Source organism: Gopherus evgoodei, chromosome 2, assembly GCF_007399415.2.
Source record: "Gopherus evgoodei ecotype Sinaloan lineage chromosome 2, rGopEvg1_v1.p, whole genome shotgun sequence".
NCBI classification, from domain to species: domain Eukaryota; kingdom Metazoa; phylum Chordata; order Testudines; family Testudinidae; genus Gopherus; species Gopherus evgoodei.
The window spans coordinates 84,534,191-84,606,279 of NC_044323.1; the positions used below are offsets into that span (position 1 = coordinate 84,534,191).

At 44.3% G+C, this 72,089-nt stretch overlaps 2 protein-coding genes across 2 annotated transcripts in view; one reads left to right on the forward strand and one right to left on the reverse strand.

Annotated features, from left to right (window-relative positions):
• The window catches only part of LOC115644897 (caspase-14-like), a 22,276-nt gene extending 14,091 nt beyond the window's left edge, over positions 1–8,185 (forward strand). The window contains exons 5-7 of the mRNA XM_030549348.1: positions 1,603–1,731; positions 5,805–5,914; positions 7,975–8,185. Of these exons, the coding sequence (XP_030405208.1) occupies positions 1,603–1,731; positions 5,805–5,914; positions 7,975–8,082 (347 nt within the window). The 3' untranslated portion in view covers positions 8,083–8,185. The remainder of the gene's footprint in view (positions 1–1,602; positions 1,732–5,804; positions 5,915–7,974) is intronic.
• Positions 8,186–27,376: 19,191 nt separating this feature from the next.
• Positions 27,377–28,758, reverse strand: LOC115644898 (C-C chemokine receptor type 8-like). Its single transcript, XM_030549349.1, has one exon. It carries the CDS (start codon positions 28,756–28,758, stop codon positions 27,685–27,687), a length of 1,074 nt encoding a protein of 357 aa, XP_030405209.1. The 3' UTR covers positions 27,377–27,684.
• Positions 28,759–72,089: the final 43,331 nt, after the last annotated feature.

Below are 72,089 nucleotides of genomic sequence, written 5' to 3' on the forward strand. Positions count from 1 at the left end.
CATTGAAAATAACACAGAGAACATGTGTTCCACTCAGAGAGGGTGGCAGTGCCTTGTGTTACTGCACAGTGACACCTGGCCTGTTAAGGACACCCCATTACAAAATGCCAAAATGAATCTAACCTATCCTCCTAACCCAGCAGAATGGTGGAGGTGATAAGGGCCTCAAAATTAGCAAAACTTATGTAATGGTAAATGGGATAGTCCTCAGGGCTCTGACTGGGAAACTGAAGACAAACCGCTTCCTCACAAGAAAAGGTACATAAAGTCTGACTTCAACTAGTGCCTGCTCTTATTGGGCAACCTCTTGGCTTAACAGTTTGCCCCCACAGTATCCACAAGGGTTTGGAGTACAAATAGCCATCTTCTTAGAAAGGCCAGCTTTGCCAAGCAACGGACTTTTTTCAGTCCATTGAATAGTCCCAGAAGACCGATTTCACTGATGAAATGCTTGTGGGGATTTGCTATATATAAGATGCAATATTTCACAAGTACAGTTTTATGAAAATTGATACACAGAGTCAGACCATTTTTTACCAGGAGACTGTGTTTCCTAATGATTAAAAGAAACGGCTGGGAGCCAAAGAAGAATCAGGGTTCCAACAGGCAGACAGGCTTATGGGGTCCTAATAGATTCAGAGAGGCACCTAAAAGAATCTTATTCTAATCATCTGAACTTCATAGAGCTCCAAAATGGAGACAGAAAGCTCCCAAGAACAGGCTGTTTCATGATATTTTGTGGGGCTGGGAAAGATGTAACCAAAACCTGAATCTACTCCAGTTCAGAGCAGATTTTCAGTTTTAATGCAAGTCAGACATCAACCGAGATCAATGGTTGTTTGCAGACTTGAGCTGTTGCTACTTGCACAACTTTAGATATTAATGTCCCCCATAAGCCACTTCCCCCCACAGCTAGGCCACACCTTCCTCCCAGACATTGAGACCATCTAATAGAGTTGATTGATAAAATTATTTTATTTATTCATCATTACAATATTTGAAATTAAAGTGTTGTTTTAATTCTTCAGGTTACTGAGATACATAATTTTTGTTTTCAAAAATTTTAATGAAATTTTCATCAGTTTTTGGTTTCAAAATGTTTGTTTTCAATATTTTTGATTTTCTTTTCTCTTTTGCCCCCTTTTTCTTCTTCTTTTCCAATTTTTTTCCAGTTTGCAGTAGATGGAGGGAGGGGCAATGGAAAAAAAGGAAAAATGACAAACCAGAAAACTGAATTTAAAAAAAAAAGGAGAAAAAGCTTGTAATTCATTTTCTAATTTTGAGTTTAAAAAAAAGTAAGAATTTCTGATTTTGATAAAAACAATATATTTAAACAAAAGCTACTTTACGCAAAAAGTTTCCTCAACTCTGCTATCTAATAATCCAGCTAGCTAGCTAACCCCATTACCACCATATCTCAGTCCCTGCATTCCTTCCGTAGCAGTAGGTGGGAGTGCCAGGTTGGGAAAATATTGTGATACCTTGCAGCTTTTATATAAGAGAAACAAGTGTATAAACAGCAGCCCATACATGCAAGTCATGTATGGCGACAGGCAGTCATTTTACAGTATGTTTGAACATATTTCCTTGTTATAAAAACAGGAAAAGAAGACCATGGAGTTGAAGAAATAGAGCATGAATTCAAGGAAGCTGATTGTACTTGTAACTTGATAGCTATCAGGAGGCTGCCAACAGCTAGTGATTACTATGTCGTGTATTCCACTCAAAAGGGTAAGAGAGATGAGGCCAAGTTAGGCCCCAGTTAAATACATGAATTGTGGTTGATTCCAGTGGGGGTTTGTGTGCGTGAGTATAAAATTTGGCCCTTTATAAATGCAATTTCTGACTGATATTTTTTTTGGTCCAGTTCCAATTTAGTACAGTAGTTGTTATCCCCATTCTACAGAGAGATTAAATGACTTGCCCAAGGTCACACAGGAAAGCCCGTGGCAGAGCTGGAATCTCTTAACTCTAAGCCCTGTTGTTTAAATACAAAAGCATTTCTGACATAGGCTTTGGGATCTCTTAATAACTTTTATTTCATAGTAAGGGGAAAAGGGTAAGAGATTTATACTGAGGAAAATACAGTTTTTCTCTGTCGAGGCCAATATCCAAACAGGATACAGAAGGAGAACGTGATTTTATGCCAATAGTCGTTGTATGGGGAACAGAGACTTTTCAATTCCCCAAATGGTGAAACTGGGCCTAGTGGAAATGCTGGTGTAACCTCACCCTGATATGATAATGAACTCTAACAGCTGGGAGGTGGCCCGGAACAATAGCCTGACGAGCAGGCCCTAGAGGGATAGAGAGATCTCTGAGACACAGTAGGAAGAGGCGGTCTCAGGTTGTCCTGACAGAAAGGGGGTCAGTAAATGGACATTGATTTCAAAAGATATAAGATTTTCTTTTCTTTTCTCTAAATTTAAAGGCTCTTCTATATGGCAAAGTTATACTGGTCTAAGGCATGAATTTAAACCAATCTAGTACTGCTGTTGTAACACCCCATGTGGACGCTCTTATTCTCCTATGAGTGCCTTTTTCAGTTTAGTTTATGTCACTTGGAAAAACTAAAGCAAAAAAAGCTTTTCTTTACTAGAGTATGTGTATCCACACAGGGGGAAGGCTGTGTATGTAGTACTGGTAGAGCTATACTGGGAGTTAGGTGCCTAGGCGCATTTGAAAAATCTCACCAGGTTCCTATCTGCTTCTTTAGGCATCTAAATATCTTTTAAAATTTGGCCCATAGTTAGGAAATGAAGTACGTGGCTGTTTTTTCAGAGATGCTGAACAACTGCATGCTCCAACGAAATTAGCTGCTGCTGAAGTCAAGACTGATATGGCTATTAATAGCAGTGTTCACCACTCAGAAAACGGAAACCTATCACACCTCCAGTTTACTGAAACCAGGCAAAAGAATTGTCAAACACAGCTTCTAATGGAGAATTTTACTTTACATTAGTAACAAGATGGGGGGAAAATCCACTAAAATTTGGTGTCATGTGGGTGGACTAAGGCACTTTGCTATATCATGATGGAATGAAAAACAATGTGTCAAATTCTTCATTGGATTTTGAGCTAGCATTGTTCAGTTTAATCTGTGACTAGTATATTCTGATCTACTGAGCGGGTGGCGGACGGGGGTGGGGGGAGAAGGGATCAGTAGTGTGTGTTTGCATTTCTTTGTCCTGATTTCAGTAAAGACAATTGCATTAATTTTAATGAATTGCATATTTTTTTAAAGAAATATGACAGTGGGAACTGGAGGTGTGTGAGGGAAAACAGGCCTTGAACTGGGGCTTCCTTTCTCTGGAGCCTTTCTTGTCTTTCTCCTTTCTTTTCCAAATTAGCTCTCCCCACCCTTCCCTCCAGAAAGACTATATTATTCAACATGTATAAAAACAATAAAGATTTGAACAGGGCTTTCTTTTGTGGGAAGGGTTAGAGGTGGCCTATGTATGGAGTTCAGTAGAGAACATTTCTTGTTGCTACAGGTGCAAAAGTCCCTTACGTCGCAAAGAAGCATTTCCACTAATGCAGTCAAAATTACATATAAGTCTCAGATGTTATTTGACCATAGCAATTTTGTACTAAATCGAAACCACAAAAACTAAGGCTTCAGAAAAAATGCCACACAACTACATACATCCCTTCACACTCATCTACATCCACTTTCAAATATACATCATCCCTAACAACCGAGCAAATCAACCACAGTCATCAAGGCAGTGAAAGATTTAGAGTTAGTGGGGCCCTGTGCACAGCTTCATTTTCGGTGCCCCCCCATCCCCTCCTCAGGACCCACCCAAGAAAAAGAACATTCTCTCTTATCCCCCTCACCCCATTTTTCATTTTTTTTTAATTTCATCCTCCTCCTATATTATAAGTAATAGAAAGTAAATTTAAAAAAAGTGAGGTACCTTGATTGGGGCGGGGGTTGGGGGGCAAGAGGCATATGGGGGGCAGGCTCCAAGATGGAGTTTGGCTGCGGGCTCTGGGCTGGGGCAGGGAGTTGGGGTGCAGAAGGAGGTGCGGGAGTGAGGCTCTGAGATGGAGTTTGGGTGCTGGGTGCAGGCTCCAGGCTGGGGCAGGGGGGTGGTGCAGGGGGAGGGGTGCGGCCTCTGGGAGGAAGTTTGGGTGTGGGCTCTGGGCTGGAGCAGGGGGTTGGGTGCGGGAGAGGTCGGGGGGTGTCGTTTACCTTGGGCAGCATGGCTCCCAACGCAACCGGCACATCCCTCTGGCAGCGGCTCCTAGGTGGGAGGGCCAGGGAGTCTCTGCGCGCCCCTGCAGTTCCCGGCCAATGGGAGCTGTGGAGTCGGGGCAAGGGGCGACAACCCCCTTCCCCCTCCCAGGGGCCACAGGGACATGCCAGCCGCTTCCGCGAGTGGCACAGAGGGAGGGAGACAGTGCAGGCAGGGAGCCGCCTTAGCCCTGCTGCAGGCGCATCTCCGTGCGCTGCCTCCGCCAGCACACAGAGCTGCCTCCCCCCCACCAGGGGCACGCAAAGATGTGCCAGCAGTCGGCCACTTCTGGGAGCGGCATGGGGCCACTAGCCATGGAATGCAGGCAGCCTGCCTGCCTCAGCCCTGCTGCGCTGCCGGCCAGGACTTGGGGGCAGGTTGTCAGATGAGATTTGTCCTGCATTTTGGCGGCCGCCCCTGTCATTGGGGGCCCCGTGCCACCACACTGTTTGTTTCATGGTAAATCAGCCTCTGCATCAAGGGATGCCCGACAGCTTTCACTGTCCCCGTGGCATGACAGAATTCCTGGGGGTGAGAATTTCTTAGTTTGTATTTGTATTGCAGACTTCCCAACAGTCCTGGGTTTTGTGGGACTGTCCTGCTTTCACCCACAAAATCCCCTGTCCCTGAAGCAGCTTCTGTCCTGCGCAACTGGCCAGGTTTGTCTCCCCACTTGGGGCATTTCAACCTGGGAAGAGGGGTTGCAGTGCCACACAGGTTTGGCCTGGCTACCCTGACAGGGGGTGGCTGGGCCACATTTGACTGAGTGGCATTGCAATTCTGGTTGTGTTTGGGGGCCAGGTCAAATCTGAGAAGCACTGCGACCCTGTGCAGTGGGAGCCAAGTCACAATTGGTGGAGCAGAGAGTCAAGCCCAGCCAGCTCCTGCAGGACAGGAAGCACAGGAGCAGCTACTGCTGTGGGGTGAGCATGGGGTAGGCTAGCTCTTCCACTTTCTTCTCCCTCCCCCCAAGCTGCCCTCTCCTGGGTCTCCCATCCCCAAGGGCAGGACCTGTCCCACTTTAACTACTGGAAAAGTTGGCAGATATGGTATTGGCTTTAGGAGCTATAATACTTTGCTATTTGTGGGTAGCATTCGGTTGTTGGGTGGTTTGTAAAGTAAGTGTTACAGTTTGTTAGGTCAAGAAGAGCCCCATTAAACTGGTGGTGGTGTCTGGCTTGCCCCGAGGGTGTGCAGCCTACTTCCTCCTTCACCTCCACCCACCTCTGCTATGTTGATCAACACATTGGGAGGCTGGGTAGCACCATGGTTCTGCCAACTCCCTGCCCTTTTTCTGCTCACTTGCTCATGGTGATGAGCAGTGGCAATGCAGAGACTGCACTCCACAGGAAACTCCACAATCAATTCTAGCTGATCCTAACATCGCTGCACAGGAAGGAGGAGAACCATTATTTCTCCCTTTTCCTCTAGGTGCCAATGTTGGGGTTAATGATCACCTGGTGTTAATATGTCTTTAAAAGTTCATGAGTTGCATTTTGACAATCAACTTTTATTAGAAAAAATCTAAACTGACGAGCTGTTCCTGCTTTTTTCCATCTGTAGGTTATGTTTCTTTGCGTAACACGGAAAAAGGCTCTAGGATGATTGAAGCAATGGATGAGGTCTTTTCAGAGCAAGGCATGAAGTGGCATATAGGGGATTTGTTTACTAAAGTAAGTATGCAACAAAACTGCATAAAGAGTATGTTCAAGGTGACTTGCAAAGGAAAACTAATTGAGTATCTGCGCTTCTCTGTAGTGTGTGAAGATAGGCTATCAGGTAGGTATTTGGGGTGTTTTAAAGTTTTTCTCCTTTTTCACTTCAGAAATTTGGATTTTGTTTACACTGAAGGGCAAAATTCACTCTTGTTCTGAGGACCAGCATAAGGTCTGTGCAGTACTCACATCTTTAAAATAGTGCTCCAGTGATACATAGACCTTATGCTGTCATTCTGAACAGGTTTCACCCATATGCAGCTGGTAAAATAGTGGAATTGTAATATCTCAAGAAACGAGATTGACAACCAAGCAGCTGGAGAAGGGAAGGGATTTTTAATCTGATTGTTTTAAAACTCTTTGAGTAACAGCTTATTTACCATCAACACCTTAGACATACTTGGAAGAAAGGATGGTATGATTAGAGTCACCACAACCACACAGTTTGAGAAAGCTCCCAATATGTGCCTGATACCTCCAGCAAAATCAGGGAAGACTAAACTTAGCATTCCTGATATTTGCAAGGCAAAAGCCCCAAATGTTAAAAAATAAGACATGTTTGGATTTTCTTTATATAAATAAGCAACAATAACAACAACAAAATGGAACAACCTCAGTATTTTAAATTTCCTTTAGTGGTCACCTTTAATTACTGTCTATGTTGGGCCAGAGCCTCAGAGCTACACCAGTTTACAAGAGCTGAAGATTTGGTCCATTAAATACATTTAAAGTAATAAAGTTAACAGAAAGCATATACTCTACATGCACATGTGATATTATTGCTGAACTGACGCAAGTGGTTTTCAAACAAAATATAACATCAATTTCACTGTACACGCACACATCAATGAAAAAATATTTCCATTGATGATAATCAAAATTTAGAGGTAGGCAAAGTAAGAAAAATGCTCCTTGAGAAGTCAGAAATCCAGTGATTTAGACTTTTGAATTTGGCTTGTTACAAATGGACTAGTGAATGAATAGTAAAAACAGGTCTGATTTGTTGATCTAAATATATTTACCATATGATATTGACAATTTGTGTTTTTATATACTTTAAAGTTTAACTTTTTGAATTTCAACATCTGTTTTCATTAAATAATTGTCTGATTACTCCCCATAATTTCACTCCACTGTGAACATTTAAATTGATAAAATCTTTTAAAAATAAACATTTGATATTAGCCATCGAAATGATAAGAAAAATAAAAATTGAATTCTGGCAAGGCTAGCAATAAGGTACTAAGAAAAGGTCAGCAAAATAAAAATCAACAAAATAATGTACATGACTGAAAAGAAGCTGATTAAAATCATAGGATGCAGGATGGGAGTGGAATACATGGTGGTGGGGGATGGCCAGCTAAATGCTGGAGTGAGTTGATTTTCACGCACTCGCTAGAGAAGTAGTTGACATTAGGTCAGAACCCAGCACTTTTCAGTGTGGAGGCATGTGTTCAGTTAGGTGACAAGTGGGCAGAAGCCAGTTCATTCCTTCCTGTGGTTAAAAAACTACAGCTAGAAGGGCTCAGTGAACACTGCACAGTTCACCTCAGACAGTTTCCATTTAATGCTCCTTTAAGGAGGAAGGGATTAGCTGAGTCTCAGGCAGAGGAAACAGCTTCTAACCCCTCACCAATCCAAAGGGAAAGAAACCATTAAACCTTCAGAGGGGCCTCTCCATGGTGTTGTTGAGTCTTGCGAACTCGCTAGATAGGAAGGAGCCACACTGTCATTGGCTGCTCCTTCCATGCAGTTCCCCCTCCCCCAGACGGGACTGCAGTAACAGGTGCTTTGCCTCAAGTAGCACTTTTGCTTCTTGTTCACTAGTAGATGAAGATGTAGACAAGACACAAATGCTCCAGGACCCAAAGATGCATGGTCTGCCTTAGGGCTCAGCCTGCATTCCTCCTCCACCCCTCCTCAGCCCTGTAACAGATTCTGTGTGGAGTAGCATCATTCACCAGTGAAGGTTTGGATTATGTTTTTATTTATTTTTTGATTAAGGTTTTATTTTTCAGATAAATAACAACCTGGTGCACGAAACCTTTAGTATCCATGGATGCCCTGTGAAAGAGACAATAGTTGTGGAATCAACTCTGACCAAAGCCGTGTACCTTGCACCTTAACTGGTTGATCAGCGGAAGACTCACTGCCTTTTGAATTGCACAAAATACATAATATAAGATACCAATCTCCTAGAACTGGAAGGGACCTTGAAAGGTCATTGAATTCAGCCCCCTGCCTTCACTAGCAGACCCAAGTACTGATTTTTGCTCCAGATCCTGAAGTGGCCCCCTTAACAGTTGAACTCACAACCCTAGGTTTAGGGGACCAATGCTCAAACCACTGAGCTATCTGTCTCCCCCTATTCAGTGAATAAAAATAAAATAAATACACATAAAAAAGTTTAGTCACCTTCCAAATTATAGTGAAATTCATAGGATGTTCCTTTTAACTAACCAGCTTGATTACTGCACTTTAACAGCTATTTTCAACAATGGCATGTTTTTTTCAAAAAATAGTCCCATTTTTAGAGAGCACTTTTTTACAGGATCTTTGAGAAAACCCAGTTTAGGATCTTCTATTTGTTTTCATTTATAAATAAAGTCAACCAGTACGAAAAGTTTTATGTTGAGAAATCACTGGCTTCTTTTCTAGTTCTCTACAGGGCATTTTCTCTTTCCCTGTACTACTTCTTAAAACTCCACCATAAAATCTACCCTAACATCCAACAAATCTCTTACAACAACTTAGTCCTAAGTATTAGCCTGGAGAGTCTGTCCTACTAACAGCATTGTAAGAGAGTTATTTGAATGTTACCAATAATATGTCCAGTAATCTCAAGTGTGTGGTGATGCACCTCATGTATCTGAAGAGAATTATGGGCCCAACCACTCTATTTCCAAGGCAAAATAAGCCTGCTCTTCAAGTCTATGGGAGTCTTTCCATTGGTTTCAGTGAATTTTGGAGGAAGAGCTAAAAGGGGGGCGCGGTTCATAACATTGGAAGGCAGAGGAAAGATTCTTCCTGTGTTGCATAGGATTTACTGTATTGGCTCAGACCAGGTACCCACTTATTCCACAGATAATTTGTTAATATACATGGCTTTATCTTTACCCAGTTTAAATCTTTCCCGTGGCACCCAGGCCCACAATGTGTTTGGTTATCCTGAATTTTGCACAGTCAGTAAGTTTTATACCAAAATATATTAGTATTAAGAAGCTGAAATAATTATAAAGCCATTACATTATATAATGGCATATTCTCATCATAAGGAAATGTGTTCAAATTTGGTCACTTATCTTTTTTAAAAAGGGGAGGCACAGCAGTAGTATATTATCATACTGAACTTTACTTTTTAAACTTTATTATCTGTATTTATTTTATTTTTATTCTGTTTGCATTTGTTGCAATTCACATAAAAATTGTAAAGGAAATAGATAACTTGATGCTGAAGAAAATACCCAAATGTTAAAATGTTTTGAGTCTCTCTCCGAGACTGACTGTTCCAATGATCTTACATGTATATGGTTTCCTGTTTGCGACCCTTCTCTGTTTTTCTCTGTCACAGGGAAAGAAATGCAAGCATATTTTAAAATAAAAAATATGGCTTCTAATTTTGAATTATTAAACCAAATTAATCCTTATGTAACACTGGGGAGAGGGGGGTTATTTTGGAGACAAATTTGATCCATGTTTTGTTTTCTCTGCAAGGTATTGCTGATTTTCATAAACCAAACAGCCACCAATATATGTTCCACCAACCTGAGGAGCCTGGTGTATTGTGATCTATGGGGCTTGAGGAGCAAAAAATTAGGAAAAAAAAGAAAGGCATTAAAACACCCAGTCTATTTTTTTTTAATCAACTGGGAAACGAAAGAGAATAGAAAGACAGCAGAGGAGATGACAGAGATGAACCAAAACAGAAACATAAATAAAGTGGCCCTACCTTTTTTAAAGGTTTAGTATCACTGATATACAGTGTATATTGACTGTTCAGTATGCCACTAAAATGCTGATTCTACCAGCAATATGTACCATCTTTAAGGCTTTAGAGCCTTAGGATACGTCCAACAGCAATAGACACTTGCAGCTGGCCCATGCTATCCAACTCAGACTCGCAGAGCTGGGGCTGTAGGGCTGTTTTGTTGCTGTGTAGACTTCCAGGCTCTGGCTGGAGCCTGGGCTCTAAGGGATGAGGGGAGGGTCCCACAGCATGGGCTGCAGCCCAAGCCTAGAAATGTATACAGCCCCATAGCCTGAGCCTTGCAAGTCCTAGTCAGCTAGCATGAGCCAGCCATGGATGTTTTTTATTGCTGTGTAGACATACTCTTAGATATGCTCCTTCTTGTCAGCTTATTTAGAGCAAATTTCTTGAAACCCTTTACTTATACAAGTTGCCTCGATGTAAATTAAACTATTAATAAGTAAAAATGATTCTTAGGAGTAGGCATACTTGCATTACCCTAGTGTTTGTAGCAAGTATACAACATCAAATACATGTTTAAGAAGAGAGGCTATTTAAGTCAACTGGAAAAAAAGGAAACCTTTTTTTTTAAACCATCAGTGACTGCATATATTAGTGTTAAATATCTGTGGTTTGGGGAACATCTGAAACTTCTGACTAACCAGGAGTATGGATTAATGAAAGTGCTATTCTGAGGTGCAGTTTCACTGATATAGAAATACAGAGAACAGAGAGAGTAATGCTGATGTTAGCTTAATACTTGTACTTTATTTAAAAAAGTAAACAAAAAAAATCTTTATTGAGAACTGCTATACAAATACAAAGCTGTTAATTAGTGCTTACAAGTTCAAACAGGCAAACTGAGAAGTTAAGTGTGTGATGAACTAACATAAGACCACAGGATGGACACACTGTAGATTAGGGTAGTTAGGATTTTTGGATAAAGGGAATTTGTATAACTGGAATTTACTGCATTACCAAACCTAGATAATAAATTCAATTGATAGTTACATGTCCATAGGTCCCCGAGGACTTGAGTGAGCTGTAGGATTAAAAATAATAATGTTGATAACAGCCTTCCTTTTAAGAAAGTGTAATATATATATGAACCTCAAATTAATAAATTTAAGGACACTGAAATTATAACATTGTCTAAGCTTTTATACCAGAGTCACTACTATGATAACTGAGAACTTTAATTGAAAGCTAAGTCTTCCCAAATACAATGTGAAGTAATGTATTTACTGAGCTGCCTGGAGTATTTTCTTTCAAAGTCACTGATATTATATCATATCAGATGCATCCCTGAATGGTTGTATTTGGTCCACTCTATTTTACAGGACAGGGTCAATAACAGAAGAACACGAGGACTGGGTGCTCATGAAAGAGGTGCTTATAGTGACTCTGAAAGACATTGTGGTCTTTGCAAGTCAATAAGAATCATGCATGTTTTCTGAATATTTCATGAAGGTATTTCTTGAACTTTTCACCCACAAAAGCGTAGATCACTAGGTTCAGGCAGCAGTGGATAAAGGAGGTGGTTTCAGTCACCTGCAGGGACAGGTCTAGGTTTTTGCTCATCTCACAATGATCTATGATGTGCAGGCTTTGCAAAGAAGCCAGAAAAAGTGCAATGTTGAAGGGCGCCCGGAAGAGGAAAGACACAACTACAACAACGAAAACCAGCTTTATGCTTCTCTGCTAGCTGGTTATAAGCAGAGGGAAGAGATTTATTTTTTTAAACTGCAACCAAATAATTTTTTTTCCTTGCTTCAGTCTGGCTGTGCATAGATATGGCCTCAGGCAAGGGCCATTAAGTTTAACAGGGGTCTTTTGTTAGACAATAGAACTCCAGCTGTGAGTCAACTACACCAGCAGAACACACATGCAAATGAAGGTTTTCCTTTTGTTCTAGTTTTATTCGGGAAGGCTTGTTAGAAACACTCTGTTGCTTAGCAACAGAGCAGGCAGCAGAGGAACAGTAATTCAGACAGTAAACCAGCAGAGGGCACCCCAACCCAAGAAAGCAGGAGCCATGACTACCAAGGATGCCCTGAAACAGGAGCGAGCGAGACTGGCGGCAGAGGAACAAATCAAAGATGCAGAGCACAAGCGAGATATGGAAAAAAAATACAAGAACTAGAAATAAAACAAAAAGAGATGGAGCTAAGAGAAAGAGAAAGAGAGGCGGCCCACAAAAGAGAACAAGAAGACAGAGAGGCAGCCTACAAAAGAGAGCAAGCAGCCAAAGATGCAGACCACCAAAGACAGCTGGAACTCCAGAGGGAGACCTACCAGCAGGCCCTGGAATTAGAAAAGGCTAAGCAACAGAACCCAGCCAATCCTAACAACCCTTCGCCAATAATTGTTCCGCAGCATAAGAAATTTCCCACCTACAAGGCAGGTGATGACACTGAGGCCTTCTGAGAAAATTTTGAAAGAGCCTGCCTTGGGTACATCATCTCTGAAGGCCAGTACATGGTAGAATTGAGGCCACTGCTCAGTGGACTCTTAGCAGAGGTGACGGCTGAAATGCCTAAGGAGAAAATGAACGATTATAAACTTTTTCAAACCAAGGCCAGATACTGAATGGGGATAACACCTGAACATGCCCGTCGGCGGTTCAGAGCCCTAAAATAGAAACCATATGTGTCATTTCCCCGACATGCCTACCACATTGCAAAGAATTATGAAGCCTGGATATCAGGAACAAAGGTTAACAATCTGGATGAGCTGCACCTCCTGATACAAATGGAGCAGTTCTTAGATGGTGTCCCTGAGGAAATAGAAAGGTACATCCTAGATGGAAAGCCCAAAACGGTAATCGAGGCGGGGGAGATTGGAGCCAAATGGATGGAAGTGGCAGCTAAGAAAAAACCTACTGTCAAGGGGAGCGAATACCCCAGGGGGCACATTGACAATAAACCCTATAACCGAAGGCAGCACAAGACCCCACCAACAACCCAAGGAAAGCCACAGACGCCCTATTCTTCCACCTCATCAGTCTCCAGTAACCCACCTCGACTCAGTGACCAGTCAGCTGGAAGATGCTTTAAGTGTAATGAACTGGGACATATAAAGGCCAACTGCCCAAAGAGCCGCAACCGAATGCAGTTCATTACCCCACCATCACACCAAAGATCCCCAGGCCCAGATGCCTCTCAAATACCCTTGGAGCGAAGGGAAACTTTGAGAGTGGGCGGAAAGAAGGCTACTGCGTGGAGAGACACGGGGGCACAAGTGTCAGCTATCCACCAATCCTTCGTCGACCCCAAATTCATCAACCCAAAGGCCCAAGTGACAATTTACCCCTTCATGTCACAAGCTGTAGACTTGCCTACAGCTGAACTGCCTGTCCAGTACAAAGGCTGGTCAGGAATGTGGACTTTTGCAGTCTATGACAATTATTCCATCCCCATACTACTGGGGGAAGATTTGGCTAACCAGGTGAAGTGGGCCAAGAGAGTGGGAATGGTTACACGTAGCCAAACCAGGCAAGCTTCCAGACCCATTCCTGTTCCTGAACCGTCCACAGAGGCCCCGTCTGTGTTACAAGAGACCCAGACAGAGGTAGTGGACCCGGATCCCATGCCAACAACGGAAACAGCCACAGTGCTTCCAGTCCCAGACTAGGAACTGGAAAAGCAGCCAGCACCAGAACCAGTGCCAGCACTGACGACAGTGCTTGCAAATCCATCTTCAACCCCAACGCCAGAGGGCACCAGGGAGCCTAAACCGGCTGAAGCAGCAGACCACCACACCCAAGAGGCTCAGCCAGAGCCTGAAATACCCCCTGGTGCACCACCGGAGAGCGGTTCACCAGCAACGGAAACAACCCCATCACCTACATCACTTCCAGAGGGACCAAGCCCAGGTCCACAGTCTAAGGAAGAACTGGTGTCTCCAGCTTCAAGGGAACAGTTCCAGACTGAGCAGGAAGCAGATGACAGCCTTCAGAAAGCTTGGGCGGCGGCACGGAGCACCCCACTGCCTCTCAGCTCTTCTAATCGATCCCGGTTTGTTGTAGAACAAGGACTTTTATACAAGGAGACTCTTTCTGGTGGACACCAGGAAGACTGGCATCCACAAAAACAGTTGGTGGTTCCAACTAAGTACAGGGAAAAGCTCTTAAGCTTAGCCCATGATTATCCCAGTGGCCATGCTGGGGTGAACAGAACCAAAGACCGGTTGGGGAAGTCCTTCCACTGGGAGGGGATGGGCAAGGACGTTGCCAAGTATGTCCGGTCTTGTGGGGTGTGCCAAAGAGTGGGAAAACCCCAAGACCAGGTCAAGGCCCCTCTCCAGCCACTCCCCATAATTGAGGTCCCATTTCAGCGAGTAGCTGTGGATATTCTGGGTCCTTTCCCAAAAAAGACACCCAGAGGAAAGCAGTACATACTGACTTTCATGGACTTTGCTACCCGATGGCCGGAAGCAGTAGCTCTAGGCAACACCAGGGCTAACCCTGTGTGCCAGGCCCTAACAGACATTTTTGCCAGGGTAGGTTGGCCCTCCGACATCCTTACAGATTCAGGATCTAATTTCCTGGCAGGGACCATGAAAAAACTGTGGGAAACTCATGGGGTGAAACACTTGGTTGCCACCCTGTACCACCATCAAACCAATGGCCTGGTGGAAAGGTTTAATGGAACTTTGGGGGCCATGATACGTAAATTCGTCAATGAACACTCCAATGACTGGGACCTAGTGTTGCAGTTATTTTTTGCCTACACGGCTGTACCACATCCCAGTTTAGGATTTTCACCATTTGAACTTGTGTATGGCCACGAGGTTAAGGGCCATTACAGTTGGTGAAGCAGCAATGGGAGGAGTTTACGCCTTCTCCAGGGACTAACAATCTAGACTTTGTAAGCAACCTACAAAACACCCTCTGACACTCTTTAGCCTTTGCTAAAGAAAACCTAAAGGATGCTCAACAAGAGCAAAAGGCCTGGTATGACAGACATACCAGAGAGCGTTCCTTCAAGGTAGGAGACCAGGTTATGGTCTTGAAGATGCAACAGGCCCATAAGATGGAAGCATCATGGGAAGGGCCATTCACAGTCCAAGAGCGCCTGGGAGCTGTTAACTACCTCATAGCATTTCCCAATTCCTCCCTAAAGCCCAGAGTGTATCATGTTAATTCTCTCAAGCCCTTTTATTCCAGAGACTTACAGGTTTGTCAGTTTACAGTCCAGGGAGGAGATGACGCTGAGTGGCCTGACGGTGTCTACTACGAAGGGAAAAAAGACGGTGGCGTGGAAGAGGTGAACCTCTCAACCACCCTGGAACGTCTGCAGCGGCAACAAATCAAGGAGCTGTGCACTAGCTTCGCCCCATTGTTCTCAGCCACCCCAGGACGGACTGAACGGGCATACCACTCCATTGACACAGGTAATGCTCACCCCATTAGAACACCACCCTACCGAGTGTCTCCTCATGCCCAAGCTGCTATAGAACGGGAGATCCAGAACATGTTACAGATGGGTATAATCCGCTCATCTACCAGTGCATGGGCATCTCCAGTGGTTCTGGTACCCAAACCAGATGGGGAAATACCCTTTTGCGTGGACTACCGTTAAGCTAAATGCAGTAACTCGTCCAGACAACTATCCAGTGCCCTGCACTGATGAGCTATTGGAAAAGTTGGGACGTGCCCAGTTCCTCTCTACAATAGACTTAACCAAGGGGTACTGGCAAGTACCGCTAGATGAACCTGCCAAAGAGAGGTCAGCATTCATCACCCATGCAGGGGTGTATGAATTTAATGTGCTTCCTTTCAGGCTGCGAAATGCACCTGCCACCTTCCAGAGGCTGGTAGATGGTCTACTAGCAGGACTGGGCGAATATGCAGTTGCCTACCTCGATGATGTGGCCATTTTTTCTGACTCCTGGCCCGAACACCTAGGACACCTGGAAAAGGTCTTTGAGCGCATTAGGCAGGCAGGACTAACCGTTAAGGCCAAAACAGAGTGACTTACCTGGGACACGAGGTAGGTCGAAGAACCATAAACCCCCTACAGGCCAAGGTTGATGCTATCCAAAAGTGGCCCGTCCCAAAGTCAAAGAAACAGGTCCAATCCTTCTTAGGCTTGGCCGGGTACTACAGGCGATTTGTACCACACTACAGCCAAATCGCTGCCCCACTGACCAACCTAACCAAAAAGACCCAGCCGAATGCAGTCAAGTGTACTAATGAGTGTCAGAAGGCCTTTACCCAGCTTAAGGCGACACTCATGTCTGACCCTGTGCTCAGGGCCCCGGACTTTGACAAGCCATTCCCAGTAACCACAGATGCATCTGAGCGTGGTATAGGAGCAGTTCTCATGCAGGAAGGACCGGATCACGACTTCCATCCTGTCGTGTTTCTCAGCAAGAAACTGTCTGAGAGGGAAAGTCACTGGTCTGTCAGTGAAAAGAAATGCTACGCCATTGTGTACGCCCTGGAAAAGCTACGCCCATACGTTTGGGGACGGCGGTTCCAGCTACAAACTGACCATGCTGCGCCAAAGTGGCTTCATACTGCCAAGGGAAACAACAAAAAACTGCTTTGATGGAGTTTAGCTCTCCAAGATTTTGATTTTGAAATTCAACACATTTCAGGAGCTTCTAACAAAGTAGCTGATGCACTCTCTCGTGAAAGTTTCCCTGAATCCACTGGTTGAAATTTGTCCTTAAAATGTAGAAAGTCTTGTAGTTTACATACTTAGTAGTATATGTAAAGGTACATGTGTTGTATTAATCTGTTTATTCTAAAGTTATAGGAAGAAATCACCACCAGTGAGGTTCCCCACTGTCTGCGATTTGGGGGGCGTGTCATAAACAGATAGCTAAGGGTTAATGTCTCCTTCACCTATAAAGAGTTAACAAACAGTGACCTGCAAACACCTGACCAGAGGACCAATCAGGAGACGAGATACTTTCAAATCTCGTGGAGGGAAGCCTTTGTTTGTGGGTTTGGGGTTTGGCTTTGTTCTCTCTGGGTCCTGGATGGGACTAGAGGTGCAACCAGGTTTCTGCCAATCTCCCTGCTACAGTCTCTTATCTATTCAGAATTGTAAGTAAGAAAAGGCAGTCATAGTCTTTTAATTTGTTTTTTTCCATTTGCATATGTGTACTTGCTGGAAGTAGCTTAAATTGTGTTTCTGCTGGAGAAAGTTTCTTTCTACTGTTTAATAGTTGAAAGACCCTGTAACTTTTTACCATCTAAAGTGCAGAGATAAACCTTCTACTTTTTTCTTTCTTTTTTATTAAAAGTTTTGCTTTTAAGAATTGTTTGATTTTTTTTCCAAGTTGAGGCTCTAGGGAATTGAGTCTGTATATACCAGGGAATTGGTGGGGAGGAGGGAAAGGTAAATTTCCTCTTTGTGTTAGATTCACGCAGCTTGAATCTGTATTGCCTCTGGGTGAGGGGGAGAGAGAAACTTGATCTCTCTGTGTTGTGTTTCAAGGAATTGATTCACGGTATCTCCTAGTGTACCCAGGCAGGAAAGATCTGGGAGAAGGTAAAGAGGGGGGAGGGAATGGTTTATTTCCCTTTGTTGTGAGATTCAAGGAATCTGGGTCTTGGGGTCCCCTGGGAAGGTTTTGGGGGGACCAGAGGGTATCAGGCCCTAAAAATTCCTGATTGGTGGCAGTGCTACAGAATCTAAGCTGGTAATTAAACTTAGAGGACTTTATGCTAGTACTCATATCTTGGACGCTAAGGTCCAGATTTGGGAATTATACTATGACAGAGACAAGCTAGCATTGGGGAGGCAATGGATTTGTGACTTTCCTGGGTGGTGTATCAGGGAAGTGATGTGTTTCTACAAGAAGAGGAACAAGAAGTAGTATGTTAGCGAGCAGAAGAATTTTGAGAGTCTGATTAACTAGATAACTGTACTCAGGCCCAAATCCTGTCCCCAGTGCTCAGCCTGAATGAATGGTACTCACGGGGATTCCCATTCACTGTGCATCCTGTTCAGTGGGTCAGGAACCAGACTGACTTCATGGTGCATAATTAAAACACCAATAAAACTGAGATAGTGAACATGCTGAGCACCCTATTGTTTATAATTTCCTTGTTTCTAAACTATGTTTTCTTCAGAAAGGGCAGACAGTGTTGCTCACAGAGGACTGCACACATCCAGCCTGAGATTTCACAAAAAGTCAATTTAGAATTATGAGTGCAAAAGAAAAAAAAAAGCATCTTAATTTTTTTCTTAGTAGGTGACAACCACTTTTCCCCAGGACTGCAGCCTTGCTAGTGCCATGCTATAATATGCACCTTTCTAATTTACTAGAGACAAACAGTTAACTTTACAAATATATTTTGTAAATTACAAGCTCTGCTTATCATCACTGCACGCTGGGTGCAATTATCTTTTGCATCTATAATACGTGTGGCGTCCCTACAGAGTCAAGGTGTTAATTTGAACGCCCTTGCTCACTCTCTCACTCATTTAGGCAGAAACAAACACTAAATCTGCAGTTGCCAATTCTTGTCAAGAATTTTTTTAAAGCATGCCTGGCTAAAATTTTCATAGTTGGGTGCCCAACCCTTGTTTGTATTTAGGTAACTAAGTAAAAGTAGCCGTTTTTTCAAATGAGATGAGCATTGCTAACTAGTCTGGAAGTCAATAAGAATTGTGATTGCTCAGCAGCACTGCAAACCTGGCCATTTTTTATTTAAATATAGCTAAATAATGATGTAGATGCCTAATTAAAGGCAAGTTTGACCTGTTTAGCTTGTTTATTATAATGTAATCCCCTGGATTTGCCAGTCATCAAGGAGGTTCAATATAAGCACATCTGAGTCTGAATTTCCAAGATCTCCTGAAGTTACTTCATGTATCTAGCCCCAATCTGACTACAGAGCAGCAAATAAAAATAAAGGTAAAGGCCTCGATTCTACATCACGTCCCACCTATATTTGTAGCGGAGAGTGGCAGCCTCAGGGAAGGTGTTGCAGCTCCCTGATCCTTGGCCAACCAGCCTGCATGAATGTTAGAACAGCAAGGGGCCAACTCTAACTTCTGCCCCTGTTGTAAGTTACATCAACGACATCATGAGTCCTGCAGCCAAATCAACTGCCGCTTTCCTGCCCTTATATCAAGAATGGGAAGGGAAGGGGAAACACAGTTGATGAAGAAGGCAGCAGACCCTCCTCTGACAGTTTTCCATCCATTTGAAGAGTTCCTCTGTACAAGGGGGGATGTTGTTCCAGCTCTCTCTCTGGTCATTTTAAGGCCATTTTGTATCAGGCTACACAAAGTGGCCCTACTAGACCAGAGAATCCAGGTCAAAGTGTCAAGAGAGGTGCACTATATTGTATTTCTCAAACTTTTTGATTCCAGGGACCGTTTGCCATGTTCATAAACTGTTTGAAGGAAATTGCAGGGACTAGCGCTGGTCCACGGACCAACTGTTGAGAAACACTGCACTATATCAGTGTAGATCAAATGTTAAGGACCTCACCTACAGAGGGGTCACTTTTCCTTTTATGGGGGCATGCTCTAGAATTCCTTCCCTTATGCCTCATTAGGATTACAATTTCAGGGAGCTGAACTCAGGAAGACTATTAGAGCCTGACTGTCAGATTAGCTGAGCACCTGTCAGGCCCAGAGGTGAGGATCACTGTTGAGGATCAGGTTTGAGAGACCTTGAATTTGGGTGTGGGACAGAATACTGAGAACCAGCCCTGGTCACTGCAAGCCGATATACAGCAGCAGATGCTCCGAGGTGTGATGAATCCTGTGGCAGGGAACAGCAGCTGGGCAGAGGCGCTAGGCCTTTGTAAGATGAGCCTGCGGGTGACTCCAATGAGTGTTTGGTCACTTTTGAAAGAGTAGCTATGAGCGCAGATTGGGAAATGGGAACCTGGGCCCTAGAGCTACACCCTACTTGACAGGGAATGGTCAGGTGACTGACCTGGCTGTAAATGACGAGCAGGCACAGGATTATGATGTGATTAAGGTGACCATCGTAGATAGGGTGGGCTTATCCCCTGAAATGGATCAGCAAAAAATTTTGGGCCACTAGATGGACTGGCAGGTGGGCGGGACGGGGGATTTACAGCCCAGGGCATGTGCCCAGAAACTGATGGACTAGGCTACCTGCTGATTGAGGCCAGATGCTCCGACAGTGGGTGAGATTATGGATGCAATGATTTTAGAACAGCTCCTGCAGCCCATCTCTGAGAACACTCAGGGGTGGGTCAGGAGGCATCAGACAGTCACCCTAGATGCTGCAGTCAAGCTCCCAGAAGAATTCATTGAGGCGGACATCGCCAGCAAAGAGGGGCCACCGTTCAAGGGACTGACTCTGGGGAAGAGAGTCAGAGAACTGCGGCTGGAAAGGTGGAAGAGAAGAAGAGGACGGAATCTAAAGTGACTCCAGCTGGATGTCAGGGTATCATGTGTTATCAATATGGGTGACAAGGACACATAAAAAGGGGCTGCCCACCTATGGAATGTGGGTTTGCAGAGTTCTGCAACTGGGCCAGGAGCTTTGGACACGGAAGGGAAAAGAAACTACCCATGGTTTCTCTAAGGCTGTGAAGGTGGATGCCTCTGAACAAGGCCCAAACTCTGACTGGGGTGTGTGAAAGAGACAGTGAAAGGGCAGGAAAGCGGCAGTTGATTTGGCTGCAGGACTCATGATGTCGTTGCCTTGGCCCTCGATGGGCATGATGGGTAATTATGCCTGTTGCTATGAAAAGGAACTTATGGGTTAGCAAAAGCTCTGGTTCCAGTAACTGGAGGCAGCTGAGGCTCAGATCTCCAGCAGCCCATGATTTTTGAGAAAGCCCAAAATAAACATTCAACCCTCCTGATCATTTCACATTTTCTATCTAAATACTCACACCCCCTCTCACCAGGGTATCTGAGTGACTAACAGAAGTTATCAGCACAACATAAAGGCCCACAAATGGTCCTTTTTGAACGACCTTTTCTCAAGAAGCACTGATAGAAATTCTTTTTATAAAACCAGTACAGCTGAATTGCATACAGCTATGGGGATCAGGTAGCAGAGGCTTCAGCTAGTAGGAACCACACAATTTTTCTCTAGACATTTTCTTTTCTGTAACTTTGTCTGAGTCTCCTGTTTATTGTGAGGTGGTGGTGAGGAATACCATTAATGTGCACATTTGAGAGACTCCTTGGACAATTTTCTCAGTGTGAATAACAATCCTTTAGTATTTGAAACTCCACAAAAGAACATTTAAGAGACATTATCAGATGCAGTGTAGGCATGAACGCCAGTGACACTACGTAAACTTCCAATAACTCCAACAACATAAGCCAACTCCACAACAAAATAAGGCAGCTTTTTTCCATTAATATATCCCAGCTAGATGAAAAATAGATCAGAAAACATTAATTATTTACAATAGATATTAAAATAACAATTAGCATCAAAGTACAGTTGGCTGAAGAACCTTAATTATGAATTTCCTCACTTTCATTTTTTTTTCATAACCACAGCATTCTAATAAAGTTGTTTTGACTTAATGGATTTGGGACCATATTCTTTGCTGATGTCAGGTATCAGAAGGGTAGCCGTGTTAGTCTGGATCTGTAAAAGCAAGGTTGATGGATTTCCACTCCATATGGCTAAATGCAGTGCCTTGCATGGTGTCAAGTATCAGAAGGGTAGCCGTGTTAGTCTGGATCTGTAAAAAGGTGCCACAGGATTCTTTGCTCCTTTTGCTGATGTAATCAATGGAGCAATGCCAATTTGCACTAGGGAGAATTTGGCACTTTAAAGTTTTGTTATTTTTGTCTGGAATTGTCTTCGCTTTTTTAGGTGGTTGGTTGTTTTAAGAGAGGCCACATGGAAACTGAAAACTGTACTGATCATGTCAGTGGATTTTGTTAACCCAAGTGAGTGCTATGTTGGATAAAATGACTATGACTTGGGAGCCTATAGTTAGCTAGCTTATTACATGTTTGTGGTGTCAATGTTTGCTTTAAATATTGTGATCTATAACTGCATGACAGGAGGTGTTCCACAATGCCCCTTCTTGACCGCTCTGGCCACTGTTTTGAACTCTGCTGCCAGCAGCCAGGAACACATGAAACTGTCCCTCCCCAGTCCCCTTTAAAGCCCCCTGAATTTTTGAAATTCCGTTTCCTGGTTGTCCAGCTCACCTAGCAACTCTCAAGCACACCTAACAACCGCCCAGCTGACATGCCTGCTCCACACTGCAGATATACTCCTGCCTGGTATACATAGGAGGTGTTGGATCTCCTGGGTCTGTGGGGAAAAGAGGCTGTGCAGGCACAGCTCCGATCCGGACACAGAAACATCACATCTATGAGCAGATTGCCCAGGGCATGGAGGAGAAGAACTACAATACAGACCTGCAGCAGTGCCACATGAAAGCCAAGGAGCTGCGGCAAGCATACCAGAAGGCAAGAGAGGCCAACAATCACTCTTGTGTGGAGCTGCAGACGTGCTGCTTTTACAAAGAGCTACATGTCATCCTCAGCAGAGACCCCACACTACCCCCAAGAGGCCTGTAGTTACTTTGGAGGAGCCAGTGTCATCACAGGCCACCACTGTGAACAGCAAGCATGTAGACAAGGAAGAGGAGCAGGATTATGGGGGGACAGGTGACTGGGGGATCCAGCAGCACAGCGAGCCATGACATGTTTTTGAGTCCTGCACAATCCAGCCAGTCCCTACAGTTGAGCATGGAGGAGCTTGATGCAGGGGAAGGAACCTCTGGCAAGTATGCAGTTTGTTTTGAAATTACAGGACTGGAACCCCCAAAGTAGCAAGACACATCTGTTCATGTACTCTTTTTAACTTGTGCTAGAAGAGGTAGTTAAATAACCAACAGAGGTAGCAGTCCTATTTGCTTTTCATTCCCCTGTAGAGTTAAGCAGAGATGGCCCCTATTTTTTTGTAAACTGTTTACATGCACTGAGATGTCCCATCAATCGATATCCTGATGAAACTTTCCTGCAGGTAGCCTGCAATTCTCTGTTGAAGGTTTGTGGGGGAGGGTGGCTGTCTTATTTCTTCCACTGCTGTAGGACACTTTCTCACACCACTCAGCAATTACCACTGCAGCACACACAGGTAAGTATCATACAGTCCTGGTGGCATCCTGACACCTGCAGGAGCTGTTCACTTTCAGTCTCTATTACCCTCAGGAGTGAGATATCAGCTAAAAACACCACCGACTGTGGAAAACAGTACCAGTATTCAGTTCAGTCGCCCTATACACATAAACTCATGCCCGTGAGCTATCCCTCCTCATATCACCAATCCCCCCAATGTCCAGGGCTGTACTCACCATGGCTGGGACTGCTGCCATGCTGTAGAAATCCCAAGGAGCTTACCTAGATTCCTGGGGCTCTGTGTGCTGGTAGCTCAGGGAGAGGCACACTGTCCTGAAGGAAGGGGGACCCAAAGGCAGAGTCAGAGTCTACTCAGCAGCCAAGAGGGAGAGAGGAGAGACACTATTTAGAACAACACGGGTCCCCCTTGGCTTGGGGAAAGATGGCTGGTGTGCTTGCTCAGAGGAAGGGGCAGACTCAAATGATTGACAAGTGAAAGCCCAGGAAGAAGAGCCAGCCTGACCAATAGGGAGTGAAAAGCCCTTCCCTGGGAGCTCAGGGGTGGGAGAAGCTAGTTTGGAGCAGTCTGGAGCCAGCCAAGGCAAGGGCAGGACTTGCTGTGTGGGGCACTGGTGAGTCCCAGGCCTGCATGCAGGGATCCCCCAGAGAACTGGCCTCTGGGGACTCGACAGCAAGATCCCTCAACTTGAGCCTTTCCAGCTCCAAGGTGACTCACTGTGTAGAGCTTTGTTGGGAAAATTTCCCCCAGCCAGACTGAGTTAAGCTTCCAGCTCTCTAGGTGAGATCAGTCCCACATGGCACCACAGCTCTGACTGCTAGTCCAGGGCTGCCCACCTGCTGTGAGTGGATCTGAGCACTAGGGCGGGAGATTAGGAGTTTAGTATAGATTTGTAAGCCGCACCTTGAGCCCTGCACCCGTTGGTGGTGAGGGGAAATTCTGGCACCAGAAGCAGCCTGACTCCTGCATGAAGAGGATGCCTGTCAGCAGCGAACGTCAGTCCTCTGCAGGGACTGAGGAGCCCAGAGCCATCTCTGAACCTGAAGATCCATTACAGAGTTGTGAGTCACCATCTTTTAGTTAGCTAGTCAGGAAAATTGTTTGGAAGACCCTTCACACCTTGAACTGTGTTCTCAAACCACGGGATAAAGGTTTGGGGATTTTATTACCTGGTGCCTTTGCTCTACTAAATTTGTGGAAGGACTTATGACCTTATCCCACTTGTGAGTCTACTGCTGCACAGACGATATCGTGATCACAGGTCATCCAGGGACCCTAAAAAGTACACATACCAATAGGACACTAATTTTACATTTGCTATATTAGGTCACATGACTGGGGAAATTCATGGGTATTATAAGTAGGGTCACTGGTGATCCTGAGAATAGTGTTATACCCTGTTATGTTATATTTATCTTCTTTTTAATATAATTTCTATGTTAAATATATTGTACAGTAACTCTTCACTTAACGTCCTCCTGGTTAACGTTGTTGCATTGTTTTGTTGTTATGTCACTGATCTATTAGGGAACATGCTCATTTAAAGTTGTGCAATTCTCCCTTATAATGTTATTTGGCAGCCGCCTGCTTTGTCCATTGCTTGCAGGAAGAGCAGCCCGTTGGAGCGAGCTGGTGGGAGCCTGGAAGCAGGGTGGACCGGCAGCCCCCCAATCAGTTCCCCTAAGTCCCCTGTGCAGCAGCTGCCCAGCAGGTTATCAATTGCCAGGCAGTTCAGCTGTCTCTTCCCCCACTGCCATGTGCTGCTTCTGCCCTCTGCCTTGTAGCACGGATCACCAATAGGAGCATGGGGGATTTTGCTTCTTGTCTTGATCTGTATCACTTCTCCTTTCTCTGTATATGGGGCAGGGCAGGAGGTGGGGAGGGAATATTTTGTCTGTTTCTACAGGGAGACAGGTGGACTTTTCTGTGAGTTGGTCTATGTGACATGTCTCTCTCTTTGGGGATGGGGGGCTTTGTGTCTCTTGGAAGTACATGCAGGAATCTCGTATCAGCATCTGGTTGGCAAACATGGTGGATAATACAACAGCATCCTCGGATATAAAGTGGATATCCGTGGATTTGCAGGGCTCTAGTTCTCCTGAATTTTGCACTGTCCTCAGTAAGTTTTATATCATAATAGATTAGTATTAAGAAGTTGAGATTAGGTAATATGGAAATAATATATAAATTATGTTATATAATGTCATACTCTCATCATAAGGAAATGTGTTCAATTTTGGTCACAATTTTTTTTAAAAGGGGGGACATAGTAGTATATTGTCATATTAAACTTTACTTTTTAAACATTATTATCTGTATTTATTTTATTGGTATTCACCATCTGCATTTTGTGCAATTCACATAAAAGTTATGAAGAAAACAGATAACTTGTTGCTGAAGAAAACACCCAAATATTAAAATGTTTGAGTCTCTCCCTAAGACTGACAGTTCCAATGATCTGTCTCATCTATCTAGCTAGCTATGGTTTCCTGTCTGGGTCCCTACTCTGTTTTCTTCTGTCACGGAGAAAGAAATGCAAGCATATTTTAAAATGAAAAATATGGCTTCTAATTTTGAATTATTAAACCAAATTAATCTTTGTGTAACACTGAGTGCCTAAGGGTTATTTCAGAGACAAATTTGATCCATGTTTTGTTTTCTGTACAAGGTATCGCTGGTTTTAGTAAACCAAAGAGCCATCAGTGTATGTTCCATTAACCTGAGGTGCCTTCTGATCTATGGGGATGAGGGTGCAAAAAATGAGGAAAAAATAGAAAGGCATTAAAAGTACACAGTTTTTTTTTTAATAAACTGGGAAAGGAAAGAGAATAGAAAGACAGTAGAGGAGATGACAGGGATGAACCAAAACAGAAAAAGAAATAAAGTTGCCTTTCCTTTTTTAAAGGTTTAGTATCACTGATAAACAGTGTGTGCTGAATGTTCAGTATGCCATTGAAATGCTGATTCTACCACTACCAGCCCTATGTACCACCTTTAAGGCTTTAGAGCCTAAGGATATGGCCACACAGCAATAGACATTTGCGTTTGCTCTGCGCTAGCTGACTCAGGCTCACAGAGCTTGGGTTGAAGGGCTGTTTCATTGCTGTATAGACTTTTAGGCTCAGGCTGGGGCCCAGACTCTAGGACCTTGCAAGATGGGATGGTCTTTGAGCTCAGGCTCCAGTGCAAGCCCAGAAATCTATTCAGCAATGACACAGCCCCACAGCCTGAGCTCTGGGAGTCCCACTCCCAGCCATGTGTTTTCTTTGTTGTGTAGACATACCTTTAGATATAATCCTCCTTGTCTTCTCATTTAGAGCAAATTCCTGGAAACCTTTACTCATACAAGTTGTCTCAATGTAAATTAAACTATTCACAAGAATAATTAAGCATATTTCCATACTCAGGATTAAGCATACTTCCATTACCCTAATGTTTATAGCAAGTATATACTATCAAATACAGTAGAACCTCCAAGTTACAAACACCTCGGGAATGGAGGTTGTTCGTAACTCTGAAATGTTCCTAACTCTGAACAAAACATTATGGTTGTTCTTTCAAAAGATTACAACTGTACATTTACTTAATGCAGCTTTGAAACTTTACTATGCAGAAGAAAAATTCTGCTATTAACCATCTTAATTTAAATGAAACAAGCACAGAAACATTTTCCTTGCCTTGTCAATTTTTTTTATGAACTTTCCTTTTTCTTAGTAGTTTAAGTTTAATACAGTACTGCGCTGTATTTGCTTTTTGTTTTATTTTTTTTGTCTCTTCTTCTGCCTTAATGGGTACTTCTACTGCAAATGAGGTGTATGGTTGACCAGTCAGTTCATAACTTTGTTGTTTGTAACTCTCAGTTTCTATTGTACATGTTTAAAAATGGGGGCTATTAAACTCAACCAGAAAAAAAGCAGTATACATCAGGAAACTTTTTTTTTTAAAACCACCAATGACAACATACATTACTGTTAAATCCCATTGGTTTGGGGAACATCTCAATCTTTTGACTAACCAGGTTTTTGGATAAATGGAAGTGCTATTTTGAGGTGCAGTATCACTGTTATAGAAATACAGGGAACAGAGGGAGTAATGCTGATGTTAGCTTAATACTTCATACTTTATTAAAAAGAGTAAAAAAATAACTTTCTTGAGATCCGCTATACAAAATACAAAGCTGTTGATTAGAGCTTACAGGTGCAAAGAGGCTAATTGAGAAGTTGTTTGTGTGATGAACCAACATAAGGCTGGACACACTGTAGATTTGGGTAATTAGGATTTCTGGATAGAGGGAATTTGGATAACTGGAATTATACTATAAAACCAAGCTAATAAATTAGGTTGATAGTTACATGTCTTATACATGTCCACAGGCCCCTGAGCACTTGAGTGACATGTAGGATTAAAAATAATAATATTGATAACAGCCTGGTTCTCCTTGTAAGGTAGCATATTATACATATGAAGCTCAAATTAAAACATTTAAGGACACCGAAATTATAACATTGTCTGAGCTTTTATACCAGTCGTTACTAGGGTAAGAGAGAGCTTTAATTGAAAGCTAAGTCCTCCCAACTACAATGTGAAGTAATGTATTTACTGAGCTGCCTGGAGTATTTTCTTTCAAAGTCACTGATACTTATATCACACTAAATACATCCTTGAATGGTTGTATTTGGCCCATTCTATTTTATATGACAGGGTCAATAACAGAAGAATGCGAGGACTGGGTGCGCATAGAAGAGACGCTATAGTGATTCTGAAAGACACTGTGGTCTTTGCAAATCAATAAGAATCTTGCATGTTTTCTGAATATTTCATGAAGGTATTTCTTAAACTTTTCACCCACAAAAGCGTAGATCACTGGGTTCAGGCAGCAGTGGATGAAGGAGATGATTTCAGTCACTTGAAGGGCCAGGTCTAGGTTTTTGCTCGTCTCACAGTCATCTATGATGTGCAGGCTTCGCAAAGAGTCCATAAAAAGCGCAATGTTGAAGGGTGCCCAGAAGAGGAAAAACACAACTACAACAACAAAAACCAGCTTCATCGCTTTATACTTGTTTCGGTTCACGCATCTCTGCAGATTTTTATAGATGTGGGAGTAGCAGAAAATGAGAATGCCAAGCGGGATCAAGAGGCCCAAAACATTAACTTTAGAATTGGTTAAAAGTTTCCAAGTAGTCCTATTATCTTGGTAATAAGGAGCACACTTCACACTGCCATCTTCATTAAGTTCTTGGATAAAAAAGATATTTGGTATTGAAGCTAAAATGGCCACTGACCAAATGGCGAGACTTATAACAATGCTGAGCATGGTTGTTCGAACTTTCAGAGCGTACACAGCATGGACGATGGCTAAGTACCTGTCTATGCTCATGAGGGTTATGAAGAATATGCTGCTGTAGAAGCCAATGTAGTAAACTCCACATATTGTTTTACACATTGCATTTCCAAAAGTCCATTGATCTGAAGCATAATGAGCCAGGAAGGGGAGGGAGAAAACAAAAAGCAGGTCAGAGATGGCGAGGTTCAGCAAATACACATCAGTCATGCTGGTCAGTTTCTTGCAAACTATCAGAACGCAAATGACCAAGCTGTTTCCCACCAAGCCGAATACGAACACCACGCAGTAAAGGACTAGAAAAAATACTGATCCAAAGATCTTGATATTCTCTGTGCTGCAGACGGAGCCAAACTCAGGATAATAATAATCATCATCATCAAGAGTAGAGAGACGATTCGACTCAGTTGAATTATTCATCATGAGGTGACCTGTTTAGGAGCACAGAATTTAATACAATCCAACAGTTTTTTAGTAAGTATCTAGGCACAATTCTGCCCTGATACCCTACACAACCCCACTGAAGTCAACAGGGTTGCACAGGCTATAAAGGGGTAGAATTTGGTTCTGAGGATAGGCTAGCCTGTTCAGCTAAAGGAACACTTCAACCTGTGACATTATCTAATTAAAATATAGTCATGCAAATCATTTCTACCACTGTTATATACTTGCAACAAATCTTATAAAGAATGTTAAACATGGCCAGAAAGAGTTAAGCATCCTGCAGGCTAATTAACCCAGAGTCAGCCTGTGGAGACATGTTAGAAATGGTCATTAAGGCCATTTGATGCTAGATAGGTTAGAACTTTGAAATGCAAACCTATATTGTTAAAGTTAGGGGTGATGCTAATTGTATATATGTACTCATAAATGTTAGCCATGGAAACAGACAGTTCCTGTCACTATACCTATGGATTCTGAGATCAAAAGGGAATATGAACATTTAGATAAATCTTGGGTGAAATATTGTCATTGCCTATATGGCTCTTTGAAGTTTGTGATATACTGCCTAATGAATAAAATGTCTTATGTTAATTTGTGTAACTAATTGCTGGCGATGTTAAGGAAGCAGAAGGTTACATCAAAAACCAATTGTTTGCCCAGGACTGTATGGTCAAGTGGATGCTAGAACACTGCATAAAAAGGCCTTTGAGTCCTCATCCTGTTATCTCAGATCTCCTTGATGCTTCAATGCAGAGGAAGCTTAAGCCACAAGATTGAGATCCCAGTGCTGACTGGTCCACCCTGAATATAATATTGGGCATTGGATTAAAATCTAAAAGAACTCTTTGCAACTATAAAGCTTACCATCTCTGCTATGAGTCTGAACCTCAAGTATTGAACTCATGTCTGTATGTATATTGATCTTTTAACCATACTCTCTCTCTTTTCTTTTTAAATAAATTTTAGTTTAGTTAATAAGAATTGGCTGTAAGCGTGTATTTGGGTAAGATCTGGAATATTTATTAACCTGGGAGATAATGTTTCTTGTCTTTGGGAATGGTAGAATTTTTTACATGAGGAAATAAGTAGGGCTGTCAATTAATCGCAATCAACTCACATGATTAACTAAAAAAATTGTGATTTAAAAAATTAATCGCAATGAATCATGCTGTTAAACAATAGAATACCAATTGAAATTTATTAAATATTTTTGGATGTTTTTCTACATCTTCAGATATATTGATTTATATTACAACACAGAATACAAAGTGTACAGCGCTCACTTTGTATTATTTTTATTACAAATATTTGAACTGTAAAAATGATAAACAAAATATATAGTATTTTTCAATTCACCTCATACACGTACTGTAGTGCAATATCTTTATCATGAAAGTTGAACTTACAAATGTAGGATTATGTACAAAAAATAACTGCATTGAAAAACAAAACAATTAAAACTTTAGAGCCTACAAGTCCACTCAGTCCTACTTCTTGTTCAGCCAATTGCTCAGACAAACAAGTTTGTTTACATTTACAGGAGATGCTGTTGTCTGCTTCTTATTTACAATGTCACCTGAAAGTGAGAACAGGTGTTTTCATGGCACTTTTGCAGCTGGCATTGCAAGATATGCTAAACATTCATATGGCCATTCATGCTTCGGCCACCATTCCAGAGGATATGCTTCCATGCCGATGATGTTCGTTAAAAAACAATGCATTAATTAAATTTGTGACTGAACTCCCTGGGGGAGAACTGTATGTCTTCGGCTCTGTTTTACCCGCATTCTGACATAGTTCATGTTATAGCGGTCTTGGATGATGGCCCAGCATATGTTTGTTTTAAAAACACTTTCACAGCAGATTTGATAAAACACAAAGATACCAATGTGAGATATCTAAAAATATCTAGATCACTCAACCCAGGGTTTAAGAATCTGAAGTGCCTTCTAAAATCTGAGAGGAATGAGGCATGGAGCATGCTTTCAGACATCTTAAAAGGACAACACTCAGATGTGGAAACTTCAGAACCTGACCACCAAAACAGAAAATCAACCTTCTGCTGGTGGCATCTGACTCAGATGTTGAAAATGAACATGTGTCAGTCCACTCTGCTTTGGACTGTTATCAAGCAGGATCGTTATCAAGTAGAACCCATCCTCAGCATGGACGCATGTCCTATGGAATGTGGTTGAAGATGAAGGAACATCTGAATCTTTAGCACATCTGGCAATATCTTGCAAGGCCAGCTACAATAGTGCCATGCAAACACATGTTCTCACTTTCAGGTAACATTGTGAACAAGAAGCGGGCAGCATTATCTCCTGCAAATTGCAACCAAGTTTGTTTGTCTGAGTGATTGGCTAAAGGAGGACTGATTGGACTTGTAGGCTCTAAAGTTTTACATTGTTTTATTTTTCAGTGCAGTTATTTTTTGTACATAATTCTACATTTGAAAATTCAACTTTCATGATAGAGATTGCACTACAGTACTTGTATAAGGTGAATTGAAAAATACTATTTCTTTAGTTTTTTACAGTGCAAATATTTGTAATAAAAATAAATATGAAGTGAGCGCTGTCCACTTTGTATTCTGTGTTTTAATTGAAATCAATATATTTGAAAATGTAGAAAACATCCAAGATATTCAAATAAATGGTATTCCATTATTATTTAACCACGCAATTAATCACCATTGATTTTTTTAAATCGCTTGAGAGCCCTAGAAGTAAGATTTTCATTAATCTTCATCATATCTAACTTGGGTAACTAGGTGAAAGCCTGAGGCTGGTTTGCTTTAAGGGAACTGTGTTGTTGGCTTCTGGGTAAAGTGAGGTATTATAGAAGCTGTTTAATGCTCACTTGATAAATCTAAGTATTAGAATATCCACCAGCTTTGGGGATTGTCTGCCCCATTCTTTGCAGTTCACCCTAATTGAGTGACCTCAGCTGGCTCCCCCTGGGACTTCGGTCGAACGCCCTCTAAAATGCCTAAACAAATCAAAGCTTTATTGCGGTTTGAAAATATTTGGCTAGCTTTTGGGTTTCATTAGATTTATTTTTTGTGAGCATCTGCACTTTGTTATTATTGCCAAAATCCCATGAGAGAGGCTGTTCCTCAGTGCTTAATTTGTGCCAGGGCTTGCCAGGGCTGAGCCAGGGCACCTCTAAGTTCTGCAGTTCATAGCCCCCACACCTCTGGGATTGTCGCATCATTTATAAAAGTAAAAAAAAAATTACTTGAGCCCTAGCTCCTCTTTCATTACAAATTAAGCACTCCTATTTCCATGAAAATGAAAAGAGGAAATACTGGGAAGCCCATAAGAGAACGCTTCACGGGGTTTCCTACTGTTTTACAAGCGATGCTGAGAGGGAGACAGGCTAGCATTGGGGAGACAATGGATTTGTGACTTTCCTAGCTGGTGTGTCAGGGATGTGGTGTGTTTCCATGAGAAACGGAACACCAAATAGTATGTTAATGAGTAGAAGAATTTCGAGAGTCTGGTTATTTAGAAAATTGCACTGAGGCCCAAATCCTGTTCCCAGCTCTCAGCCTGAATGAATGGTACTCTTGAGGATTCCCAATCACTGTGTATGCTATCCAGGGGGTTTAGGAACCAGGGTTATTTAATGGTGCATAATTAAAGCAGCAATTAAACAGAGGTATTGAACATGCCAATTTGTTTATCATTTCCTTGTTTCTAAATTATTTTTTTTTCAGAAAGGGCAGAGACAACCATGCTCACTGAGGACTTCCAGCCTGAGATTTCACACAAAGTCTATTTAAAATTATGAGTGGGAAAAAAATCTGAATTTTTTTCTAGTAGGTGACAACCATTTTTCCCCAGGACTTCAGCCTTGCTAGTGCCATGCTATAATATGCACCGTTCTAATTTACTAGAGATTAACAGTTAACTTTACAAATATATTTTGCAAATTACAAGCTCTGAACTCTGGCTGTAATTATCTTTTCTTCTATAGCACGTGTGGAGGAGTTTCTCTAGAGTCAAGGTGGTAATTTGAACTCAACCGCTCTCTCGTATAGGCAGAAACAAACACTGAGTCTGCAGTTGCCAAGTCTTGTCAAGCATTTTTTTAAAACATGCATGGCCAAAATTTTCACATGTGGGTGCCCAAACCTATGTTTTTATTTAGGTACCTAAATACAAATAAGCCATATTTCAAAAGAGATGAGTATTGCTAACTGTTCTTGAAATCAGTGAGAGTTGTCACTGCTTAGCAGCACTGAAAACCTGGTCAGTTTTATTTAAATATACCTAAATATTGATGTAAATACCTAACTTAAGGCAAATTTGACCTATCTAGCTTGTTTATTTTAATGTAATCCCTCAGATGACCCAGTCATCAAGGAGGGTCAATACAAACAAACCTTAGTCCGAATTTCCAGTCTCCTGAAGTTGCATCATGCATCTAGTCCCAATCTGACTACAGAGGAGCAATGTATCATGTTGGCAAATAAAAATAAAGGTAAAGGCCTGGATGTCCCAGTTATGCTTGTAGTGGAGAGTGGCAGCTTCAGGGAATGTGTTGCAGCTCCCTGATGCTTGGCCAACTGACCCCCCTAAACATTAGAACAGCAGGGGGCCAACTCTAACTTCTGCCACTGGTGTAAGTTACATCAGTGGCAGCTCAGGAGTAATAGAGGCTCTGCTCCATCATGCCTCTGCAGTCAAACCAACTGCCGTTTTCATGCCCTTATATAAGAGTGGGAGGGGAAGGGGAAACACAGTTGATGTCAGGGTAGATCGAATGTTAAGGACCTCACCTATGGAGGGGTCAATTTTCCATTTATGTGGGAGTGCTCTAGAATTCCTGCCTTTTTCCCTCATTAGGCTTACAATTTCAGGGAGCTGAAGTCAGGAAGACTATTAGGGCCTGACTGTCAGATTAGCTGAGCAGCTGTCAGGCCCACCAGTGAGGATCACCGTTGAGGATCAGGCTTGAGTGACCTTGAACTTGGGTGTGGGACAGAATGCTAAGAACCAGCATTGTCACTGCAAGGTGATATACAGCAGCAGCTACTCCCAGGTGTGATGAATCCTGTGGCAGGGAACAGCAGGTGAGCAAAGGCACTAGGCCTCTGTAAGGTGGGCCTGCAGATGACTCCAATGCATGTTTGGTCACTTTTGAAAGAGTAGCTATGAGCGCAGATTGGGAGTAGGGAACCTGGGCCCTAGAGCTACACCCTATTTGACAGGGAACGCTCAGGTGACTGACCTGGCTCTAAATGACGAGCAGGCACAGGATTATGATTTGGTTAAGGTGGCCATCCTAGATCAGGTGGGCTGGAAAGGTGACAGAGAAGAAGAAGGCAGAACCTAGGGTGACTCCATCTGGCTGTCAGGGTATCATGTGTTATCAGTACGGGTGACAAGGACACATAAAGAGGGGCTGCCAATCTATGGAATGTGGGTTTGCAGAGTTCTGCAATTGGGCCAGGAGTTTTGGACATTGAAGGGGAAAGAAACTACCCACGGTTTCTGTAACACTGGGGAGGAGCTGTCAAGGGGTCTAGTTGACTTGCCTCAGCCTGCTCATTAGTTAAGAGGGAACCGGTGAAGCCCCACTGGATGCTCCTGGGGGAAAGGCTGTGGCTCAAATGCTTCCATGGAGATAAGAAACTCTTCCTCATGGCCGAGGTACTTCTGGAAGTTGAGGGGAAGTTTGGATGAAAAGAGGTTGGGGTGGTGGTGACCATATCCCACCCCATTTCACTAGGCACTGACTGGTGCCCCTTCCCATTAGGGAATTAGATGGGGATTCGGGGACCCTTTTGGAAAAAAAATAAAACCATTGGGGAAGGGGAATGCAAAGCTAGACATGGGGGAATGGGGTGTGGAAAAACATTAGAGAAACAAAATCCAGGTAGAAAGGGGTGGGAGGACCCCTAGAGAAAGCAGGGGAGAAGGAAGAGAGGATAGAATTAGCCTTGCATGATAAGGATAACCAGAGTTCACAGGTGGGGGTTGGGTGATCACTAGAACCACGCCATCTGAATGATGGGAGGAGGGACAGTAGGAGAAGTTTGGAGGTCTGGGGGAATTGGAGACCCTGGGTTACCAGGAAGGTGAGGGGTGCCAACAACCCTGCCGCAAAACAAAGGGAGCAAGAGTGGGGAGAGTATCCCATTGGGTTGCCCCTGGCATGAAGAACTATGGGCTGAGACAGAACACCAACTGTGGTTTTTGTGGGTGGAGAATGAGCAAACTCCATCAGGGGACCTTGGAAGAGCACCCTGGGGGCAAAGAACGACACCAGAAGAGCATCACATCCAGTAAAGTAATAAGAACCCAGGGAAGGAGGAACTTTTCTGCCAGACAAGTGAGGAGGTGTGGGACAGTGTGAGAACCAGCAGCTGAATCAGCACTCTGGTTACTGTAAGTCCACCTAATTTCCTTGGAGAAGGGCCTGATTGAGGGAAGCTCAGGCTAAACCACAAGATCAGTCTGCACTGGGGAGAGTTAAGGAGCTAGTTAACCCGTTAACTAGAAGAGTAGAAAGGCACACAAGAAGGAAGTGTGTGTGGGGGGAAATGTTAGCAAGACCAAGGTAAAAGGAAATCCCTTAGTGGAGAGATCTCTCTCCTCTGTGGCAAGAGGTTCTGATGCTGCTATGTCACTGTAAAGACAGTTGCTACATGGGACTGTAAAGGGTGGTGTTTACAAACCAGAGGTGTTAGAGCCAGTAGGAGAGGGCAGGAGCAGAGGAGTTGCATCCCTGTCACAGGACATCTCAAAAGGGAGGCACATAAAATTAGCAGATGCTTTTGAAAATTTTGATCAAAAAGTCCCATATTACACCAACACTTTACTGTAGATTGGCTGCACAGAAGTCACATCTAAGTGCAGAGGGGGTTACACAAGGAGTCCTCAGGCATCCAATGGAGAAAGTGCTAAAATGCTAACACCCATCAGCACCAGTGAGAAACTTCAAAAGAATATTGTGAGAGATTGGATGTCCTTTCTTGCATACCAGCAGCACTATCTTCAGTTAAAGACAATTCTTATTAAAGATTAGCCAAGCCACTCATACATTCAGTTTTAGGGTATGGCAAATAAAAGGTGTGTTATGTTCTTTGCTTGGGTTAGCTCACCTGGATTAAAACAGCAGAGAAGACACAGCAATTTGTGTTAGCAGCTCAAGTTCGAGCATAGGCTCCCTCATACATTTTAATGTGAGGTGCAGCTGCCAGTATTCACTGCTGTTTGAACCCAAATTAGCTAATGTGAATTAGCTAACCCAAGTTAAGAACCTTTTTGTTTAATATGCGTAGACACACGCTTACTCGCTCTCTTCACCAGCATGCACGAAATCACATGAAGTAGCCATTGCACTGAATAAATTAAGCACAACGCTGATCCAAGTACTATCATAGCATTTGCCACAGCAGATCCAGCTGCATGTCCATCAATTCCACATTGCCTCCCACATTGCTAAAACCGGGTAGAAAACGCCACATGAGGCATCCAGCTACCTGTGCAATCAAACAGTATCTGTGAGTTTTCTCTTAGCCATAATGGGGCATCATTTTATGTTTGTAATTTTAACTTTGCAAAATATTCTAACTCCTGCTCCTTTTCTGATGCTTTGGGTACATTGTGCCACTGACACTGAGGAGAATACGTTAATTATTAGACAGCTGGCTGTAATTTTGTGTGCCCCCGTACCATCCATACTTACCTTCGCAATTGAGGTTTTTCTTTCAGTGCCGCTTCATAAATGAGCTCTTTATCTTCACAGTTAAAAATGGTAAAGTCTTCTTCTTCCTTTATCTATTAATTGAGTACCACAGCTCTAGAACTGGGATAACAGCTATCCAAAGAAGTTACCTTTTACTCTTCAGCAGTGAGAATATAAATACTGTACCGATTTGACTAAAGAATGTGAGTGTTCACCTCAGAATCACACCTCAGTCTGTTTAAGATCTGGCAGATAATTTTGCTCGCTGGGAAACGTCAGAAAGGTCACGGGACAGTAGTGTTTTAACTCATTTTCCGCTGGTGTAAATGACACCCACAAGGTGCTGGCTCATAACCTTTGTGGCTCCCTTTACTCCACACTTTTTCCCACCCAACAGTCTCCACAAGAGCTCTGCTGTCCCTGCCCATTCCATCAAAGGGAGGCAGAGCCCAGTATTTGGTGCTGGGCTCCAAGACTGAGCCCCTCCCTTCCCCCCAACTAGATTATCTGCATTGCCCAGTGTGAGGAGCTAATAAAGAGGTAACTGAAGCCGATGATACTCTAAATAGTCCCGATAGTGCAAGGGACTGGAAGTCTGTTCTCCCAGTGGAAGCATGTGTAACTCTCCCTTTCCTCCCCGGGTTACTCAGGAGCAGACAACATTCACCTGTGTGCCTGATGTTGTTGACATTAAAGGAGATCCTGGGTACAGGGGCATAGCCAGGTTCTAACATCAGGGGGAGCGAACACATAAAAAAAGGTGCCACCTGACATATCAAATTACTAATTACATACTTTTAAATTCGTTATACATATTTATGTTGTACTTAAAATAAAAACACAAGAGCCTCCTGCCAGATGCAGAGACTGAGTGGCAGCTGGTGCCCCCCGCCTACAATGCAGACGGCCACCCTGCCAGCAGCCAGGTGCTGTCTCTCAGCACAGCCCCCTGGGATGGGGTTTCAGTCCCCCCACCCAGCCACCCTTACCACAAGACCCCCTTTGAAATATACTTACCAGCTGCTGCTACTGGCTGCCTTTAGTTGGGTGAGAGGTTAGGAGCTGCAGAGCCAGAGAAAGCATGCCTGCCACAAGAAGCAGGTAGAAGAAAGTGGGATCACTCAGCTCAGCCCAGCCAGCCCCTGCTCCAGGAGCAGAGTTCCCCTCACTGATTGGCTGGTGGCCAAAAACCAGCTAAACAGCACTCCCCTAGCTACCCTACTGCCCACACCGTGGCTGAACAGCTGATGGCTCGAGGCCCCCATGGCCCCCATAAACAGTTGACTGGTGGGTGGGTGCCCCTGCCCCTATGGCTGGAGGGGCATGCCCAGGGATGGCATGTTGTAGAAATTTTGGTGGTGCCCAGAACCCGCCCCCGCCCAAACTCTGCCCCCCACCTGCCAAAGGCTCTGGGAGGGAGTTTGGGTGAGGGAGGAGGTCTGGGGTGCAGGGTCTAGGCTGAGGCAGGGGATTGGGGTGAAGGCTTTGGGAGGGAGTTTGGGGATGGGAGGGGTGCAGAGGTGAGTGCTGTGGCTGCAGATAAGGGGTTTGGAGTGTGGGAGGGGTTCAGGAAAAGAGTAGGGGTGTAGGTGTTGCAGGCACAGAGGGTGCACGAGGCAAGCAACAGTGGTTCGTGCCCGGAGTGCTTGGTGCCAATGAACACACACCAGGGTGGAGAAGCAAGCAAAGTTTATTTGAGATCTCAAAGCAGTGCTGGGAGACTTAGCATGCCTCAGATCCAGCACCCCTACACAAGCGGCTTTTCCCTTTTTATAAGTTTTTTTTCTCTTTCTTCTTTCTCCCCCCCCTCCTCCTCCTCCATCCTCCGCCTGTAGTAGTTATGTAAGCGCAGGTGCATTAAGTAATCTTGGCCGCGGCAGCTTGTTAGTAAGTTTTCCTTCTGCAAGTTATCTTGTCCTTCTGCTAAAGGTGCACAGGCCTCATTATTTCTGCTTTAGACCAGTTGAACTGTTGCAACTGATAACGGCTGTTACACCTGGCCTTTTAGGTTGATTAAAGTTCAAACATGGAGGGACTCTTATCTGCTGAGGCCTAAAACCAGGAACGCTCCATACCCTTGTGGCCTTCCACCCTCCCGAGTTACTTAGGGTTATGCTTAGTGACACCAACAATTCCCTCCTTTGAGAAGACTCAACAAACTTTTGGCTGAGTTTTCTCATACTTTGAGGACAAAAAGCGACTAAGCTCTAGGGAGCTGGAGTGCTTTACAACAAGCAAGCAATAGGAGAGTAACGATACACAACACCACACCAGTGAGCAGGAGGCGAACAATGCCTTCCCCTAGTCTCCCCAGGTTGGGTAACCAGCCCCAGAGGGAATCAGAAATAGTGGGTTCCCTTTCCTGGGCCTTCCGATGTTCAAAAGCCTGTTCGGCTGACAGGATGCGCTTGTTAATATCCTGTGCGTTTTCTGGGACATAAGTACAGCTTCATCTCCTATAAGGGCACAAACCCCGCTCTGGGAAGCCACACTTCCACCCAGGAAGTGTCCACGTATGTCTCCATGATCACAGATCAGATGGTATTTCTGATGCGTCTGTAAGGGCAGTGGGCCAAGTCTGGTACTCAAGATCACTCCGAATGGCCATCAGCTGGTCATTCAGGAAATCCCAAATTCCTAAACATACTAGATCCCACTGCAATGCCTTCCCAGCCTCAGTGATATTCCATACCATCTTTCCTTGGTGTAGTACTATATTACATCTGTTATTTAACTATTCTCAGGTACTTTCAAAAGGCATCGACATTAATAGCATGGGGGGGGGTTACATTATTAGTCACTCTCCAGGACACAGGGCACAGCCTGTAGAATAAACCCCAAACTCCAATCAATACCACATTCCCAAGCATGGGTCTCACAAATGTCCTCCCGCCAGCATATAATTCTTTGTTTCTTCACCAGGGTCAGTTCTTAATGTCCTTTCTAGTCAGGAATTCCTGGACTCTGGCAATTTCAGTGGAGTGAGTGTTCCTTCTTCTTTCCCGAAACAGTCGTGGTTCAGCATCCTACAGGGGAGAGGTTACCAGCACATCACCCTGTAATGGTTTTGATTCTTCTAGAAAAATTCAAAGGCACAGTACATCTGTCAGTGGGCAAGGGAGAGGTTACTAGCACTTCACCTTGTACTTTTCCCCTGCTGTCCAGAAGGCACAGTGGAGCTAGAAGGAGAAATGGCTAATCATCAGTAGGAGAATTCTCCTGCGGTAGAGGGGTCTTTTTGCAGTGAGAATCATGGCTAAAGGCAGTCAGTCTCTGGCACTTCACAGCGGTGTTGGTAGTCAGCAGGACTTAATAAGGGCCTTTCCAGCATGGAGCCAAAGCAGTCTTTCATTGGTGGACCTTTACATCAATCCAGTTTGCTGGTTCCAAGGAGTGGCAGGGCTGCTAGGGTCTTCGGGTAGCACTTCTTTACCTGTGAGAAAAGAAACCTAACACATTTCATTAGTGCCTGGCAGTGTTTTGCAGATCTCATAGCTGCGTGGGCAAATTCAAGCCCTCCTTTTCCTGGTTGTCAGCCAAGTCTTGACTGTGAGCAGTGTCCTTGAGTGGAGTCAGTGTCTTATCTATAGCCTGAGCTTGCTAGCTAATTATTTTTTTTCCAGTTAACTCATTTTGTTCTTTGTCCTTTTTCCCTTCTTGGCTTCTTTTAACCTGCAAAGGAAACTTCCGCTTTTCACTTATACACCTTTTTCCCAACAATGAACACATAAAAATTGTCATAATACAGTACATTAGTCTTTTTATTCAATATATGCCACACATACCCTTTTACTAAAATAACCTTATTACAGAACTTTGGAGCAACAAGCTAGAACAAGCACACCCACTTTGAGGAGTTCCTTCAATTCAACCTCTAGTCCAATAGCTTTCCACCATCCCCAGCCCTCTGGCTAGAAATCTGAGGTAGCCAGAAAGAGCCCATGTACAATGTGGGGAGTGGGCTAACTTTTCATGTCCTTGCTTTCAAAGACTGTTGGTATGCAAATTTTAACAACAATTTTTGCAATTAACAATTTGGCCCATGAAGTTTCATTTTCTTACTTAAGGAAATGCATTAGACTTTAGTATATCACATTCTCCTGATTTATCCAAACACTTTGTATTCCAAGTTGAACAAGACAAGTATCTGCATTTTTATTTAACCTTTTTGTTTGATTTTAAACTAGACTATTCTATAAAAATATTAAGCACAACAATTCCGGCCACAAGACAAACACCACAAGACTGAACATAGAACACAAAACATAATTCCTATTGTGCCAGTAAATGCATGGTACGTTGAATGCTGTTCAGGTGGCATCAGTTTTCCTGGTTATCTGAAAGACAAAAAAACAGAGGTCTACCCCTTTTGGGCAGACAATCATCGCTTAAAATATACAAATACCCTTGTTGACTTCAGGCAAAACAGAGGAATTACCCCATATTTTCTAGTATTTGTTTCATAGGCAACCCAGGTTTTCAATTACATAACACTGTATACATTCTTCAGCTAATTCAACTAAATTGTTCATAGCCAAATCAAATGATTGCAATCCAATAATTTCTTTGCCTGAATTTATTTACAAACATTTCACAGACACCAAGAACTTTCTTCTTTAGCATTTTTACAAAGTTCAACTGCTGTTTCCTCCAGCAACTACAGAGTTAGCTTCTCACTCTTCCTAAAATCACTTGCTTGTCTCCCAACAGCCACTTTTATCAACTTAACTCACCATTCCAAGTAAGTCCTGGGTATTTGAAATCCCCATGCTTACACTTACTTACTCCTTCCTTCCACTACACCCTCAAAGGTTTTCCAACCCGTTTTCCAATCTCTCTGTCTGTTGCCTGCCCACCTGGGCCCAATCCTGCTTTTCTTGCTGAACTGTCCCTCCCATGGGCATCAACTTGTTCCACTACCAGTTTAGCTAGGAGGGTGGGCTTCTCAACTAGCCCCCACCCCTCCTGGTCTCTTCCCTTAAACATTCTTACTCACAAGACTACCCGAGTCCTCCCTCGTGAGGCTTGTCACCTGGACAAAAACACATGGGCCATTGGGCAAAGGCCATTTACTTAACATATAATCCAACCCTCTGTAGAGGGTTTACCCAGAGACCCATCCATCTCATCTGTCTTCTGACACCTAAACAGAAAAGAGAATTACACAGAGCAGAGGAACTTACAGTCTAAGCCAGACTTTCCCACTTCTATACACTGACCGCTACAGGGGACAGGACAGAAGGATCTCAATTCAACCTCAGAGCTTCTTCGCACGCATGGCTTCCACTCCAAGGAATTATGAACGAGAGGTTCAGTTCCGCCCACACTCCTAACACCCAAATGAACAGAGCAGAAAAACAACAGTAACCGCTTAAACAGAACAGAACCAGAACCAGTTACCGTTTCCTTATCCTATTAGGGCTCACTTTTAATTATGCAGTTCTCAACATATAACACCAACAGTACCAAGCAAAGCAAACATAAAATAACAAGGGTAAAACAAATAGATAGTGTAAATTCTGCAGGGCTCCCCCCTTCTTAATTGCTCACCAAACTGTGACAAATTTCTGTTACCAATCTATCCCTCGTGTCAGGTGATCAGGCTGACACTACAGGATCATTGGGGGAAGATAAAGAAAACACACCATATAACTGAATTTTTAAAGCTCCATTAATAAAATAATAAAACAACAACGGAGAGTGTTGGGAACGCTCCCACATCACTCAGGAAAACATTAATGCCCCAAGCCTGAAGCCCCTTTCATACTCACACACGTACTTCCAGACGGGCCACCTCTGTGTATAATGTTCAGAGAAGGGGGAGAGGTGGACGGGAGATTATCCTGTATACAGCTTGTCCAGAATTTCCAACATGCTTCCGCTCTTGGGAGGGCTGTTCTTTTGCACCCTGGAATCTCCTGAAGCGTCTCTTTCAGAGATTCCAGTCCAGGTCAGCTGCCTGTGGCTTCTTTGGTGTCACCAAGCCACACCGGCTCCAGGGTCACAAAGGCACACTGTTGGATCTTACTGGACAGTTAAGCTTTGCAAATGTAATCTCAGTTCTGTAACTTATATTGCCTTTGGTTCGCCGCTGTCAGTTTTCCTTTTTCCACAGCCAGCTGGGGCCGAAAGCAGTTTTTCTTTGTACTTAGCATAGTCTGCTTTGATTCTTGACCTTGAACGCAGAGCAACTTTCTTTTTATCCCTGGGCCAAGCTGAATTTCAAATAAACCCGTTCCTTTCCTCAACAGAAATATTTGTTCACGCTGTGTCAGGGCTTTTTGGTGATTAAACGCTCCTCTTAGATGTATGATCTTATCTAGATTGAAGTACCTTCTAGTGGGCTTTGTTTAGATGGATTTTCACGTGTGTAAATATTCCAATTCTCTAAATACCTGCAGGTTGATGAACCATAATGTACATATATGTAATATGCCGGGGTACCCTTAGGGGGTGAGGTGGAATGTTTAGACTGTCCCCCAACCCATTTTCCACTTACACACACAGGGAGGGTGCCCTGTCCGTTCTAGCGGCTCATAAACTAAGGATTTTTCCCTACAGGGTACTCACACAGGAGCGGCTAACGAGGATGGCCACGACCCTCCTACACCTCCCTTCAGCAAAGAGCGTTGGCTAGTCTCTGGGAGATGGCTCTGCTTACTCTGATTGCATCCAGTGAGATGATCAGATTGTCAGTAGCCCACATGGAAAGGAAAGGGGGAGGGAAGATGGGTACACACACTCCTAGACCCAGGTAGCTTCCTCACCAGACAATGCCGAGTCAGCCCATCATGGGTCGGACCTCCTAAAGATCCACTAGTTACCGGGCTTGCGTTAGAGTAGTTCTGGTCATAAGCTTTTGCTTCACAGGGTACTCTGGGCGTCTTCCGGTAACAGTCACTCACACTGGCCCCCAGTACCCTTTTGCATCTGATCTTGCTTTTTAGCTACAATAGGGAGAGAGTGCACTAGGACATAGGGTCTCCCCTTTCTAGATAGGTCCCTCCTTTGTCCCTTAACTATCCCTAACCTGCTTTTGAATCATTGCACTCCGCTAGACAGGGGGAAGAACAGGAGCTACGGTGGGGGATTTTTTTTTACAAGAGCTCTCCATACAAACAGCTTCAGAAGCTACCCGTTCACTGACAAAACAGGAGTAATTGGAGGATTGTGTTATAATTAAGTGATCCTTCCGGTGGCCACCTTTTCTGGTCCTCTAGTTGATATTGAGGCCAGTCTACTATACAGAACTTTTTCAGTTTATGCTTAGTCATTGGATCCGAACCAAACACCTTCCAATTCACTAGATTGCATTTGAGGGGTGTGCACCATACCCTCCCCACTTTACTCTGTCCCTGTCCCATGCCGCAGGAAGACACTGGGCGTCCCCAGGTCCTAACAGACAAAGTCCAGACAACTGGACTGTTCCTACCTTATCCAAGGGACCAGTTCCTCACCGTCACCCTCCATGGCTTCTCCACTACTCGAGCGCTTTGCACCTTTGTGCCCTCCGAGGTCGGTCGAACTGCGTCTCCGCTGAGGCCCCCGGTGAAGTCACCGGTGCGCACTGGGTATCGGTCATCACCGCGATCCATTTACCTCCAGGAGGGATCCAGGCAAGGCTAATTTTAGCCTCAAGCCCACCCAGAGATGCCAAACTGTTGCAGGCACAGAGGGTGCCCGAGGCAAGCAACAGTGGTTCGTTGCCCAGAGTGCAAAGAGCCAATGAACACACACCAGGGTGGAGAAGCAAGCAAAGTTTATTTGAGATCTCAAAACGGTGAAGGAGACCAACGCCTCAAATCATGCACACCTACACAAGCGGCTTTTCCCTTTTTATAAGTTTTTTTTCCTCTTTCTTCCCCCCCCCCCTCCTCCTCTTTCCTCCCCCTGTAGCAATTATGTAAGTGCAGGTTCATTAGGTAATCTTGACCGCGGCAGCTCGTTAGTAAGTTTTCCTTCTGCAAGTTATCTTGTCCTTCTGCTAAAGGTGCACAGGCCTTATCACCACTGCTTTAGACCGGTTTTAGCTGTGCTGCAACTGATACCTTACTGTTACACATTTAATTTCATAGCTGCTAGCTTTCTAGATCAAGTAGAGTTCAACATGGAGGAGCTTTGGTTCACTGAGGCCTAGATTTATGCCTAGTGACACCAACACTGGCATTTACATTGCCACCATTTATCCCACCCCAGAGTGTACGCTCCTCTGGATTTCAGAGTCCGAGACACTTGCTGCGAGGGCGCGCTTCAAGATCTGCAGCTGGAGACAGCACTCTGTTGGTTCTGTGTATCAGTCCAGCCAAGGCAACAAGCTGCACAATCCCTCTGATAACTGGAGCTGGCCCCACCAAATGTCAGCAGCTCTGGATCCTAGTTCAATGGGAAGATCACTTTGCCTCTCCTCAGACTCAGTATCTCTGCTGTGCTCCTTCCCTTGCAAGTACTTTCCCAAACAAGAGGGGGTTACTCACAGTTCCTTCATGGCAGGCCCCCCTCAGTCAGCTCCAGGCACAACAACAGTCTCTCCCCAGCGCCAGTGAAGCCACCAACCATCTCTGAAGCTCCCTGCTCAATCAAAACCCCTGCAGGCTCTCAGCGGCAGCTTCTGGCTTCCTAGCAGTAGTTAGCAGCACGTCTTAAGGCGTATAATACTGCTGGGGGAATTCTGCACCAAAAATTCAAAGAAAATTCTGCACACAATATTTTTAAATTCTGCAAATTTTATTTGTCAATAAATAATTGTGGCTCCAGCATGGTAATGGGGAGCACAGACCACTGGCTGCATTGAGGTAGGAGATCAACCTGAAGTCCCCACCTCCACTAAAGTCCCCACCTCCACTAGTACAGGGACTCAGCAGTGAGGCTGCACCTGACTGACACAGTACAAGGGCCGGGCCTTCCCCAGAAACACCCTGCCAGGAGCACTAGGTGTGGGTAGGCAGGCTCAGCCCAGCAGGATCCCCAAGTGTGGAGGGGGTTGGTGTGGGATGAGAGGTTTCTGTGAGGGGCAGTCTGGGTGCCAATGGCTCAGTGGGAGATCTGAATGCCCAGGGGCTCAATGGGGGGCTCCAGGTGCAGGGGCAATGGGATTCTGCAGGGGATCCAAGTGAAGGTGGTTGGGGCTCAGCAGGGGATCCAGGTGAAGGTGGTTGGGGCTCAGCAGGGGCGGTCTGTGTGTGAGGAGATGGGGCTCAGCAGTGGGGTCTTGGTGCTGGGGGAATGGGGCTTGATGGGGTGGGGCTTAGTGACATGGAGGTCTGGGTACGAAGGGTTTGTCGGGGAGGGTCCAGGTTTAGAGGGGTAGGACTTGTCAGGGTGAAGACTTGATGGGCCTGCTTAAAGGGGGAGCCTCAGCTGCTGCCGAGGGAATGCCGCATACTGAGCTCCCACTTCCCCCTGCGATTCCCTCATCCCCTTTTCCTTCTCATCTATCCCATCCCCCTCTCCTCACTCACACATTCCCCTCCCCTGCCCTAATCCACCCCCTTCCTTCCACACTGCCTCTTTCCCCCACCCCTTCAACCCCTCCTTCCCTCATTTCCCCCACCCTCCCTTACCCAGCCCCACTGCTGGTACTCACTGTTGCACATAAAACAGGAAGGCTCCCAGCACACAGAAGGGGAGCACGACTAGCACTAGGACTTAAGAGGCAGCCTTCAGCTGCAGAATCAGTGAAGCCAAGACACAGCCTCCTTCAGCTGGGCAGCTCTCTGCTTGCAGACACGAGGAGGTGGGCAGTGGCATGTAACTTAGTGTGGTCTTTCATGCCTCAACGCTGTTGGGGGGGGGAATTCCCCCCCCCAAAACTGCACCCATGTTCATCTCTCTTCCCCATGCGGCTTCCCTTTGCTTCACTGCTGTTTTCTGCGGGGAAGCACAGGAATTCTGCGGGGGGAGGAAGGTGTTTTCTGCAGGCATGTGGTCCTGCAGAATTCCCTCAGGAGTGACACAGGAATCTCATTACAGCCACATCCAATCCACGATCCGCAAACGTGGTGAACAATACAACGGCTTCAGATGCAGATAGCCATGGATTTTCAGGGCTCTACTTGTTCCACCTCTTCAGGCGGGCAGAATTCAATAACTGTTAGTGCTTTTGCTGTGTCTAGATCACCACTCTTCTCAGGCTCATTGCAGGGTACTTCTGTATTCAGCTGCCAGCAATGAAAAGAGACCTTGTGATAGCCACAAAACCTATTTTATGGCAGTTTTTAATAAGAAAGTAAACAAGGCAGTCATAGTTTTCTGAGATCAGCTTACTACAATGTATCCCATCTTCAGCTTCTACAGTATATGCAACCCAGTTCACTTAGTGGAAATTCCAGTGTGCTTTCAAGCATTGATCTAGTCATCAGAACTCCAAAGCCAACATGTAGAATAACGGGGCAGTGTTAAGTGCAAGGAAAGTTTCCAAGCACTGTGAAAGTTACTGGTAGCCCCCCTTAACAGCTTACAAGCAGTCAGTATGAAGAAGCAGAAGCCTCACGGACACAGTAGCCTGAACTTTTGAACTATTTTTTTTCTACCTTAAAGCAGAAAAAACTTGCTTTAACCCAGTTTTTACTAAACAAATAACAAAGTGTAAAGTTTAACAACTACCAATTAAGTGTTAACAAGCAAGGGTCTTTGTCTGAATGTGTATAAAAGGTTTGTGAAATTTGCGTAAGACAGTCTTTTGTACCAAGGTACAGGCTCTCCTTTTTTCTGCAGAATAAAGCATTTTTCCTTATCCCTGTCAGGCTGTTAATTGGCTCTCAGACCCGATATTTCAGTAACAGTTTCTGGTGACCCAGATGGGACTCTCCTAGCTCGGACACTGGACTCCGGATGGCTGTGGCGAACTAGGAGTGGCGCCACTGGGGTGCTTAACCCCTCTTCCTCACTTCACCATGGCCCCTGGGGTTCGTTCTCCGATAAGGTGAGCCCTAATAGAATAAGGAAACACTGTCTGGTTCTGGTTTGCTATCTGGTTCTGGTTCTGTTCTGTGTAACCGGTTACTGTTGTTTTTCTGCTCTGTATACATTTGGGCGTTAGGTGTGTGGGCAAAACTAAGCCTCTCGTTTGTAATTCCTCAGGGTAAAAGCCATTGCGTGCGATGAAGCTCTGAGGTCGAGTTGAGATCCTTCTGTCCCATCCCCTGTAGCGATCAGTGTAATAAAAGTAAAAAAACCTGGATTAGATCGTAATTCCCTCTGCTCTCTGTGTAATTCTCTGTCTGGTTTGAGTGTCAGCAGACAGATGGGTGGGTCTCTAAATAAACCCTCTAAGATAGTCCTTTGGATTATATGTTAAGTAAATGGCTCCTGCCCGGTGTTCAAAAAGGAATGTCAAGGAAGCGCGTTTTACAACTTTGCACCCAGGATTGGCCAGTCCTGGGAACTGCATGGCCCAAGTTTGGCTCCTTTAATATTCCAAGTCATTTAACCCCTTTGCGCCTGATATTAAAGGATCAAGCACCAGGTCAAATGGACTATTGGTTTTTGTGGGACAATGAAGCTCATCGTCGCTTAAAAAAGGCACAAATCCAGGCCCCTCTATTCCCGAAAGCCTCTGCCCCTCACAAAGACAATTGTTGGGAAAATATTCCCCCCATGTATTGCCCCAAACTGTGGCCACCTTCAGCGGTAGCACCATTGACTGTGGCGAACTCGGTATCCTCCTCTACAAAGCCCAAAACAGCAGGTATATCAAAACAGGTCCCGCCCAAAAAAATTTAAAAAGCCACAATTCAAGCAAATAAGCTAACTAGTAAAGCAACGGGTAGTGGGTACACTTCTTCTCTAACTACCTTCCTTAGTCCATCTCGTACGAGACAAAAAGTAATCTATTAAAAAAAACCAGTTAATATCCAGGCACCCTTTCGGACCATCCCAGTCCCCACAACGGATGGGAATGTGGTAAACCGTTATGTTCATGTCCCTTTTACTACTGCAGATCTTATGAACTGGCAAAACACTACACCTCGCCTTAAAGACAAAGTGTTTAACAAAGTGTAAGGTTTAACAACTACCAGTCAAGTGTTAACACGCAAGGGACTTTGTCTGAATGTGTATAAAAGGTTTGTGAAATTTGTGTAAGACAGTCTTTTGTACCAAGGTACAGGCTCTCCTTTTTTCTGCAGAATAAAACTTTTTTCCTTATCCCTGTCAGGCTGTTAATTGGCTCTCAGCTAGGCAGACCAGATATTTCCGTAACAGCACTATTCATGAAGCTTACAGAAGTACCATGTAACTGTCCTTCATCAGAAAATAGAGATCACGGTTATGTTCAGTATTCCATCTGCCTGAGCAATAAGTCCCAGGCTATGTAGGTGAATGCCTAAGAACTTGGCTGAATCTGTGACTGGGGCATGTGAAAGAGAAAAATCAATATTGCCGCCATCTGCCTAGGCCCTCGGTGGGCATGAATGGTAATTATGCCTGTTGCTATGAAAAGGAACTTATGGTATTACCCTTTTGCCCAGTGGAGCCAGAAGCAACCAGGGCCGGGTTCAATATCTAAGGGGTCCTTTCCATTGATACAACAGAACTGGCTCGAGCTCTCACTCAGTAAGCTGGGAAATTTACATACCACCCCATGGTGCCCCTGAGAGGCAATACTTCCCCACTTGCAAGCAGAGTGTAGGAAAGTGTAGAAAATAAACTATTAATAAAAGGAGGGAAGTAACTCGGCGTTAATTTGGGAAAACATCACAAACAGGGTTCATAAACATAAACCATGAGTAAAAGACCCACCCACAAGTAGGTTGGGCAGTGTCCTTTTCCCCGCAGGTTCTTAAGTCCAGCAACCCAAAAGTCCCTTTCATGTGCCCAACCCTTCTCTGGACCCCACTCACAGTTGCTGTCCTTGGCCAGTGCAGACTCAGAGTTCAGAGTTACATCTGCAGAGTTCACCTCCCTCCCTGGGTAGGGTAAAGAGATACCTCACTTGCTTGGGTACTTGCTCACCGCCCCTTTCTGCTACTCGCCTACTGGCAGCTTGACTTCTTCTTTCCCTCTCCCTCCTCTTCTCCCAACAGGGGAGGGTTTAAAAAGGTCTCAGGCAGCTCTTAGTTGGAATCAGCGGATTCTAATTAACCTCAGGTAACTCCCTCTCAGCTGATTCTAATTGATCTCTGGTAACCCCTTCGTAGTTGATGGGGGGAGGGCCTTTTAACCTTCTGGGGACTGTTTTCTGTTCCCTCCATCCCCCTTACCCCCGCAGCTGTCTGTCCTGAATTTATCACAATGGTCAGTCACTAATAAAATGTTCCCACCATTCCTCCTGTCCACTTCTAAAGAGAAGAAACCAATGCATACCAGCTCCAAATATTTGCTGTCGGTGATTTTCTTCAGATATGCTGCTCTAGTGGGCAGAATTTTCCTTTGAACACACCGAGTGCATGTCTCAAATTTCTTGCGTTCATTCTCAGCCATCCGGGGCCAGTAGAACCTACTACGAATAAGTTCCAGGGTTCTCTCTATTCCCAAATGTCCAAAGTCATCATGCAGGGCCCTCATGGGCAGGGCTCTGTACTCTTTTGGTAGCACTAGTTGGGTTTGTTGATTTTGTAAAGGATCTACTGTGATCCGGTGCAGCACTCCCTGTATCAGTTTTAGTTTGCTCTAGTCCCTCAATAGTTGTCTACCCTTGGGGGTAGATGGAATAATTACAACAGGGTTTCACCCTTCTCTTTTTGCAAGTAGTGTGTCACGAATGTCAGTATCTTGCAGTTGAGCTTTTTGCTAGTCAGCAGCATTGAGCATGGGCAACAGAGATTGGTCCAACACAATATAATTCACTGAGGCACATGGCACAGTCCCAGGAGGCAGGCCCATAGTTTCTGCAGCATTGTGCACATAAATATTGTGCACAATTTTTATTTTTTTGGCACAGAATTCTTTCAGGAGTAAATTATAGACTAGATAACACTGCATTATGGGACATTGAAATCATGCTCCCAGTCACCCCTGTGCAACTCATTTCAGCCCCATGAGGCAGTGCAAAGCCTTCTCAAAACACCCTGCACTAGATGGTGGCGAGTTGCATAGTGGGATATCTACCCATGGTGCACTGTTCTCTACACTGATACAAGTGCTCCTGGTGAGGACACACACTGCCAACACAAGGAGCATACTGTGGACACACACAAGTGATGTAATAACTGCAGCGTCTGTATGCCGATGTAATTTAGTGTTATGGTCCTCACTCGGGGAATGGTTGGGAAGCATAGCCTAGTGATCAGGGCTCCGGTGCATGACCAGCAGGGGGGTTGTTGGTAGAGGAGCTTGGCCCCGTATACTTCACCCGGCTCTTACCCGGGACCCATTGGGGCTACCAGTGCTTTGGCAAATGAAGCTGTTGAACGCTGCTCTCTCTGGGCCACTTCCTATCCCCACCTCCCCCCAGGCAGGTCACTCCAAGGCTTTCCTCTGCTTGGGTAGTCCAAATCAAAAAAGACAAAATGGGATTACCAGTGTCCAAGGTCCATATGCAAGGGACAGGGAAATGCTTCCCTCTTTGTTTCTGGGGTGGGTCCTCCCTTCACTCAGGGAGGGCCCTTTGGGGCAATTATCTTAGATATTTCATGCTGCACTGCAGGAGCCATGGGTTGCAGGTCTGCTCTCTTCCAGGCCTGCCCCCAAATAAGCTGCTTCCCTGTCTTTTAATTCCTCCATCTGATGGAGCATTTGCTGCAGGTTTGGTGGGCAGGGCCAGCTTTAGGCCTATTCTACCAATTCCCCTGAATCAGGCCCCGCACCTAAGACGGCCCCGCACCCGGTGAGAATCCCTTCCCTGGCTAGAGGCGCCTTTTTAATTTTTACTTACCTGGCGGCACTCCTCGTTTTAGGTGGCACGTTAGCGGCGGGTCCTTCGCTTGCTCTGGGTCTTCGGCAACGCTTTGGCAGCTGTTCCTTCAGCGCTGCCAAAGACCTGGAGTGAGTGAAGGACCTGCCGCCAAAGTGCCACCAAAGACTCGAAGCACCACCCAGTGAGTACAAGCCCCAAGTGTTTTTTTACATGTGTTTTTTAGACATCCCTGCCGGGGCCCCATCTAAACTGTTTGAATGGGGCCCCACACTTCCTAAAGCTGGCCCTGTTGGTGGGACAGGGCTGGCTGGGCCCTAAGTAATTTCTTAGCTCTTTGTTGCCCAGGATGCAGTTTGTACACCCCATCACACATAGGTCGACATAATTTTGTAGTGTAGGCATGGCCTAAATTGGCATAGGGGGCAGTTACGTCACCGGGAGTGAAATTTAAGTGTAGACACTTCGTAAGCTTCCTTGCCTCAACCTAACTCTCTAGTGTAGACCAGGCCTAAGACTGTAAATCCCCCACCGTCATGGGAGAAGCATTACCAAGTAAGAAATAGTTCACCACAAGAGGTGTTATCTCCTCCCCAACAAAAGAAGGTTTACAGAGATCAGACAAGCAATTGTGAACAACTGCAGCATCTGAGAGCCTGAGAGGACCAGGAGCACGAGAGCCTGATGGCAGAAGGGAAACTAAAGAAGTCAAGGCAGCAGAAGAGAGAGCCCACCAACCACTGATGGAAGCTCAAGCAATACAGCTCAAAATACTGGAACAGTAAAAAGAACTTCTCCATCTAGTGAGCACCTACCCACACAACACTAGGGAGTGGGAGAAAATCTGCCCAATTAATCTAGAGACTGACAGTATAGAAGAGTTCCTGTCCACCTTTGAGACACTGTGTGGGATCCACAAGATCCCAGCGAGTAAATGACTCTTGATCAGATTAATGGGGAAGGCGAGACAAGTTTTTAATGATATGGAGGAGGGTCATGCTATGGTATATAAGAAATTTTAAGCAAATGTACTGAAAAGGTTTAAGATTAGTCCTGAAACCTGTTGATTGAAGTATAGAAATTCTAAAATGTTTGACCACATCACTCATGTTGAATATGTGCATAAAATGTGTTATTTTATGAGAAAATGGATAATGGTGTTGGGGGCTGAAGGTGATAATGAAAAACTGATTGCTCTGTCCTCTCAGCTAGTCAGTGACATCAATGGAATAAAACAGATGTGTGAGGACACTCTGTCCCATTGGCCTTAACGTATAGTACAACACAACATGGAAAATAATGATACTGCTGAATACCATGCAGCATTTGCAGTATTCTCTTGGCACAATTTGTATTTCAAAACTATGGTCTCATGCTGTTGTTATTACTCAGGAAAACTCCCATTGAAGCCAGAATTATCCACATCTTTGAGTAACGTAGTTATACTAACCTAACCCCCAGTGTAGACAGGGCTAGGTCAATGGAAGAATTATTCTGTCATTGTAGCTACCATCTATAGGGAGATGGATTAACTACAGTGACCGGAGAACCCCTGGTTTGGACAGTGCTATGTCAGCAGGAGAGCTTCTCCCACTGGCCCAGCACCACTGCTCATGGAAGTGGTTTTATTACATCAATGCGAGAGCTCTCTCCCATTGGCATGGAGCTGTTACACAAGTAATATTCTTACAGTAGTGTAAAAAAATAACTTTCTTGAGATCTGCTATACAAATGTAAAGCTGTTAATTAGAGCTTACAGGTGCCCTTTCTGTGGCACCCAAAACTCCCTGCCTTGGTCAAGCTGAGACTGTTTAATAGCTTGCTTTTAACGATAAGCCATAGTAGTTTTAGGCACTTTACTGGTTTGCCAGAGTCTCCCCGTACAGGCCCTTTAAATAGCCCCCAGAGTCCTTCTGCTACTCCAGGGCTCTGGGAGCTATTTAAAGGGCTCAGGACCCCCCTGCTTCTACTGCCCCAGCCCATTATATAGCCCCCAGAGCCCTGGAATATCGGCAGGGGGGCTCCGGCGACTATTTAAAGGGCCCAGGACAGTTGAGGCAGCGGGAGCCCCGGCCCTTTAAATAACCCCCGGAGCCCCGCTTCCAGTACCCCAGGGCTCCAGCAGCGGGGCTCTGGCAGCAATTTGAAGGGCCTGGGGCTCCAGCCACTGCTGGGAACCTCAGGCCCTTTAAATTGCAGCCTGGGGAAGCTGGGCCGCCCCGGTACGGCACACCGGCTCTTGCCGGTACACCGTACCGGAGTGCACCGGCTTACTTTCACCTCTGCCCTCAGGGAGGGCCCACTGGGGTATTATCTTAGAGATTTCAGGCTGTGCTGCACTTGCAGGAACCAGAGGTTGCAGCTCTATTCTTTTCCAGGTCTGCCCCCAAATGAGCTGTTTCCCTGTCTTTTAGTTCCTCCTCCACCAGATGGTGCATTTGCTGCACGTGTAATGGGGCGGGGCTGGCTGCACCCAAACTAATTCCTTAATTCCTTCTACTCCAGTGTGAGGTTTGTATACCCCATGACACGTAGGTTGATATAATTTTTTCGTGTAGACATGACCTAAGTTGGCATAGTGGGGCAGTTACATCAGCAGGAGCTAAATTTAAGTGTAGACATTTCTTTAAACTGCCTTAGGTCAACCGAACTCTGTAGTGTAGCCCAGGCCTAAGACTGTAAATCCCCCACAGTCAGGGGAGAAGCATTACCGAGTGTGAAATACCTAGTTCACCACTATAGGTGTTATTTCTCCCCAACAAAAGAAGGTTTACAGGCCTCAGACAAGCCAGTGTGGACAAAAGACTTTGGGCTTGTCTACACTACAAAGTTTTGTCAACAAAAGCTATGTCAGCACTCAAAAAGTGCTATAATAAAAATCAGTATTATATGTTCACACTCATGCCCCCTGTCAGCAGAGCATGTCCATACTCGGGGCCCTAGCATCAGCAGTGTGAGTAGCGCACTGTGGGTACTTATTCCACAGTTCAGCTCGACACCTTCTGCCGCTAGGTCTTGTGGGAAGGTGAAGCAGATCGTGCTTGCTTCTTGGGAGCAAGCTCAATGTCCTGTGGTGCACTGCTTTCTGTCCCAACATTCCATGGGCTTCCGGTTTTCTTTCGCAGCATTTTTCAACGGCTCTTCTTTCCTATGCATCTTGGCATCTTTGTGAGAAGCGATGGACCCCACACTGCTCTCCTATGGTTTGATAACTGTCATGAAAACATTGTGGATGGCAGGGCCATTAACCTTGAAGTTCTTAACTGAAGAAGACTCCCAGTTGCCTGACGTGCTGTGTGATATGGTTCGGAGGAACTTTAGATTGCATTGGACATTCACAGAACAGCTGCAGAGGGTGGAATGTCTCTTTTGTGCTCAGAAAACAAGCACTGAATAGTGGGATTGTATCATCATGCAGGTGTGGGATGACGAGCAGAATTTTCAGATGCTGAAAGCCGCCTTCCTGGAACTGTGTACGGAGCTCACCCCAGCATCGTGGCACAAGGACACCAGAATGAGAGCTGCCCTATCGGTAGAGAAGCATGTGGCAATCACTGTGTGGAAGACAGTGACTCCAGAATACTACCAGTCAGTCTTGAATCAATTGGGAGTAGGGAAGTTGACTGTTGGGGCTGTGTTAATATAAGTGTGCAGGGCTATTAATCGCATCCTGCTACAAAGGGCCTTGACTCTGGGAAATGTGTGTGAAATAGTGGATGGCTTTGCAGAAATGGGTTTCCCTAGCTGTGGAGGGGCGATAGATGGCATACATATTCCAATTTTGGCACCAGACCACCTTGCGACAAAGTACATCAGTAGAAGGGGTACTTCTCCATGGTATTGCAGGTGCTTGTGGATCATCGTGGGTGTTTCACTGACATCAACACGGGGTGGTCTGAGAAGGGGCATGATGCACGCATGTTCAGGAATACCAGCCTGTACAGAAAGCTACAAGTGGAGACTTTCTTTCCAGACCAGAAGATTACAGTAGGGGATGTTGAAATGCCCATAGTGATCCTGGGAGACCCAACATACCCCTTACAGCCATGGCTCATGAAACCTTACATGGGAAACCTGGACAGCAGTAAGGAGCGGTTCAACAGCACGCTGAGTAGGTGGCGGATGACTGTGGAATGTGCCTTTGGCAGATTAAAGGTGCACTGGAAATGCCTTTATGGCAGGTTAGGAGGATAATATTCTCATGGTCATAGCTGTGAGTTGTACATTGCATAATCTTCGTGAAACTAAGGATAAAAGGTTTGTTCAGGGGTGAAGTGTTGAAACAGACTGCTTGGCTGCTGTTTTTGGCAAGCCAGATACCAGGGCTATCAGAGGAGCCCAGAGTGGGGGCAATTTGAATCAGGAATGCTTTGAGGCAACACTTTGAAAATGAGAACCAGTAATGTATATCTCTGTGATTGGTTCTGCAATGTTACATTACATGTAGTTTTCCTAGGAAGCAATGGTGACATTTGGGGCCTTACATTCCAGTAAGCAAATGATTAAACTGCCTGTGTATGTACTGGTAGTGCCTGCTATCTCACTTGATAGAAAACAAATAAAGATGACTTACCATTAGTAGGTCTTGGGTGCAGGTCTTAGGTGCAGCACCAGAACGATGGATAGCCTCCCTTGCCTTATAGTACACATGCCTCAGCTCCTTTATCTTCGCTCTGCACTGCTGTGTGTCTCAATCAGAGCCGTTTTCAGACAAGCCTCGAGAAATCTGCCCATAGGTATCAAAATTCCTACAGCTCAAGCACAGCTGTGACTGCACAGCCTCCTCTCCAGCAGATCTGCAGTGTCCAAGCAGGACAGCGTTTGCTGCAATAGCCTGCCATGGTCACCTGGGAAGATGCAATGAAACCTCTCCATGCTGAGCAAACACAAAATGGAATTTCAAAAATTCCAGGGGCTTCTAAAGGGGAAGGCCAGATGATTGTTTACCTGGCTGCAGGGCAGTGGAGTTCAAACACCCCCCGAAGAGTGTATGTGGCTCTAGCCCTCTTCCCATCACAGCTTCAATTCTGGGGGAAAAGAATAAAAATGCCTGTTAAGGAGAAATGTTATTCCTATGCTGCTTGAACTCTCAGGGGCGAGGATTTCTAAGCATAACCAAGGAGTCCCCAGCTGTTTAGCTTGGGTTAGCCCTAAGAGACTTATAAAGCGTGAATGTTATAGCAGCTACTATAATCTTTTGGCACCTAAGATCATATCTCATTTGTGTATGTCTCTTTACCTGCTTTAAACTTGTCAATAACTCTCATATTTCTTTTTTTCTAGTTAATAAATGTTTAGTTAGTTTATTACAGGACTGGCTACAAGCGTTGTCTTTGGTTCGAGATCTAAAGTATAGCCAAATTGGGGTATGTAACTGGTCCTTTAGGACTGGGAGTAACCTGAATATTGAATTCACCCACAAAAGCTTATGTTCCAATACATCTGTTAGTCTTTAAGGTGCCTCAGGACTCTTGTTGCTTTTTACAGATCCAGACTAACATGACTTCCCTTCTGATACCTGAATATTATTGTGGTTTTTGGTGTAAGCGACCATCTATCACAAAGTCCAGCTTGCCTGGGAGGCAAAATCGATGGAAGTGGCCAAGTGGACTGTCCATGACTCTATGGTAAGACTGTTATAGTGCTTCAGGTGTTCACACTTGTCATTGGGTTGGTGAAATATAATTATACAACATACAATTGTTAAATGTTAAAGATTAGCCACAATGAGTGAATCACAGTCATATGATTGTCTTGAGAAATAAAGACCTTGAAAAGTTATGTAAGGACAGGGGACTATCCCCTGGTAAGTTCTGACCAGGCGTCCAAGGACCTTCCTGCCCCAGGTGACACAGAGACCACTGCAATGGAACTGGCCCAACTGCAGCACCTGAGAGCCCGAGAGGACCAGGAACACAAGAGCCTGATGGCAGAAGGGCGGACCACGGAGATCAAAGAAGTCAAGGCAGCAGAAGAGAGAGCCCACAGGATGCTGATGGAAGCTCAAACAACACAGCTCAAAATACTGGAGCAGCAAATACTCTCCATCCAGTGAGTACAACCACCCTTTCTCCCCACCCCACAACACACAAGGTTGTGGGAGAAAGTGCGTCCAATTTTCCAAGAGACTGATAATATAGAAATGTTCCTGTTCACCTTTGAGACACTGTATGGGATCCACAAGATGTGGATGCCTATCCTCTTGGTCAGATTAATGGGGAAGATGGGACAAGTTTTTAATGATATGGAGGAGGGTGATGCTATGGTGTATAAGAAATTTAAAGAAAATGTACTGGAAAGGTTTATGATTACCCCTGAAACCTATCAATTGAAGTACAGAGATCCTAAAATGTTTGACTACATCACTCATGTTGAATATGTGTAATTTTATGAGCCAATGGATAATGGGGATAGGGGCTGAAGGTGATAATGAAAAACTGTTTGATATGATGGTCCAGGCGCAATTTTGCTATGGATAGTTACAGATGAGGTACAAGCAGCCATCTGTGACAAAAAACCTTCCACCCTTTTGGAGGCTGCAGAAATTGCTGATGAACATGTTAAATCAAGGATTGATGGAGGTCATAAATCCCAGGGGAAAGGAAGTCTCCCTGTTCCCCAGGTTAAGAGGGAAGAGAGGTCTGGGAATAAACTTAATCCCAAATTTGATTAAAAAACAAACAAACAAGGGAGCCCAGGTTTTAAAACCTGCTGTCCCAATAGGGCTCCTGGCCATATAAAACTAAATTGCCCAAAACTTAAAGGAACCCCAGGATCCACCCCTCAACGTGAGTGTTGCTACCATAGCCACAAATGTACCAGCAGAGAAGGCGGAAGACCCAGTGAACTATATTAAGACTGAGTCTTGGGAAGGTGGTGAAGGATTTATTAAGTCTACTAAAGTAAATGGCATAGATTGTAAGGATGGACACAGTGTCCCAAGTCAATAAGGTCAAGGAAAGTTTGGTAAGTCAGGAAGATAAACTCCTTAATAAGAGTTCAATTATTTTAGGTTTGGCTGAATTTGGTGTAACTGTACTTCTGGGTAAGGTTCACCTCCAGAGGGAGGATTTTAAGGGAGATGTAGGCATCAGAAATCTGTTTCCTGTGGATACTTTAATAGGCAACAATATTTTGTGTGTGTGTAAGCAGGCTAACACCATAACTCATAGCCAGAAAGAGTCTAGATCTGCCTCACCTGCTTTATCTGTGGACAGCAGGGAGGGCTGTGAGAGGGAGAGAAATACTCTCAGTCCTCTATCAGCCTGTCCTCAGAGGAGAGGTTTGAAAATTCCACTGTCTTACCGGAGTCTGCTCTGAACTTAAGTGAAACTTGAAAGGAGTTTCAGGGTCAACAAGCTGACCCTTCCTTGCACCAGGAGAGGGTTGCTGGCTGGGAAAGGGAAGGGTAGATTTTTTTCTTGGAGGTTTGTTGTACTCAGCGGCTCCCAGAGGTAAAAAGAGGCATCCTGGTGAGATTAGCAATCACTTGTACCTGATAAATACGGAACAGAGTTGCTGCAGTTAGCCCATGAGTGCCCATTTACTGGACATTTAGGAGTAGAAAGAACCTATAACAGGCTTAAATAGAATTTCTATTGGCCTCACATGTTTAAGACAGTAAAAAATTACAGTCAGAGTTGTGACTTATGTCAGAAGCATGAGAGGTTAAAAGGACCCTGCAAATCACCTCTGCAGCTATGGCACATCATTAAGGCAATGTTTGCCAGAGTGTCTTTAGCTATTGTAGGGCACCTCTCCAAACCTTCCAGGATTAGAAAGAAAAATATACTTGTTGTGGATTCTGCCACCAGGTACCTTGAAGCCACAGCGCTATCTAATACAGAAGCTGAGACTGTGGATACTGCCTCTAGCCATTATTTTTAGCAGAGTAGGTTTCCCAGGGAAATCTTGTCAGATTCTGGTGCACATTTCATGTCAGTAGTTTTCAAAAGTTATTGGAGTTGTGCGAAGTAAGGCATATAAAGGCTGCTCCATGTATTTTACGGTTGCATAAGGAAAGTTAATTCAAAATAAACATTTTAAATTAGTCATCAATTAGTGTTACAAAGTCTGCGTGACAATCAGTCTATAGAAATCAATGTCACATTGGTGCTACTTTCTGCATCAAGCCTGGGGAAATCCTGAAGCAAATTTGGTAAATTCTGTGACATTTAAGCAGCAGTGATTAAAGATATATTGACTTATTTTAAGTATGCCCATAACCAACCAGAAGAAGGTCCTGGATCACTGCTGTAACATAATGCTATCAGATGCCTGAAATCTCATCTTTTCCAAAACTTTTTTGTGTGTTTTATAAAATAAAATTGGGAATGACCAGAATATTTTTTATTATTATTATTATTAATTTCTTTGTAGTAGGCTCAAGGAGCTCCAGTCATTACCCAGACTCAATTGTTCTCAGCACTGAATAAACAGAACAAAACAACAGTCCCTGCCTAAAAGAGATTTCAATTATGCTTTGGCTGTTTTCTTCTTCTTTACTTGATATTTAATGCCAAGATCTTCAAAAGCAGTTGCCTAAACTTAGGTTTCCAAATCCATATTTAGGCCCAATATAAAAGGCCCAATTTTCAGAACTGTTGACCATCCAGCACTTCCACTGAATCCAGTGGGAGCTTCTGAGTGCTCAGCACTTTTGAAAAATCATCCCATTTATTTAGGCACCTAAATATAGACTTAAACCCTCTGGAAAATGCCAGCTTAGAAGTCTCAATTTTGGAAAACCTTGGCCTAGCAAGCTTAAGCATGCACTTTAATCATTGCGCTTTTTAAAAAGCAAACTACGTTAGCCGACTCTGCATTCACTGTGCCCAAGTCCTGACCGCAATATGCAGACGTGCAGCTCCACTGATTTCACGGCAGTTGCTTGGGTCATATTGCAAGCTTTTGCTGATGCTACATTAAACCAGTGACATAGGGCTTTAGTTCTAGTTGGCTGTGCACGTCTGTACAGTCTAGAATAAATGTAGATTTCTCTTCACTGCGGCTACATCACAAAATGTTCTGAGATGTGCAACAGAAATCCCCAACTTTTTACTCAGAAGTCAGCATTGACGTGACGCTTATTCCACAACCTCTGCTGATTATAGATTAAAGGCCACTCCTGGCCCAGAAGTTTCCTTGGTGGCTGGTGACAGAATTTGGCATCTTGGTTCACCTCTTCTCTCAGAGTCAATGACGTCAATGGAATAAAACAGGTGTGAGAGGACACTCTGTTCCATTGGCCTTAATGTATAATACAATACAATATGGAAAAGAATGATACTGCTGAATACAATGCAGTGTTTGCCGTGTTCATAGTCATGAAATACAGATTGTGCCAAGAGATTTCATGCTGTTCTTATTAATCAGGCAAACTCCCATTGAAGCTCTGGTCTACACTACAGAATTACTTTGTTAATACTAAGTTATGCCAACCTAATCCCCCCCCCCGTCACCCCGCATGTAGACAGTGCTATGTCAACGTGAGAGCTTCTCCTGCCCACATAACTATTACTTCTCGGGGAGGAGGATTAACTATGTGGATGGAAAAGCTCTCTCCCATTGGCATAGAGTGTCTTCACTGAAGCTCTACTGTCACTTAAAACATTTTAAGTGTAGACCTGCCCTGAGAAAAGCCTCAGTTGCTAAATTTGTTTCACAGAATGTTGACTGTTTTGTCACTCTGTCACTCCCAAGCATCATTTCAACATTAATTAGTACCACCATAGCTCTCCATAGGCCCAATCAATGAATGTGACATGAACGGGAATCTTTGCACCCTCCTCTGCTGCTGTTTCTTGCCACAATGCCAAAACCCCCAATCCTTTTGAATGTCTTTAGAGTTGCAGTACATGTCTGCTTCCTCCTTCCCTTCCCCCAATCTCGTTCCTCCTCATCCCACCCAAACACACACAAAACTCAGCCACATGGGACGCAGTGGTGCTGCAGTCTTAGCATATTGGCAATGTGCCTTATTTGGCAAATGACCAAAATTAATCACCAAATTTGGTCTGCTGGTTGGATCATTAGCTTCCCTGGGCCAGGCCGGCAATTGATGGGGAGTGCGACGTGAATGCTGACCCATGCCCCCCATGTGCAGCAGTGAAGGTAGGGTGTGGATCAGAGGATCCAGTATTGAGCTGGGCAAGCAGCAGCACAGAGGAATGGAGCTTCTACTTCTCTCATTCCTACTGGGTCCTACCACTTTCAGGTTTTGTTGAGGGCATTTGGTTCTCAACCAGTGGGATGTGACATAGTGACCATTCCCTCTTGAGCCACCTTTATGTGACATCCCACTTTTGGGATAGCCAGTACCAAGCAAGGCCACAGTCTAGTGTTAGTGGATCCAAGAAAGTGGGAGGTTCTTCCTGTCATATAAAAGATACAAAACCAAGGTCCTAACCATTAACATTGATCCTTTTCTCCAGAGTAGAGATATCAGCCCTGGAGTTGTGTCCAGGTTCTCCTCTGGGTAACCGCATTTTGCCTCCCTAAAGTTCTCCAGGATGTTGTAATTGGATACATTATATAATGCTTCATTTTCTGTTCTAAACAACTGCTGAGAGTTTCTGTGGGCTGTTAAACCTTGAGCAAGTCATTTACTCTCTCTGTGCCTCAGTTCCCCATCTGTAAAAATGGGACTATTATAAAATTCTACCTTTCTCACTTTATTTTATTTCTCTTCTCCCATCCTTTGTCTGCCTTGTGCAGGGCAGGGACAGCCTCTTCCTTGTGCAGTGCCTAACAAAATGGAGCCCCAATCTCACTGAGGACCCAGAGGCCCTGTTGTAATAATAATTAGAAACAACTGCCATGTTCCACACCAGAAGTGACTGTATTTCAGAAGTGGGTGAAATAAATCACTCATGTATATTTATATGGCCCTTTTTCAAGCATAGAACCCTTAAAGGACATCAACACTCTGCAGCTGCTATTCAGAATTGTCTCTGTAGGCATGTAAAATAGACATTTACACTCTTGCTAAGTGTTGATGAGGCCAAGTGCAGAATCTGGAAATCCTGTTGAGAAGTTCCCATTGAAAACTGAGCTAATGGTTTGTAAAACACTTTTTGGAATTCTTCAAGATTAAAGACAACATAAGACATTAAGCTGGGAGTGAAAAGAATTGGTTTATTGTGATGAGAGCTCTTGAAGAAAAGCCATTACCATTCCAAAGATTTTAATCAATCTGAAAAACAGAGATTGACATCGAGAAAGAAATAGTGTGACATTTATTAATAATAAACTCCAGCAGGAAATCAGGTTTTTTTTACTGCTTATCTACCGTTACATCTTTCACTGCAGCTATCATCAAGAAAACCTCATAATGAAGACCTTTGCAAAAGACAGCAGAAAGAACTCAGGTTTAATTTCAGCAGGCAAAGCTAACTTAGAAGGTTCAAGGGCTGAGCAAAGAAAATCTATCTTCTAGACTTCTTAGTTTTGGCAGAATGGGAAAACATACATATCCTGGAATGGTACTAGTTGGTGTTATTTCCCCCCATCTTCTACTTGTTCTATTGGGTGTATTGTGTTACAAAGGTGAGCTATAGCATTTGCTGAACTGTAGCAAGGAATAAAATAAGCAAATATGGCTAGCATTTTGGTTGAATATAGTGCCTGATTTCTGGTGATGCCACAGATAATCACACCCAGACAGAGCAATATGCAGAAGGACAACTTTATTGAAACCTGCAAAGAAATAGTTCACCAAGAACACCTAATAAATAAAGTAACTAAATAAAACAAAACCAACACAATAGCTTGAGAAAATAGAACAGTATAAGAGAAGCACATAGTTAACTAATCAGAACTATTACTAGGTCATCTGTGGGAACATGAGCTGGTAAGATCACACTGTTCTCAATAAAAAATAAGCTGAACCAAACTAACCAAAATCCCTTGACAAGCAGGGATGTTGCCTCTCAAAAAACCAAAGGTAGTTGTCATCCTGAACAGAGATACTAAAGGGATTGGTATTCTAAGCAGAGGCCATTTCAATGACTATAAAAGAGCCTGTAGTAGAAAGAAAGCCTGAGACATCGCCCTTGTATCAGAGGCCTGGTATGAGGCCTGAGGCCTGGGCTAAAGTAGTAGTTGAAGCTTCACAGATATAAAGAAAAGACAAGCTGTGAGTAAGAGGCAGAACTTGCTAGCAGAATCTGGCAAGAATAAGGCTGATATACACTTTCCTAAGAAGTACTAGGCACAAAATACTCATGTAAACACATCCCTATATCAAGTGGTACCAGAATGACCCGATATCAAAGATGGTACAAAAACATTCTCCAAGGTTTACAGGAACACTCTGACCCTTCCTAAAGGACAAGGATGACAGTATGTAATAGAGATGTTTTGATCAAACCAACATGTACAAGGAGATGAGTGATAATAGCCACTTCAGGGAACAGTAGCTAACTATGTCTGAGAGGCAGTATGTAACTTGTTTGTATCAGGGTAAAACATGTATCTCAGAGGGAGTGTCTTTGTCTAGCCTAGGGAGGAACAGAAAGTCCTGCCGTTTACAGAGCTGGTCCATTATTACATGTATTAGTGGTCTGGTAGAGTTTGCAGGATACTAGTACCGTGCTTCATCGACAATAAACCTGGCCTCGTGCCTTTGTACCTTTATGAATCTTGTGGTCATTGAGTGGTTTGCTTGAGGTCTTCTGTGCTGGCTGTCTGCACAGAGCTGAGGCAGCATAGCGGGAGAGCACAAAGAGAACACACACATGCAGCTGAAGATCTATCAGAGTCCTTTCTCTTTTTCAGATATTAGGTCTGTTTCAGCCCAAGAACTTCCAGGGAGTTGTATCTGCCTACACATGTACTGAATTTGACTGTTCTTTGCAGTTTACTGAGCATACAAGTACGTTTATGGAAATAACTTCAAGTGAATAGATAAGAAGTGGGGAGGAAAAAACTACCTACTGATTATCAGAGGAATTTTCAGTTTTTATTTAAGGAAACAAGTGTAGGAGCTTGGGGCAGAGCAGAAAAGAAAGCTGTTACCAAGTCACTAGCCAGTCCTATGGAGATTTTAAGTATATTTCACAGCTGGCAACTTCATACTACCATCATGCAACTCAACATTACACTGCAGTATTCCTAACTCTGACCTGACATGGTATTGCATTCAAATACACTGAATAATGTGTACTATTATGCATTAATTATTATTTGCTTAGAAGGAAATGGAGACAAATAAGTTCATTTGGAGATTTGGTTGTTACTCAATTTGCTGGCATGGCCTACTTATCATTAGCACATGTATCACTAGCATCTGTTCTTAAATAAGGTTTCTGCTGCTGGATTTCTGGCAACATGCAGCCTAAATATGTCTAGTGTTGCTGTGTGCTCTTACAGTGTGCCTTATTCCACAAGAGACCAGTGTCAGTTCTCGATGAAGTGATTTCTGCATATAGTTTGGGGTCTTTCTAGATGAAAAGTGCTAGCTAAATGTGAGATATTATCATCTTCAGTAATTATTAAAGCACACTTCAGTCCTGCATAGGGTAGGAGCGTAGCAATAGGAAGAGACCTGGATCAGCAGCTTGTGAGCTCCATGGTACTGGAGAATTCAAGAGGGGACAATAGGCAGGAAGTAAGTACATGGATTAGCAAATTTAAGGCTTGATCCAAAGCCTATCAAAATTGATGGGAGGCTTTCCATTAACTTCAGTGGGCTTTGAATCAGACCTTGGGAGATCATAACCCTGCTTCAAAATAACTTCCAATTGGTCTGATCTCTAACTTCAGCTCATGATGCGACAAAGGTAAGATATTTTTTCTAGTGCTCACCGGATAACATAGCAACCCCCTCATTTCTGACACCTTAAATGTTTGATGACTGTTCTGGTTATCAGTCAGGAAGTCTGGTAAGTGGTAGGAAATGTGTATGTTAGTGCACTGGTAGCACACGCACGTGGGTGATAAGGGTGTAAAATCCATTCGCTATATTGTGATTCAAGGGGGGTGCCAACTGGAACCTCAACTCTGAACCCATTTCCCACTTGTGAAGTTCAGGAGAGAAGCATGATCCAGCTCCCTGTATTCTAGCCAGCCCATACAGTTCAAAGTTCTGGTTTTGAAATCTGTATTCAAATCAACATTTTCTCACTTCTGTTTTTAATTGCAAATATGTGTTAAAATGGAAACAGGCTTGACATGCTGATACTGTCTGCTTCCTATGGAGATGCTTCATAAAAGAACAAATTTTGCTCAAAGGTGCATCAGTGAAACTCTGGTGAAGGTTACACCGATACAAACCGGGAACAGAATTGTACTTAATGACCAGCCACGTTAGAAGGTATCTTTCCTTTCAGGCATCTGTAATAACTCTCTATATGTTTATGGAGCAGTGCCTTTCTCCTAAGGAGTTCAAAATAGTTTACCAATATCAATTAACCCTTACAATACTCCTATAGAGGTAGAGATTGTTATCCTCATTTTACAATAGGGAAGTTGAGGCACAAAGAGGTAAAGTGACTTGCCCAAGGAGATCAATGAGTTCATCATAAACTTGAAACAGAACTCTGGATTCCCAATTCTTTATCCCCTGCTCAAACCATTAGACCACAGAAGGAAAGGCCTGTAGACATTGTTCAAGCTAACTCTGTCCTTTATATACATCAGCAGGTAGGGAAGGAAAGTTCATTACTCATACCTGTCTGTTATGTGCCTCTCTTTGCCTGATGTGCAAATGACCAGCAACTTGAGTAAAGAAAGGAGCAATGTCAGAGAAAAATATGGCTGTAGCATCTCCAAGGAAATCTAATGAGAGGACAGAGTTAAGTAGAGCTTGCAAAGATGTAAAGTGCTAAGTATTATTAATGGTCCATTTGCCGCATGGTCTGGGGAATCTAGTGGAGTAGATTAGGGAAAAAACAGATCCAAGTAGATGGACCCTGAAGGAAACTTGGGCCAATTAATGTTATAAAGTTCTATAAAGTCCCAAATGGCCTAAGATCCAGAGACCATCTTTCTCCTCCTATGGCCCCTGACAGATGCAGGACTCTGGCTGTTAGTCCCCTTGATTTAGTTTGTGTTCTTACAGATTGGATTAAATCTCACTGCAACTGGTGAGCATAACAGCTGCTCTTCATTTGGGATAAATGTGAAAAAAAAATTAGGGGCCTCAAACCATGGCAGATGTGAGTCTGCTCAGGATTTAGAACTATGGGGGTGGAGGATTTTTTGCTGGGTATTTTTTGGCGCAGGTGTCTGAGTGTGGGAGAGAATCACCAGAGAAATGGCAAGGAAACTCCAGACAGTCTGAACAAGCATCAGCAGTGTGACTCTGAGAAAATCCTAGAGAGAGAGCCATTTTGGGCTGAGTGCTGGCAGAAACGAGCTTGGAACTGTGAGCAAAGAAATTGTCACCTGCTGTTTAGTTCCTGCTTTGTTCAGGGAAACAGGACTTTGGACATTCTTTGTAAACAGGATTGCATCAAAGACACCAGACTGCATCATCAGTTTCTCTTCCGAATGGAAACAACCTGCAGGGCCCCAACCTTTGACTAACAGCTTGGGTCAAAAAGGGGTTAAAGGATATTCTTGGTGTGAGGTCTTTTTTCTTGCTCTGTAACTTGTTTCCTATCTGTGCCTCAGAGCTCATACAAGAGCAATTTTAGGGGTGTGGCAGGATGCATCTTTTTCAATTGTTTCCTCTTGGATTGTTGTTTTCAGCTGGATGAAAATAGTCTGTCCGTGACATTCATGCAGAGGGCCAATACAAGGCCTTGGAGCCACTTTAAGACCTTTGAATGTGCTGAAAATTATGTGGAATTTGATACATTTTCCCCCAGCTGCATCTCTGTGCTTTAGCCTCCTCATCTGTAAAATGCAGCTAACGCTATTTACCTGTATCACAGTGTTGTTTTGTGATTGAATTCATTCATGTTTGCGAAGCTCATTGGTATTCTCAGATCAGATGGAAGGTGTTATACGTTGTGAGTGAACTGAACATAATGCACCACAAAGCAGGATCCAAGGAGAGAGACATGCACTCTTGGCCCATGCTGCTCCACTCTTACTGACATGACCCAAGTGAAATGCATTAACGGCAGAAAGCAGCAGCTGGAAGTCACATAACTCCAACTACTGCACGCCAGCACACACAGTGCTTAATGTGTGCCAGGGCAAAGCCCCGGCAACTCTGGCTTGCCACATCAGTTATGGAAGTAAAAAGTTGCTTGAGCCCCAGCCCCTTTTTCATTACAAATGAAGCACTGAGCACATACTGGAAGCTGACCCATGGTGCAGAGCGAGTTCGGGGGGAGGAGTTCTAAGCTGAGCTGTGGCAATGGCAGCCTTGGAGGCAGAGTGGCCCAGTCAATAAGGCATTTGCTTAGAACACAAGAGCCCTGGGTTTTAGTCCCAGTTCTGCCCATGGCCTTCTGGGCAATTGAGACCTTGAGTGAGTCACCTCACTGTGTTAAAGCTCCTTCTGTAAAATAGGGATAATATAATGATACTTAGCTCCTTTGTAAAATGCTTTGAGATAGACTCATAGACTTTAAGGTCAGAAGGGACCATTATCATAATCTAGTCTGACCCTCCTGCACAATGCAGGCCACAGAATCTCACTCACCCTCTCATGTAACAAACCCGTAACCTCTGTCTGAGTTACTGAAGTCCTCAAATCGTGGTTTGAAGATCTCAGGCTGCAGAGAATCCCCCAGCAAGTGACTCGTGCCACATGCTGCAGAGGAAGGCGAAAAAGCTCCAGGGCCTCTGCCAATCTGCCCTGGAGGAAAATTCCTTCCCCACCCCAAATATGGCGATCAGTTAAACCCTGAGCATGTAGGCAAGACTCACCAACCAGCACCCAGGAAAAAATTCTCTGTAGTAACTCAGATCCCATTCCCAACTAACATCCCATCACTGGGCATACTTACCTGCTGATAATCAAAGATCAATTGCCAAATTAATTGCCAAAATTAGGCTATCCCATCATACCATCACTTCTTTTACTTCACAGTCCCCTCTCCCCCAAGTTGCTCACTGCATCACTTGGAGGATGGGGCAATGGCCATTACCCACCTCTCCTCTTGAAGTTTTCCAGGCCTGACCAGCCAGATTCCTCCATAGCTTTTCAGGTGGAAGCCATCTTGCCTGCTTCTGCTGATTCCAAAAGCACTGCACGGGAGCTAGGCATGGGCTTGGAGGGGTTTTTAAATTTGAATGATTTGAAGATACAAAAGTTTTGTGGACCTGGCCCTTATATATATTTAACCCTTTGAGCCTTTTTACTGTGGATTCTTTCTTGAGAGAGAGAGCATTAAGGGCTGCATTTTCTGCATTATACAGGGTTGCACCCCTACAAGCTTCTGCTCTTTACTCCACAGGCATCAGGCTGAAAAATGCCTTCTCACCATTTAATGTTATAAGATAAGAAAATGAGAAGGGTCGGAAGGCTGCTTTCCACTTTTACCAGGCGCAAAGGCAGATCAGTATCGATAGCACTCTGTTTCCGTCCATGCAGGAAGTGATGACTCATTCTCATTCTTGTTAACATTTTTAAATATTCTGGGCTGACCTCAGCCATCACTGTGGTGTAGATCTGGAGTAACTCCATTGACAACCCTCTGGAGTTACTCCAGATGTACAGTGGTGGAAGTGATAGAAGAATCTGGCCCTGTGTCTTTGGTTCTGACCTGGAGGTGATATTAATGCAGGGCCGGCTGTAGCCATTTCACCGCCTCAAGCACGGCGGCATGCCATGGGGGGCGCTCTGCCGCTCGCTAGTCCTGCAGCTCTGGTGGACCTCCCGCAGACGTGGCTGCAGAGGGTCCACTGGTCCCGCGGCTCTGGTGGACCTCCCACAGGCATGCCTGCGGATGTTCCATCAGGGCCGCGGGACCAGCAGACCCTCCGGAGGGATGCCTGCGGGAGAGTCCACTGGAGCCCCCTGCCGCCCTCCCGGCAACCAGCAGACGCCCCTCGTGGCATGCCGCCCCAAACACGCGCTTGGCATGCTGGGACCTGGTGCCGGCCCTGTATTAATGGCACTGTATCAGTGGAAATAATCTTTCCCCTTGATATACTTTGTGTATCAGCCACTGGTACTTCTGTCATATCGACATCTAGACTTATGAGGACATTTTCCTATCACAGTAGAATTAGTGACACATTGCCATAGGTTGGTGTCTAACATGGATACCTCATTTAGATGTAACTGGATTATACCTCTGGCATAGTGCCAGTGTAGTGGGTGGCTTTAACATAGGGATGAATTGACCTATTAGCATAGAAATTCTATGATACTTAAATAACAATTGATTATTATAAACTATTATAAATTGATTATAAGAGGTGGGCCTGAACCCAACAGATATAAACATCCCTGGATTGGGCCAATGAGCTGAACCAAACCCTTCACTTGGCTGGATAGCTCAGTGGTTTGAGCATTGGCCTGCTAAACCCGGGGGTGTGAGCTCAATCCTTTGGGGGGCAATTAGGGCTATAGGGCAAAAATCTGTCTGGGGATTGGCCCTGCTTTGAGCAGGGGGTTGGACTAAATGACCTCCTGAGGTCCCTTCCAACCCTGATAGTCTAATGATTACCCCCTAAATTTGGAGTGTTTTCAATCCATGCTGGGATTTAATTTTTCTGTTGTGATCTGTCAGCAATTTCATTGACTCTAGTGGCATGACAACTATTTACTGTACACCAGATGCTTAGGGCGCTTTTGAAAATCCCTCTAGGTGCCTATTTGCATCTTTAGGAACCTAAATACCTTTTAAAAACTTTTTTCAGAGGCATTGAGCAGATATAATTCTATTGGAAGCCTATGGGAACTGGAGGTGCTCAGCACCTCTGAAAATTAGGCACTCCAATGTTGAGGTACATAAAATTAGAGTAATCAGGAAGACAGGATGATATTCTTTGATTATCCCAGCGTTTCAAATAACGTCCTCCAGATGCCGTCAGAGTTACTATCAGCCTATAAATGCTTTTGTCATATTTGAATGATTCTGTGAGGAAATAAAAGCTATTTTTGAACTATTGGCTGTCTGATCATTTTTCACATGTTTTATTATTATTTTCTTAGCAACCAACATGATGAGAACCACCCAGGTAATGACGTCTTTTGTTCCCATTGAATTTTAGTTAGATTCTGAAACAGGCAGACCTGAGCAATTCCAAAGTATCCATGTAAACTCTGCATTTCTATAATACCTCCCATCCATGGACTCTGGGCACTTTATAAAGGTTAATGACTAAGCCTCACAACTTCCCCCTCCCCCAGGTAAAAAAATTATCCCCATTTTTTTCATATGGGGAAATTGAGGCATCCACGGTCACACACGGAGTCTGTTAACGAGCCAAAACGAGAGCCCAGGTCTCACCTCTCCTAGTCCTTTGCCCCAGCCTATCACTACAGCAGGATCTTCCATTACCCAGGCATGCCCAGATTTTGGTTGATTTTTCAGGTGGCTCTTGGATTTCTGCATGGGAGTCACTATTCATGCATTCCCTGACTGTGCCTGAGCTCAGCCACTAGGGGCAGGGAAATCAACAGCTAAAGATCCCTGCTGTTGTCCCTCTCTCCCTCAAGGTGGTGCTGAAACACTGTGCTTTGACCCTAAGGTGAGGAAGTTGGACTCAGCAAGTCATTTCATGTCACCCCAGAGTGACAGAGTCAGAGAAGACATGCATATGAGCCCTACACAAAAAAGGAAGAGGAAGGCATGAACCAAACAATGCTGTGGTAAAATGAAAAACCTGGAGAGGTTTTTCTTAAGAACAATGCCAAAGAAAAACAGGCACCTTAACAGAAACACGTTCCAACACACAAACTCCCATAGCCTGAGCATACACTTAGGCATATGTCTATAGAAGGCAACTAGTTTTCAATTTCTGTCAATATCTGCTTGTGCTTGGGCTTACAGAGTTTCTTACAGGCTTACAGCAAAATTATCAGACTTTTGCAGATTCAGTAGTTTGCATGAAAGAAATAAGGCCCCAATTCAACCACAGGTCACTGGCCTCAGTGCAGGTATAACCTTTCTGCCCCTCTGAGTTGGCAGCAACAAAGGCCAGGATCAGTATCTAGGGGTTCCTTTAAATAACGCAATGCAAAACCGGCTCGAGCCCCCACCCAGTGACCTGGGACAATTACATACCACTCCCTGGACGCCTCTAAGAGGCAATACTTCCCCGCTCGCAAACATGGAGTCTGAGTGTGAAAAATCCTTTTAATAAAGGAGGGAAACAACGCAGCCACAAACAGGATTCATAACACAAACCATGAGCAAGAGACCCACCCCCAAGTAAGTTTGGCAGTATCCTTTTCCCCTCAGGGTCTTAAGTCCAACAAACCAAAAGATCACTCCAAAGTCCCAAAAGTCTAACACCCCAAAAGTCTCTTGAGTCCAGCAACCGAAAAAACACCCAAAAGTCCAACGACCCAAAAGTCTCCATCCCTGGTCGGTGCAGCCCCAGAATTCAAAAGTTTATCTGCAGAATTTTAACCCCTCAGCCTGGGTGGAAATGGGGGGAGGGGAAGGGGCACATGGGGTGTTAAGGGGCACCTTACGTGGTCCAAGGCCGACAGCCCCACCTCTCCATGGGGCTCTGCTGCAGACTTCACCACAAGCCGCTCCACTCCAGCAGCTGTCCCATTAGCTGCTCCAGCTGTCCCACGAACTGCTCCGCTCCGCCCCACCCTGCTCTGCTTCACTTCACTCGCCGTCCTGTGGGCCACACCAACTGTCCCACAAACTGCTCCGCTCCACTCCACTCCACTTGCTGTCCCATGGGCCGCTCCAACCGTCCCACAAACTGCTCAGCTCCGCTCCACCAGCCA

Bases quoted from the DNA above. Each gene is read 5' to 3' on its own strand.
- LOC115644898 (XM_030549349.1), bottom strand. From the start codon at position 28,758: ATGATGAATAATTCAACTGAGTCGAATCGTCTCTCTACTCTTGATGAT.